The 72,089-nt window shown below is 40.9% G+C and overlaps 2 protein-coding genes across 2 annotated transcripts; both read left to right on the top strand.

Annotated features, from left to right (window-relative positions):
• Positions 1-17,641: 17,641 nt before the first annotated feature.
• LOC122676742 (olfactory receptor 11A1-like) lies at positions 17,642-18,589 on the top strand. Its single transcript, XM_043876327.1, has one exon. It carries the CDS (start codon positions 17,642-17,644, stop codon positions 18,587-18,589), a length of 948 nt encoding a protein of 315 aa, XP_043732262.1.
• An 8,758-nt stretch (positions 18,590-27,347) lies between these two features.
• On the top strand, positions 27,348-63,085 carry CD53 (CD53 molecule). The gene is made up of 8 exons (XM_043877934.1): positions 27,348-27,488; positions 43,422-43,502; positions 45,056-45,244; positions 46,676-46,750; positions 47,322-47,417; positions 60,129-60,209; positions 61,313-61,396; positions 62,251-63,085. The coding sequence occupies exons 2-8, from the start codon at positions 43,440-43,442 to the stop codon at positions 62,320-62,322; spliced, it is 660 nt and encodes a 219-aa protein (XP_043733869.1). The 5' UTR covers positions 27,348-27,488; positions 43,422-43,439; the 3' UTR covers positions 62,323-63,085.
• Positions 63,086-72,089: the final 9,004 nt, after the last annotated feature.

The following is a 72,089-nucleotide window of genomic DNA, read 5'->3' as shown; positions in this document are numbered from 1 at the left end:
TTACTGACTCAATATCCTTATTAGTAATAGAACTGTTCAGCTTTTCCATTTCTTTATGGTTTAAACGGTATATGAATGTCTCTAGGTATTTGGTATGCTGAATGTCTCTAGGAATTTGTTAATTTCTTCTAGGTGTTCAATTTATTTGTGTATGATCATTCAGTGTAATCTCTATAATATTCAAATTTATGGGGATCAATTATAACAATGCTTTCATTTATAATTTTATTTGAGTTTTTTCTCTTTTCTTGGTAAATCTACCTAAAAGTGTATTTTGTTTATCATCTTAAAAATAGCACTTAGTTTCCTTGATTTTTTCTATTATCTGTTTAGTCTCGTTCATTTATTTTCACTCTAATCTTTGTTATTTCCCTTCTGTTACTAACTTTGGGTTTAGTTTATTCTTTATCTAGTTTCTTGAGATGTAGTTTGTTTATTTAGATTTTTTCTTAATGTAGGCATTAATTATGATAAACTTCCTTCATAGAACGTCTCTTGTTGCATCCCAAAGTTTGATATGTTGTATTTTCATATACCTCAAGATATTTTTAGCTTCTCTTTTATTTCTTCTTTGATACATTGGTTATTTAGGAGAATGTGGCTTAATCTCTGCATCGTTTTGAATTTTCCAGTTTTCTTCATGTAATTGATTTCTAGCTGTGTACTGTTCTGGTCAGAAAAGATGCTGGATGTGACATCAATTTTAAACTTATTAAGATGTATCTTGTGGCCTAAAATATGATGTATCCTGGAAAATATTCCATGTGTGCTTGAGAAGATTGTATAGTATGTTGCTGTTAGGTGTAATGTTCTGTTATATGTCTTTTGGTCCATCTTCATAATGTGTAGTTTAAGTCCAATATTTCCTTATTTATTTTTCTGCCTGGATGATCTGTCCATTGTTGACAGCTATCTTCACTTTTTAAAAGTCCTTTTTTCTTTTCTGATTGAGTAACTCAACTATCCTGTCTTTGAGTTTACTGATTTTTTCCTTCTGCTTGATCTAGTCTTCTATTGAGCCCCTCTGTTGAATTTTTCAATTCAACTATTGTATATTTCAGTTCTGTGATTTCTGCTTGGTACTGTTAGTGTTTTCTATCTCTTCACCAGAATTCTCATTTTGTTCATGCATTGCTCTCCTGACCTAAGTGAGCATCTTTGTAACTGTTATTTTGAACTCTCTATCAGGTAAATTGCTTGTCTCTGTTCCATCAAGATCTATTTTTGGAGATTTACCTTTTATCTAGGGTATATTTCTTCTTTTCTTTATTTTCCTCTACTCTCTGTGTTCATTTCTATACATCAGATAAAAATACCTCTCTTCATTTTGATAGAGTGGTCCAGGGTAGATGAACCTTGTCTATCTAAAGTTTAGATAGACAAATCTCCTGCTTGCCTCTCAAATTTTTTTATTGTACTAGCTGCTGTCCCGGAGAAGGCAATGGCAGCTGATGTCCAAGTTTATTCTTAGTACGTCCCCGTATCTGAGGGTGTGCCAAGACACATCAGCTTCCCAAAGGAAAGGATCACAGTCAGCACCTAGATACGGGCTGATTGGAAGCCTCCTCTGGCAGTAGCAGAGAAAGTAGGTAGTTGAGCTCCTTCCAAGGAAGAAGAAATTGGGAGATAGGGTGATTTTGTCTGTTTTCTCTGTGCCCTGCCCAAGTGTATAGTTGCAGAGTTCTTCTGCACCTATTAAGAACTGCTTCTTTGTTTACTATAGTTCTATGTTGTGTTAGTTGTTCAGTCACGTCCAACTCTTTGTGATCCCATGAACTGTAGCCTCTGTCCTTGGAATTCTCCAGGCAAGAATACTGGAGTGGTTTGCCATTCCCTTCTCCAGAAGATCTTCCCTACCCAGGGACTGAACCCAGGTCTCCTGTGTTGCAGGCAGATTCTTTACCATCTGAGCCACCAGGGAAGCCCACTATAGTACTATGGGACTTATGAATTCAAACCCCATTGGCTATCAGAGCCAAGAAATCCAGAGGCCCTTCCCCTAGTCAGCAGCCACAAGATCAGGGGTGCCAGATATGAGAACACACTCTTTGGACTGGGCTAAAGAGAGAATGCAGGGAAAGTGTGCAGCATCTCCCCCAGTTTCTGCAGACGAACATAGCCAGCTCCCAAATGCATGAAAAATTAGAAGCCTGACCCTCAGGTAGAAGCTCTTAAAGTATTCAGATAGAGCTTTTTCAGGAAAAGACTAGAAGCAGTTTTTTGCCTCCTCTGTGTTGAACCATGGGGAGAGAGCCATGGTGAGCGCTCGTACCTGTTGACAACTGCTTCTTTGTTTGCTACAGTTTTGTGGGTCTTAGAGATGCAAACCTTGTTGGATTTCAGAGTTAAGTGTTTTGGGAATCTGTCACTCAGATTGGTGTCTTAAAAGTGAGGGGGCCCTAAATATGGGGTCCAAACCCTTAATTCTTCAGGCAGAAGTTTGGAATTGGGGCTTTCCTCTCAGCTGAGGAGGAGAGTGGGGCTTATGGCAAACATGTGTCTCACTCAGCTTTCCTACCTGCGTTGCTGTGGTATTTTCTCATTCACTCAGTATGTAGGAGTCATACACTTGGCCTTTGGATTTCCTTCAGAGGTAATTGCTTCCTGTGCAGTAGCAGAACATTCAGTGAGTCCATGGGAGAAAGGGGTCAGGAGCCTCCTATGCCACCATCTTGATTGACCCCTCTTTCTCTCAGTCTTCTTTTAAAGTGGTTATACTTTTATCTCATTTTATTGACATTATCTGTTTGTACTTAGCCTCCTTAATTTGACTCTAAATAACCTGAAAGCAAGGAATGTACCTTCATAATTTTCCGTCTGCAGTACCAAATTAGTACAGAGCATATCCAGTCAATAAATGAACAAAGACATAAACCAAATGGAACCAAGAAGCCTAGTAATTATGTAGATAAATAGGTCCCTTCCTTCTGAGTCTTCAAGCATGATATCTGGAAAACAGTTTGAGTGAGATAAATTTTGAGTGAGCGAACTACAGCCACAGTTGCCAAGAAAGCCTTTTTTTATAATTGGAAATAAACCACTAAACAATTTATGTAAGCTCAAGGAGTCTCCTCAAGAGGAATTCCCCCATTGGTCCAGTGGCTAAGACTTCATACTTTCAACGTAGGGAACCCAGGTTTGATCCCTAGCCTGCAACTAAGATCCTGCACCCTGTAACTAAAAAAAAAAAAAAAAAAATCCCATATACCATAACTAAGATCCAATCCAATAAATAAATAAACATTTTTTTAAAGTAGTCACTCTGAGAAATAGCTCTGTTTCTTCTTTCATCTCATAAGAAAAACAGTAGGAAGTAAAGATGAAGAGGAACTTTGAAATAAAAAGCCTTATAAAGCAAAAAGAGAACCCCCTCATCTTTTAACTATTGTTCACAAGTTACTTAAAATTTCTAAGAAGGTAAATTAATACCTTTTCTTTTCACAGGTTATGAACAGATAAATGAGACTAGACTGAAGCCATCTATCAACAGAGTCTAAAGTCCAGGTGCTAGAGAAGTTCATGTTCCACACTGATCTTCTGGCCTCAAGCAAAGATTAACCTTGCTATGAAGCTTGGACAATAAATAAAATAACCTATGAAGAATTGGAGTTGGAGTTTATACATATTTTAAGAATATTTATCAACAGATCACCAGCCCAGGTCGGATGCATGAGACAAGTGCTTGGGCCTGGGGCACTGGGAAGACCCAGAGAGATCGGGTAGAGAAGGAGGTGGGAGGGGGGATCAGGATGGGGAATACATGTAAATCCATGGCTGATTCATGTCAATGTATGACAAAAACCACTATAATATTGTAAAGTAATTAGCCCCCAACTAATAAAAAATTAATGGGGAAAAAAAATAAAGTCAACCACTCAGTCAAAAAAAAAAAAAAAAAAAGAATATTTATCTCCACTTAAATTTTATACAATTCAAGTAATTTATTTCTTTAGTATTCACATGTCTATTTTAAAATGGCGCTAGTGGTAAAGAACCCGCTTGCCAATGCAGGTAGACTTAAGAGACGTGTGTTCTATCCCTGGGTGGAGAAGATCCCCGGGAGGAAGGCATGGCAACCCACTCCAGTATTCTTGCCTGGAGAATCACATGGACAGAGGAGCCTGGCAGGCTACAGCCCATAGGGTCTCACAGAGTCAGACACAACTGAAGCAACTTAACACGCACAAGGAATAGGGTAGTGTGGTACACACTCCCTCCATTTATGTCTGCATGTGAGGAAGCTTGATTAATTAGTCATTGCTGAGAATGTAGCTAATATTGTTGTCTTAAATCCATTTTGTGTGACCAAGCAGCCTGCAGGGGCTCTGAATTGACTCTAGCCCTAGATAGCACCTTTACAGTCACAAGTAAATGTAAGATGCTGATATGACTCCCCTAGATGCCTTTGGGCTGGACTTCCTCCTGTGCACCCCTTACATAAGACACCCCACAACCTTCACCAAACTCCTGCTGTTTTTGGTTTGAACTGACCAATCTGGACTTACCCAGGGAACACCATTCCACCTGTAGACCCTGGTAAAAGCATGTGCCCCAGGTCATGCCACGCTCTCTCTGCCTGAATCTTGCCTTGCCCTGCTCAAACGGCCCATTGAGGTATACAGTGCACTGCCTCCAGGACCTGTGAGCGATAAACTTCTCTATTTCAATTCCCTTGTGGTCTTTCTTGAACTGTGGCTCAGCAACCAGACACCCAGGGCTCTACTTAACAAATGCCCATTTAACAAAGTCACAACAGTCATACAAGTACCATTTTCTCCCTGAGGGCAAAGTTCTTAAAATAAAGTGAAGTTGCTCAGTCGTGTCCAACTCTTTGTGACCCCATGGACTGTAGCCTACCAGGTTCCTCCATCCATGGGATTTTCCAGGCAAGAATACTAGAATGGGTTGCCATTTCCTTCTCCAGGAGATCTTCCCGACCCAGGGATTGAACCCGGGTCCCCCGCATTGTAGGCAGATGCTTTATCATCTGAGCCACCTAACCAGCCCCTAAAGGGCTGGCCTTAAAAATCCAATCACTTAGAATAACTGCAAACTTCATGGTAACACTATAGAATTTTGTTTTCATCATTTCCTACAAACAGTTATTATCTTTCTTGTGCCAGTTATTATCTGCTATGTGGAGATATACATAGTATTTACACTGGATACAGTAGAAGACATTTCTGCTCTTGTAGGATTATAGTCTTAAGAAGGAGATGGTCAACAACCAAGTAAACAAGAAAAATGAAATGAAGTAGTGATACCTGACACAAAGAAATAAAAACAGGGCATAGTCTAGACAGAGTCAACAGTCATAGTCGTGTAGACAAAGGGATGGGGACAAGACAGTAAAAGATAAAAAGTAATAGGCAACCAAATATATAATTAGCTTTCCATCGTATCCACTATGTCACTTTCCCAATTGTGTTGAATAATGGAACTTAACAGTTAGGCTCAAACATGCTATTATTTTAACACTTTTTATTTTCCTTTTAGAAATTTTGACATTTTTTAGACTTACAGTATGTAGACATTATACTTTAAATTCTTCTTGAAGTCAAAGGGTCAGCCTTGTAATTTCTCATTATACTGTGGTATATGGCTTGAGTGCCCAAAGCATTTAGCTTTGACTAATCTGTACCATCTGCAGAGCATATCTGAAGCTTGCATTCTTGAATAAATTTGCATCATTGGCATGTTTTTCAAAAAATAAATATCTGTACTTTTTAAAAGTAGAAAATGGTTTCACAACCTCTTAGAAATTGAGAAGTGATCTTTCTGAAAAATAACTAGCTAGCTTAAATACTGAATCGGGTTTCTCCTAAACAACTTTTCTCTAAATAAAATAATCTTTGCTGTTTTTTTGAAAGTGCTCTTTGACTTTTTTAGGTATAAAAAAGTGAAATTGAAATTTTTTTAGCATCAGTAACTTCTTCTGCCTTTGGTGGCTCAGATGGTAAAGAATCCGCCCGCAATGCAGGAGAGCCAGGCTCAATCCTTGGGTTGGGAAGATCCGTTGGAGAAGGGAATGGATACCCACTCCAGTATTTTTGTCTGGAGAATTCCATAAACAGAGGAGCCTGGAGGGCCACAGTCGATGGGGTTGCAAAGAGTTGGACACTCACTTTTCTCAACTACTTCCATTACCTCAGTTCAGTTCAGTCACTCAGCCATGTCCGACTCTTTGCGACCCCTTGAATTGCAGCATGCCAGGCCTCCCTGTCCATCACCAACTCCCGGAGTTGACTCAAACTCATGCCCATCGAGTCGGTGATGCCATCCAGGCATCTTATCCTCTGTCTTCCCCTCCTCCTCCTGCCCCCAATCCCTCCCATCATCAGGGTCTTTTCCAATGAGTCAACTCTTTGCATGAGGTGGCCAAAGTACTGGAGTTTCAGCTTTAGCATCAGTCCTTCCAATGAACACCCAGGACTGATCTCCTTTAGGAAGGACTGGTTGGATTTCCTTGCAGTCTAAGGGACTCTGAAGAGTCTTCTCCAACACCACAGTTCAAAAGCATCAATTTTTTGGCGCTCAGCTTTCTTCACAGTCCAACTCTCACATCCATACATGACCACTGGAAAAATCATAGCCTTGACTAGATTGGACCTTTGTTGGCAAAGTAATGTCTCTGCTTTATAATATGCTGTCTAGGTTGGTCATAACTTTCCTTCCAAGGAGTAAGTGTCTTAATTTCATGGCTGCAGTCACCATCTGCAGTGATTTTGGAGCCCCCAAAAACAAAGTCTGACACTGTTTCCACTGTCTCCCCATCTATTTCCCATGAGGTGATGGAACCAGATGCCACGATCTTAGTTTTCTGAATGTTAAGCTTTAAGCCAACCTTTTCACTTTCCTCTTTCACTTTCATCAAGAGGCTTAGTTCCTCTTCACTTTCTGCATAAGGGTGGTGTCATCTGCATATCTGAGGTTATTGATATTTCTCCTGGCAATCTTGATTCCAGCTTGTGCTTCTTCCAGCCCAGCGTTTCTCATGATGTACTCTGCATATAAGTTAAATAAGCATGGTGACAATATACAGCCTTGACATACTCCTTTTCCTGTTTGGAACCAGTCTGTTGTTCCATGTCCAGTTCTAACTGTTGCTTCCTGACCTGCATACAGGTTTCTCAAGAGGCAGGTCAGGTGGTCTGGTGTTCCCATCTCCTTCAGAATTTTCCACAGTTTATTGTGATCCACACAGTCGAAGGCTTTGGTGTAGTCAATAAAGCAGAAATGATGTTTTTCTAGAACTCTCTTGCTTTTTCAATGATCCAGCGGATATTGGCAATTTGATCTCTGGTTCCTCTGCCTTTTCTAAAACCAGCTTGAACATCTGGAAGTTCTCGGTTCACGTATTGCTGAAGCCTGGCTTGGAGAATTTTGAGCATTAGTTTGCTAGCGTGAGAGATGAGTGCAATTGTTCAGTAGTTTGAGCATTCTTTGGCATTGCCTTTCTTAGGGATTGCAATGAAAACTGACCTTTTCCAGTCCTGTGGTCACTGCTGAGTTTTCCAAATTTGCTGGCATATTGAGTGCAGCACTTTCACAGCATCAGCTTTTAGGATTTGAAATAGCTCAACTGGAATTCCATCACACCCACTAGCTTTGTTCTTAGTGATGCTTTCTAAGGCCCACTTGACTTCACATTCCAGGATGTCTGGCTCTAGGTGAGTGATCACACCATTGTGATTATCTGGGTCATGAAGATCTTTTTTGTACAGTTCTTCTGTATATTCTTGCCACCTCTTCTTAATATCTTCTGCTTCTGTTAGGTCCCTACCATTTCTGTCTTTTATCGAACCCATCTTTGCCTGAAATGTTCCCTTGATATCTCTAATTTTCTTGAAAAGATCTCTACTCTTTCCCATTCTGTTATTTTCCTCTATTTCTTTGCATTGATTGCTGAGGAAGGCTTTCTTATCTCTCCTGGCTATTCTTTGGAACTCTGCATTCAAATGGGAATATCTTTCTTTTTCTCCTTTGTTTTTCACTTCTCTTCTTCTCACAGGTATTTGTAAGGCCGCCTCAGACAACCATTTTGCCTTTTTGCATTTCTTTTCCATGGGGATGGTCTTGATCCCTGTCTCCTGTACAATGTCACGAACCTTCGTCCATAGTTCATCAGGCACTCTGTCTATCAGATCTAGTCCCTTAAATCTATTTCTCACTTCCACTGTATAGTCATAAGGAATTTGATTTAGGTCATACCTGAATGGTCTAATGGTTTTCCCTACTTTCTTCAGTTTAAGTCTGAATTTGGCAATAAGGAGTTCATGATCTGAGCCACAGTCAGCTCCTGGTCTTGTTTTTGCTGACTGTAGAGAGCTCCTCCATCTTTGGCTGAAAAGAATATAATCATTCTGATTTTGGTGTTGACCATCTGGTGATGTCCATGTGTAGAGTCTTCTCTTGTGTTGCTGGAAGAGGGTGTTTGCTATGACCAGTGTGTTCTCTTGGCAGAACTCTATTAGCCTTTGCCCTGCTTCATTCCATATTCCAAGACCAAATTTGCCTGTTACTCCAGGTGTTTCTTGACTTCCTACTTTTGCATTCCAGTCCCCTATAATGAAAAGGACATCTTTTTTAGGTGTTAGCTCTAAAAGGTCTTGTAGGTCTTCATAGAACCGTTCAACTTCAGCTTCTTCAGCATTACTGGTTGGGGCATAGGCTTGGATTACCGTGATATTGAATGGTTTGCCTTGGAAACGAACAGAGATCATTCTGTCATTTTTGAGATTGCATCCAAGTACTTCATTTCGGACTCCATTACCTAGACAGCCTCAATTCAGATTCTAGAGCCCCACCTTTTTCTTAATAGGCCCACAGTATCATTTTGTGAAGATTGGAGGAAGAGGCTTGATAAAACAGAAAGAACATTTTATATGAAGTCAGATATTTGCTTATACATTTATTCATTCATTAGTATATGAATATTTATTAAAAATCTTACCATGTGCTGGGCTCTGAGGTAGTGTAGTGGCTAAAAGAGATATGCTCTGTCATCATGAAACTTTTAGTCCAATTCCAGTTTTCTAATATTCTGCCTGAGTAATTCTGAACAAGTTATTTCACCTCTAAAAGCCAGGATTTCCTCATGACTAAAATAAGCAATGTGTAGAAGGGTTGCAGGAGAAGGCAATGGCACCCCACTCTAGTACTCTTGCCTGGAGAATCCCATGGACAGAGGAGCCTGGTAGGCTGCAGTCCATGAGGTCGCTAAGAGTCGGACACGACTGAGCAACTTCACTTTCACTTTTCACTTTCATGCGCTGGAGAAGGAAATGGCAACCCACTTCAGTATTCTTGCCTGGAGAATCCCAGGGACGGGGAGCCTGGTGGGCTGCCGTCTATGGGGTTGCACAGAGTCGGACACGACTGAAGTGACTTAGCAGCAGCAGCAGCAGTAGCAGAAGGGTTGCAAGAATTTCAGATACTAGCATAGGCTTAGCACAATGCCTGGCATACAGTGGTTACTTAGTAGATTTCAATAAGGACATCCTACCCGGAGACCCCATATATTCAGATATTTGTTTATTTGTGAGTTGAAATAGTGGCAAAAACCAGGGTTTCAGGAAGTCTAGGTATTAACTCATAGAAAAAGCATTTCAGTTCTAAAGAACAAATAAGATAGTTTCAATTCATTGATTATTTTATTATTGTTTAATTTGTTATACTTATTGGATAGCTGTATTTGTTAGTTTGAACTATTATCTCCAGCTTTTTAATACCTATAAATAAATGATAACTTTAATTCCATAAGGTTGCCACTCACAAATGTGCATTTCCTAGAACAGGACTAACATTGGTTACTATTTTTAATCAATAACAAGAATCCAAGATGACACAAGTTCCTTAGAATCCTCATTAATGGTTTTGGCAATAAATGTTTACTACCACCAATGCTTGTTTCAGAGTCTACCAAAACTACACAGTCAGGACAGGAAGAGTAATTTTTCTTCCTGAGGATAAAAAAATTGAATGTTTCCTTCAAAAAGTTATTTTAATCCATTCTACCAAAATATAGTCAAGGCTATGGTTTTTCCAGTAGTCATGTTTGGATGTGAGAATTGGACTATAAAGAAAGCTGAGCGCCGAAGAATTGATGCTTTTGAAATGTGGTGTTGGAGAATACTCTTGAGAGTCCCTTGGACTGCAAGGAGATCCAACCAGTCCATCCTAAAGGAGATCAGTCCTGGGTATTCTTTGGAAGGACTGATGCTGAAGCTGAAACTCCAATACTTTGGCCACCTGATGCGAATAGATGACTCATTGGAAAAGACCCTGATGATGGGAGGGATTGAGGGCAGGAGGAGAAGGGGACGACAGAGGATGAGATGGTTGGATGTCATCACCGACTCAATGGGCATGAGTCTGGGTAAACTCCGGGAGTTGGTGATGGACAGGGAGGCCTGGTGTGCTTCAGTTCATGGGGTCGCAAAGAGTCAGACACAACTGAGTGAGTGAACTGAACCAAAATATAACATAATCATACATTTTCAATCATTAAATTTAAAGTTCCTTGCAAAAATCTTACATATACAGAATCATTATTAAAGATACTTCCTAACACCATACACAAAAATAAATTCAAAATGGATTAAAGACCTAAATGTAAGACTGCAACTATAAAACTCTTAGAGGAAAATGTAGACAGAACACTCTTTGGAAACATAGACAAGATCCTCATTGACCTATATTCTACAGTAATGGAAATAAAAACAAAAATAAACAAGTGGGACCTAATTAAACTTATAGGCTTTTGCAGAGTGAAGGAAACTATAAACAGGATGAAAAGACAACCCTCAGAATGGGAAAACATAATTGCAGTGAAACATCTAAGAAGCGATTAATAATCAAAATATAAAAGCAGCTCATAGCATTCAATATCAAAAACAAACAAACAAACAAACAACCCAAACAAAATGGGTAGAAGATCTAAACAGACATTTTTCCAAAGAAGACATACAGATGGCCAACAAACATGTGAAAAGATTCTCAACATTGCTCATTATTAGAGAAATGAAAATCAAAACTACAATGAGGTATCACCTCACACTGGTCAGAATAGCCATCATCAAAAAATTTGGACACTGTTGGGTAAGGAGAGGGTGGGATGATTTGAGAGAGTAGCGTTGAAACACATACATTTACCATATGTAAAATAGATGGCCAGTGGGAATTTGCTGTATGATGCAGGGAACCCAAATCCTGTGCTCTGTGACAACCTAGAGGGGTGGGATGGGGTGGGAGGTGGGAGGGAAGTTCAAGAGGGAGAGGATATATAAATATATATATAACTGATTCATGTTGATATATGGCAGAAACAACACAATATTATAAAATAATTATCCTCCAATTAAAAATAAAATTTAAAAAATCTACAAACAATAAATGCTGGAGAGGGTATGGAGAAAAAGGAACCCTCTTGTTCTGTTGGTGGAAATGTAGACTGATATAGCCACTGTGGAGAAGAGTATGGAGATTCCTTTTAAAACTAGGAATAAAACTACCATATGACCCAGCAATTCCACTACTGGGTGAATATGCTCAGTTGCTCAGTTGTGTCGACTCTTTGTGACCCCCATGGAGTGTGGCCCACGAGGATCCTCTGTCCATGGAATTTTTCAGGCAATAATACTGGGGTGAACTACCATTTCCTCCTCCAGGGGATCTTTCTGATTCAGGGACCAAACCCACATCTCTTGTATCTCCTGCATTGGCAAGCAGATTCTTTATCGCTGTGCCATGTACACCCTGAGAAAACCGTAACTGAAAAAGATTTGTACCCCAGCTTCCATTGCAGCACTGTTTACAATAGCCAGGACATGGAAGCAACCTCGGTGTCCACTGACAGATGAACGGATAAAGAAGTTGTGGTATGTATATTCAATGGACTATTACTCAGTCATAAAAAAGAAGGAATTTCAGTCAGTTCTAATGACTGAATGCAACTAGAGCCTGTTACATAGAGTGAAGTAAGTCAGAAAGAGAAGAACAAATATTGTATATTAACACATTATATGTGAAATCTAGAAAAATGGTACTGATGAACCTATTTGCAGAACAGGAATAGAAACAAAAACATAGAGAACAGACTTGTAGACACAGTAGGAGAAGGAGAGAGTGGGATGAAGTGAGAGAGTAGCATTGAAATATATACAGTAGTGTACGTAAAAATGGATAGCTAATAGGAAGCTGCTGTATAACACGGGGAGCTCAGCCTCGTACGCTGTCACAACCTAGAAGGGTGGGAGAGAGGTTCAAGAGGGAGGCAACGTATGTACACTTATGGCTGATTCTGTGGAAAGTTCTTAAAGAGATAGGAATGCCAGACCACCTTACCTCCCTCCTGAGAAATCTGTATGCAGGTCAAGAAGCAACAGTTAGAAGTGGATATGGAACAGCAGACTGGTTCCAATATGTCAAAGCTATATACTGTCACCCTACTCATTTAACTTATATGCAGAGTACATCATGTGAAATGCTGGGCTGGATGAAGCACAAGCTGGAATCAAGATTTCCAGGAGAAATATCAATAACCCCAGATATGCAGATGACACCACCCTCATGGCCAAAAGCAAAAAGCAACTAAAGAGCCTCTTGATGAAAGTGAAAGAGGAGAGTGAAAACGTTGGCTTAAAATTCAACATTCAGAACGCTAAGATCATGGCACCCAGTCCCATCACTTCATGACAAATAGAAGCAGAAACAATGGAAACAGTGAAAGACTTTATTTTGGGGGGCTCCAAGATCACTGCAGATGGTGACTGCAGCCATGAAATTAAAAGATGCTTGCTCCTTGGGAGAAAAGCTATGACCAAACTGGACAGCATATTAAAAAGCAGAGACATTACTTTGCCAACAAAGGTCTGTCTAGTCAAAGCTATGGTTTTTCCAGTAGTCATGTATAGATGTGAGAGTTGGACTATAAAGAAAGAGGAGTGCTGAAGAATTGATACTTTTGAACTGTGCTGTTGGAGAAGACTCTTGAGAGTCCCTTGGACTACAAAGAGATCAAACCAGTCCATCCTAAAGGAAATCAGTTCTGAATATTCATTGGGAGGACTGCTGCTGATGCTGAAACTCCGAAACAGGCCACCTGATACGAAGAACTGACTCATTGGAAAAGACCCTGATGCTGGGAAAGAATGCAGGTGGGAGGATAAGGGGATGACAGAGGATAAGATGTTTGGATGGCAGCACTGACTCGATGGACTTGAGTTTGAGTAAGTTCCAGGTGTTGGTGATGGACGGGGAAGCCTGGCGTGCTGCAGTCCATGGGGTCGCAAAAAGTCAGACGTGACTGAGTGACTGAACTGAACTGACCTGATGGTTGATTCATGCTGTTGTATGGCAGAAACTAGCACAACATTGTAAAGCAAGTACCCTCCAATTAAAAATAAAAGCTTTTTTAAAAGAATCATAATTAAAGTAGAAGTTTAACACAAAGCAAGGGGAAAGAGATTTCCTCTGAGTTAACTTGGTTTCATGTAATTTTCAAAACAACACGAATTCCCCACCAATATTACTTGGGAAATGCCCATGAGCACTAGTGTCAGGGGATGTTATGGCTTTACCCCCAGAGGGACTAAAGTTTACACAGAGGAAAGAGGTCAAAAGATAGAGTCCAACTTGACTGGCCTCTAAAGGTTCATATGGAAAGACAGCTCCAACTTTGTTTTTGTCAGTTTCACAGGGAGGTATATTTTTGTATAAAAGCAGGATTCCAAATGTCTATGCCAGTTCTATGAATCAAAGGGAATTGGACATTCATTGAGTCTGTGGTCTGGCTCCCTCAAAGTTGAGGTGGAACCCTCTCAGGCACTGACTGGTAAAGCTTACCTATTCTACTGCTGTATACTTTAGTTTTCTGTTTTGAATCTGTCCTTTGCTAGATGAGGTCAGGGATAACAATCCCCTAGCATACTAAATCAGTTATCAGTTTAGAAAGAAAATCCAACTTTTGTCTGTCTGGTTGACCAACTGTTCATCTGAATTAATCAGCAGCTAGCAAGAGGCAACAGGTCTTATCAATAAACCAAATGTTGGCTGAATTGTTTGGTTAATTCATTGACTACCAAATTCCCTTTCAGACAGTGCCTGAATCGTTATGTCTTCCCTTGCTTTTTTGTTAGTGGAAACTACAGAGCCTCTGATTATTTACTGAATATTTGTGTTTTTACTTTGCTTTGTGATAAGCCTCTTCTCTTTCCCACAAGCTTGCGTCATATACGTCCTGGGGGAATGGACTGCTTTCCAATTAGGAAAAATATTCAGTGATTTTAGTCTCCTTTAATTGTCTTTATAAGTTGTTTTCATTGAACATCTCCAAATGAAGATGTCTTCCTAAGAGAGCACAGTAACTGGGCTGGCATAATTGAGAGGAAGGAGGGTATGGAAAAGAAAGAGAGAAGAGGAGAGGAGGGAGAGAAAGTGTCACCATTTATTAAGCACTTACTTTGGACCCAGCTCTGGGGCAGCGTGAATTACAGACCTATTTTGTGAGTTGGGCTTGTGGCTCTAGGGTCCAGCAGCATGCATGAGCAGAGTTAATGCAGGAGCATGTTAGCAGAGTCCACAATATTTCCATTAATATATATCTTTTATTTCCCCACTTCTGCTGAGGTGATAGAGGGAGAGATAGCAGTTGCCTATTAGGGTTTGGGGCAGGGAGTTAGTATCATCTCTCTACTGCCCTTAAAAACCTCATCTGCACAGACCTGGAGGCAACAGAGTGGCTCTTTCCTGAAAGGTTATAAAGTGTTTTTGCTCACATATATCTGTGATTGATATGTGGCTTCCCAGGTGGCCCTAGTAGTAAAGAGCCTGCCTGCCAATGCAGGAGACTTTAGAGACACAGGTTCAATCCCTGGGTCGGGAAGATGCCCCGGAGGAGGGCACGGCAATACATTCCAGTGTTCTTGCCTGGAGAATCCCTTGGACAGAGGGACCTGGTGGCCCCTAGGGTCTCAAGGAGTCAGACATGACTGAGGCAAGTTAACGTCCACAGTGCATCTGTGGTTGAGCAGGAACTTGAATCCAGGCCTGTTTAGTTCTAGAACCTGTGCCCTTAATCAGGCTTCACTGCCTTTCTAGCCAGTTCTCTCATATGTCTCACCTGCTTTCTGTTTTCTCTCAAGCCTTCCTGCACTGCAATAAGATATAGCAGCAGTCCTATAATTGCCTGGTAGTGGGAAAGTAGTAATTCCCTGTGCAGGTATCCAAAAACTGTTAATTTGTTTAAGGTAACAGGTTAACCTGATTTTTTTTTTAAGATTATAAAGAAAAGACATAAAGGTAGCAGTGCAAAAGCAAGTCCAGGAGACAGGTAGAGGTTATGAGAGTCTGTGACCCCTTAAGGGATGGTTCCCTCACCAACCAACAAAGCAAGCCTCACCTTCCCAGAAGTTAAAACTTGGATGAGAGGCTTCCTTGTAGGACTGTTTCTTTTCCCACCTCAGTGAGATAATGTAAACTTGCCTGTGTACCCAAGCCCCATGAGAGGCAGTGTTCATGGTTAGGAGTGGGGAATCCAGAACAAGTCTGAATCTCATCTCTGCCATTTTCGAGCTGATGACCATGGTTATTTAGTTTCCCTGTGATACCATTTGGAAAGTAAAGATAATAAGAGTATTCACAACATAGGGTTGCTGTGATGATTAAGTGGGTTACATATTTTCAGCCCTTAGGACAGTGTCTGGGATCAAGCCCTGTCAACATCATTAGCAACAGCATCCAGGAGTTTGCTTGTATTCTCTCAGAGCCAAAGCCCTCTCTCTGAGATCTCAGGCTGTTATTTAAGCTTTTCAGGGAACTGAGTGGAGTTTTCTCTCATGCTCTACTCAATGGGCTCAGCCTGAGTTGCCAGTTACTGGGCATCCTCTGGGTACCAGGACTTTCTGTCCATGCAGATTCCAAGTTTGTTCTAAGAGCCCTTTGAAAAGCTGGAGCCAGATCTCCAAAGAATGGTACCTAGGACGCTGGATCGATTTTAAAATGGGATTAAAGTATTGAAGGCTTTTGTATGATAAGAGTTAGCAGGACGAGCTTAACTACTAACACAATTACAGGCACACACACTGCAGGATGTGACAAAAGAAATGGATGTGTTGTCAATGCTCCCTTCAAAGTAAGGGCAATTCCTTGGTAAATTTAAATAATGTTGACAGTCCTGAATAGCCAGACAGTTCCCAATCTTTGTACATATATTCTTTTTGCACATTCTAGGCACATGTGAGGGGCTTCCCAGGTGGCCCAGGGGTAAAGAACCTGCCTGCCAAGCAGGAAACAAGGGTTTGATACCTGGGTCAGGAAGATCCCCTGAAGAAGGAAATGGCAACCCACTCCAGTATTCCTGCCTGGAGAATTTCATGGATGGAGGAGCCTGGAGGGCTATAGTCCATGGGGTCACAAAATAGTCAGATACGACTTAGTGACTAAGCACAAACAAAATAGGCACATGTTAAGTTCTGCTACCACTCTGTATCCCATTTTACAGATGAGAAACTAGGTCTCAGAGAATTTTAACAGCTTGTTCAAAGTCTGACTCATAAAGCAGAGCTCCAGGCTTTGTTTAGGACTCTCTGGTTACTCATGATACCTACCTCATGATTAAGCTCACACAGTGCTTTTTGATTCTGCATGTGTGTTAGGAATAGTAAAGTGGCTTCAGTCTTAGACCTTGTCTGTGGACAGCAGTACTTGGGGAGGGGGGCAGGTTCTGTGTCTGTCCTGAACTTTGCTTGGACAAAGACAGAAATGAGGAGCAAAATTAGGCTACTTATCTCACTCAAAAGAACTTGAGGGTATTGTGTTGCTGGTTGGTTGCACAAAGTGCCTTAGGCTACCTGGTTCTGAAACTTCTTTTCCCATTTACTGCAGCCTCATATTTTTTAAAATGTCAACAGTTTAATTTTTATTTTGTCTATTCAAAATTGTGAAAGAAAGTACTCTTGCCTTTGTGTTACATCAGCATCAAAGAACTTGAAACCTCACATTCACATGCTTTTTTCTCTTGCTAGCACTGTGGAAATCAAAGCAGAAATAAGAGACTTAACTTTCAATTCACTAAGAAGTTAAAAGGAGGGGAATATATGGTCGCTGTGATGAGACCTCTTTCTCTAAAGATAAACAGTGCTTGAGGAGAAAGGAGAGGGTTCTCCATCCCAGGCCCTCGATTCTCTACATTCTGTCCAAGAGTTCACAGATCTTCTGAAGTGTACCTGCCTTCCTTTTAAATCTTTCTTTTTTCCATAACTCTCCAGGCTAACATAGTATATTCAAGATAAGCACAGAGCAGGCAACTTTCCTTTCTTTCTTTCTTTATTTTTTTCCTCCCTCCTCTTTTTACTTTTCTTCGCCTTTCTCCTGGTTCCTGCTTTCATGAAAGCCCGAGGTTGCTCCTGATGAGGTAAAGATACAGATAGGAGAAGGGGTCACAAGTTCTTATTGAAGATTCTTTTCTTTCCCATTTCAGATCTTGGAAAAAAAAGAAAACACTCCTTCACCCAGATAAAAAAAAATCTTCCGAAAACCTGAGTGGGGAATGAAAAGCATCCACTGTCCGTCCATGCTCCATGTGTAAGTTACAACTTTCTGCACGTTGAATGTTTTATCACTCATTCAGGGAGGCCATGCCATGGTGACCCTGCCCTGGGAAAACCAAACAGTAGTGGAATTTGTGCTTAAAGGATTCTCTTCCATCCCAGAGCTAAATATTTTTCTCTTTATGATGTTTTTAGTTTTATATATCTTAATTATTTCTGGAAACACCCTCATTGTCCTGCTAGTTTTATTCAGCCGTCCCCTCCACACCCCCATGTACTTCTTCCTGGTCAATTTGTCCTTCCTAGAGATGTGGTATACATCCAACATTGTCCCCAAGATGCTGCTGATTATCCTAGCCAGACGGAAGACTATCTCTGTGGCTGGCTGCCTGGCACAGTTCTACTTCTTTGGCTCCCTGGCTGCAACAGAGTGCCTCTTGCTTGCTGTGATGTCCTATGACCGCTACCTGGCCGTCTGCCAACCTCTCCACTATCCCATTCTCATGACTGGCCCCTTCTGCATTAGGCTGGCTGCCAGCTCTTGGCTCTGCTGCTTCCTTCTCACAACAATCACGATGGTCCCACTGTCTAGACTAACCTTCTGCAGACCCAGTGAAATTGATCACTTCTTTTGTGACTTCGCCCCTCTGGTCCATCTCTCCTGCATGGACACCTCACTGACTGAGACGATTGCCTATGCCACCTCTTCGGCAGTGACTCTGATCCCATTTCTCTTCATCACAGCCTCCTACTCCTGCATTCTTGCTGCTATCCTAAGAATTCCATCTGGCACTGGCCGGCAAAAGGCCTTTTCTACGTGCTCCTCCCACCTCACCGTGGTCATGGTGTTTTACGGGACACTGATTGCCACATACCTTGTACCCTCAGCCAACTCTTCCCAACTCTTGCGCAAAGGATTTTCTCTGCTCTATACCATCCTAACACCGATGTTCAACCCCATCATCTATAGCCTGAGAAACAGAGACATCCATGAAGCCCTGAAGAAGTGCTTGAGTAAGAAGCCAGGTTTCCTTAGATGATGAAAAAAGGAAAATAGTTATATTTGTCTAATAGTTTATTAACTGGACTGAGTAATTTGGTTTCTACATGAAAGGCAACAGCCTAAATCAATAGCTACCAAAGACTAATGACCTGTGAGTATAGCTGAGGCCACTGCTAAATTCTGAAAGCCTCAGGTGAGCTGGTATCCTGGGAATGGTTTAAACAGTTCAGATTCTTCTTCATTATCTTCAGTAGACCTGGATCCTTGTGTAAAAACTTATCTCCAAGATGAGCTGATAAGACTGGTCACAATTCATTCAAATATTCACAGAGGGTCTACTATGTTCAAGGTATTGTATGAAATGTAAGTACAAAATAAAGAAAAATAGAATCAGTCCCTGCTCTCACTAAACTCACAGTCTCTAGGGGAAAGGCAAACATTAATTAAATAATCAATGTAAAACTACATATATAAATATAAAATTACACTTATGATTCAAAATTTTAAATGAAATAAATGGTTTTTTACAAGGGACTTCTCTGTACCTAAGACTCTGAGCTATCAATGCAGGGGGCCCAGATTTGATGCCTGGTTAGGGAACTAGATCTTTCATGCCACAAATAAAGATTGAAGATCTTGTGTGCCACAATTCTGCCTTAGGGCAGCCTAAATAAATAAAATACTTAATAATAAAATGACTACTACTTATCTGTTAGAATGACCAATGTCCAGAACACAGACAACACCAATGAGGATATGGAGCAACAGGAACTCTTATTCCTTGCTGGTGGGAATACAAAACAGTACAAATGCTTTGAAAGACAGTTTGGAAGTTTCTTACAAAACTGAACATACTTTTGATATGACTCAGCAATCATACTCCTTGGTATTTACCCAAATAAGTTGAAAGCCTGTGTTTACACACAAAAAACTGCACATTTATAGCAATTTTATTTATAATTGCCAAAACTTGGAAGCATCCAAGTCCTTCCACAGATGAATGGAAAAATAAACTGTGGTATATAGACAATGGAATATTATTTAGTGCTAAAAAGAAATGAGTTATCAAGCCATAAAAATATAATATATGGAGGAATCTTAGATGCATATTACTAAGTAAAATAAGTCAATCTGAAAAGGCTATATGGCATTTTACCCCAATTGTACCACTTTGTGAAAAAGGCACAACTTTGGATACAGTAAAAAAAAAAAAAAATCAGTGGCTACCAGAGCTTAAGGTTTGAGGGAGGAATAAATAGGCACAGCCCAAAGGATTTTTAGGGTAGTGGAACTGTTCTTTGCGCTACTTCAATGGTGGATATATGTCATTATATGTTTGTCAAAACCAGTAGAATGTACAATACCAAGAATGAATCCTAATGTAAATTATAGACCTTGAGTGATCATGATGTATTGATGTATATTCATTGATTGTGATACATGTACCAGGCTGTTGTGGGATGTTGATAGTGGGGGTGGCTATGAAAGTGTGGGGAAAGGGGGATGAATGAGAAATCTCTGTACTTTCCACTCAATTTTGCTCAGAACCTAAAATTATTCTAAAAATACACTTAATAAAAATAATAGCAGTAATAATTATAAAGTGTTAATTATATATCAAGAATATGGAACTTTAATTCCTTTCTCTGGAATAATTTGGCTTAAGCAAAGCATTTACTAATCCTTTGCACTCAAGATTTAGAAGTGGGAAATAAAGATTTGGGGAAATGAGGGCTCAGTAGAGGACCCATGATGAATCTGTGGTGCTCCATCTCCTCTGTTATTATGGTGGCAGACTCAGTTGAAGCTGGAGCTTTGTATTTGAGTTCCAACTCTTCCTGTCATGCTCCTGTCTGCACTTGCTCCTCCTCTTGCTGACACATGTTCTCAGTACTTAGAAACATAGGGCGTGGTGGGCATGTGTTCTTGCCCTGAGCAACTCTAAAGAGCTGAGTTGACTTCAGAGTAGAAAAGCTGAGATCAGCATTGCACACTCAGTTGCTGCCTGCCTTCTTTTCTGGCTCTTGCAAATTAGGCTCCCCTAATTGAGGATAAGATTATCTCTTGTCTAAACTTTCTTTTTAAGAGTTCTTCCTTTTTTAAGTGAAGAGATTGTGTTCACTATGCATGGGAGTTAACTCAAAACCGTGGTTGGGAAACAACAGATGCAAGACTGGGTATCTCCAAACATTCTCAGATTTTGCTTTATAAAGAGAGAATTGCCCTCCTCTTGCTCCTCTTGTAAACTAAGAAAATATTGTGAGATCATCTGAGGGTACTCCTGGTGAAAGTATAGCTTGTCAGCTTTCATTTATCCACAGGTGACTCATCTGCAGCAGATGTTAGTGTCAGATTAGCTCTGCAGGAAGTTGAGTAGGAGAGCAGGTACTTGTGTCGTGGGAAAGTTTTTAATTCTAGCTCTGCCACTTTCTTGCAGTGTGCTTTTGGTAAGTTACCTAAACTCACTGATTCTAGCCTTTTTCATCTGTAAAGGAGGAAATGCCATGCCCATCTCACACTGTCCCTAAGTGCACTGTTTGGCCCATAGCAAGTGCTCAGTAAATGGTAGCTCTCGTAACTCTTTCTCTAGATTCTGTACCCAATCTCAGACAAAATTATTATGTAGTAGAAATTCATTTTTTATATTATGAAGTAATAAATATTCAGAATGTTTAAGGCCCAGAGAGAATGTATGGACTATCCAACATTTTTTTTTTTTTTTTTTTTTTACAAAAAGTGATCTCCTGGTGGATTAAGTGGACTTTCCCTGGGCAACACAGACTAGAATCTAGCACTTCTATATCTGAGTCCAGGCCTCTCTCCTGTGTACCACACTACCTACCAACTCAGTGACTTTTCTTCTTACCTGGGGACACATAAGGAGCACTCCTGTACACACCAGCATCACTGGTTATATTCAGCAAAAAGAGTGTGTAGTATATCACAGCACATGACAGAGCCATGGAACTCCTCCTCCAGTCCCAAGACCCACATTGCACCTGCTATAAGCCTGCAACTCCAATCAGGTAACAAAGCCTCAGGATGTTTGCGGCCAGCACTATTGCCCTCAGCTGGGAGAAACTTCCCCACCGTTTCTTCTGTAGGAAGCCATATCTCCCAGTCTCTCAGATGGGGAAGGGGAGATATTGATGGTAGAACTGGCTTCTTTTTTCGACTGAGGCATGACAATGAAACATGAAGCCTGAGGAGTCTCCAAGTTAGTGAGAGTTGCAGGACTGAAGCAGCCTCAGCCCTGGTCCCTCAACTGAAAACAAGCCCCTGCACTGGCGAGGAACCCAGGGGTCTGATCTCACTCAGACCAGTAGTTTTCTGACCTTAGAGTTGGACAAAGGTGCCTGAGAAGCCACAAAAAGAAGGAAGAAGATGAGCAGTCTCTGAGACCCACCCCTGTGCTTACCGAGCAGCTTTTTTTATGTATCTTATTTATTGCTGTTCCATTTAAAGCTTCATTTGAATAAAGGCTTATGCTGCTAAATATGTGTTCACACATACACACACATTTTTTTATTTAAACAAGACCTTTCCTATCTTATAGCTTCCCTTATTTTCCCTGCTGGAAAAAATGTACAAAAAGATGAAGGTCATGTTTGGATTAGTTTTATGTCCTATAAAGTCAATGACACTTGGTGTGCACTGAGAGGACAAGATGGAGAAAATATTTAGAGGAGACTACACCTTCTAGGATGATGGGCTTCTGCAGCAAATTTTATGTGTTAGCTACCTGCACTGTAGTTTTAAGCCTCTGAATCTTCGTAACTGCCTCTTACAAGGCTGAGTCTCAAAGCAACCCTTGCCAGTGACTTTCCTAGGTTTATGAGGGAGGCCTGTCTTTGTGCGACACTGAACACCTCCAGGTAGCATGACCACACCCTGTCATATTTGTACCTTTAGACTCAGGAGTGGGCTGGTCTGCAAAAAGAGCCTCTTGTCACCTGCAGTCTTAGATTCCTTCTGAGAAGAAATGAAGGGAAGGCTACACAATGAGCTTTAAGTTTCTGATTCTTGTCCCAGGGCTATGCAGGCCTTTACTGATGGATAGGAGGGATATAGATGTACAGACAAGACCAGATGGAGTTAGGAGAGAAGATAACCACTATTGCAATCACAGGGAGTAACTGTGTTTCCATAGAGACCTATTACCTTGCTCTCTCTGAGCTCAGGCAGGAGGACAAGTCCATCTAGTCCATATAATCTTGGTGGTTTCTCCCTGGTCCATATTTGTGTGAGCTTAAAGAATATGGGACCTCAATAAGAGAGAGTCACAACTTTCAGGCAGAAATCAAGAGTCTTTAGCACACGTGGTCCACTTTTGTGCACCCTTCTGGGGTCTGACCATCCCCCTAATGACTGAAGGAGTGGATGATTGTGGTATCTGCTGAGCTCTTTCCTAGCTGAGACACCTGGGGAAGTCTCTTCAGCACATTAGGTCTTATGCTCTAAATCTGAAAAATCTGGAAGATATACCAGGAGTGATCTAAGGAATATGCTGAGGGTAGCAACTAACATTCATATCATACTTTAAATTTTATAAAGCTCTTCCACATAGCTTCTTATTTGATTCTCATTTGGCCATGATGTAGAAATGATCTGCACAGAATAGATGAAGAAACTGATTCAAAGATGTTAAATGACTTAAAGCATCTCTCTGAGTGCCTTCTAGTTTCCAACGCTCTGTTATTTCCTTTACAGCATACTCCTAGCTCTGAGTTCCATAATTCAGTTCTTCTCCTTGGGATATGTGCTACAAACTGAAAGTGTTCCCCAAATGCATACATTGAAACATAATCCCCAATGTGATGGTATTAGTAGAAGGGGACTTTGGGAAGTACTTAGGTCATGAGGGTGGGACACTCATGAATGGGATTAGTGGCCTTATGAAAGAGATCCCAGGGCTCTCCATCTCTCTCTTGAGCCTTGTAAGGACACAGGAAGGAAATGACAACCTATCAATCAGGAAGCAAGTTCTCACCAGATACCAAACCTACTAGTTCCTTGATCTTAGACTTCCCAGCCTCCAGAATCATGAGAAATTAATTTCTGTTGTTAATAAGCTACCAAATCTATGGTATTCTTGTTAGAGCAGACTGAATGTACTAAGACATTCTTTTTTAATTTTTAAATTTATTTTTTATTGAGATAACATTGGTTTATGTGCTAAGTCATTTTAGTTCTGTCTGACTCTTTGCAATCCTATGGACTATAGCCCACCAGGTTCCTCTGTCCCTGGGATTTTCCAGGCAAGAATAGTAGAGTCAGTAGCCATGCCCTCCTCCAGGAAATCTTCCTGACCCAGAAATTGAACCAGCATCTAATTATGTCTTCTGTGTTGGCAGGCAGGTTCTTTATCACTAATGCCACCTGGGAAGCACCAACACTGGTTTATAATACTATATAACTTTTGTGGGTACAACAATGTATTTCTACTTCTACAATTTCTACTTCTACTTCTCCTATTTTTCCTAGGGCCTAAATCAAGTAGCCACAATATATCACAGACATTATGTTAAAAAGTGCCAAACTATTTGGCATGTAGTATCTGGGACAGTGATGCCAGTAGGGGGCTGCTGTAGATGAAAGTTTGCCAATCCAGGCCACATTGGATTAAGTCTCAAAGGAAAGGCATATCATTGTTGGTTATTGTAGCCATAATTAAAAAAAAAAAAATACTGCCTACCCTCAGCTCGAGGATTCTGTCTGTATTTGCCTCATATCTCTATAGTGTTTATTTTCTAATAATAAAAACAGATTAACTCATTAAAAAAAAAGCCTAAATGAGAACCTAATAATTTCTCCATGGTTATGTGAGGTTTTGCTCATTCAGGAGGCGTTTTGACAGGTACTTCTGCTTGATAACGAAGCATCCATATTTTGTATTCCAACTCCATGTCTGACCAACTGCAAGTGTCCTAAATTCCTGGGTTCCATTATCACCTATGATGCTGGATCAATATCATTCACTGAGAAAACCAAGATATGAGTCTGACCTTCGCTAAATCCCTTCTCCAATTTAGTTTTTTTTTTTTTTTAAGTTTTTAAGCAGTCTCCTGGATTATTTAACAATGTGGTCTGCCCTGACATTGTTTTGTTCTCCATTTTTTTCCCTTGTTTCTCCAAATGGATAGTAAACATCTAATGGTTGGAAATGACATTAGTTCTCAATGAAATCTTGTAGGTTTGGGTCTGAGTGGGTTTACAATCCCCTATCCTTTTCTGACTACCAGGGACAGTTGCCTTTGGTGGTGGAACACTTGGATTAGCCTTTCACAGTAGGATGACAGAGAGGAGTACATTAAAGAAAATGTTTTCTTAATTAAAATGATCATTATTTCTGCTATGAAGAACTCTAGTCTTGACTAGACTCTATGCTCTAGTGTCCTGATATTCCTTAAGTTCTCTCTTTTTTTCTGCTGCATAATCCTTTTTTATGGGGTATTTTTGAGGCTTCCCCCATTGCTCAGTGGTAAAGACTCCACCTGCAATGAAGGATACATGGGTTCAGTCCCCGGGTTGGAAAGATCCCCGGGGGGAGGAGATGACAACCCATTCCTGTATTTTGCCTGGGAAATCCAATGGACAGAGGAGACTGGTGGGCTATAGTCCATGAGGTCACAAAACAGTTGAATACAACTTAGTGACTAAACAACAAAAACAATAATTTAAAAGACTGAGTGGTTGATAATTCTGACATAGTTCTTAAGGCCCAGGATGGAGCTGCTCTTGCCCCAAGCACCACGTCAGCACACTGAAGTTTTTTTTTTTATAACTTTTGTATTCTTGTAAATGCTTTGCTTGACCAGTCAACACATCAACTGTAGGTGCTATAATTACTTCCTTGTTCCTTCTCACCCCAATCAAGGTTGACCTATGTGGCCACAGTCAATCAGATATTTTCTCTTTTTCTCTTCCTTCCTTTTTATTTTCTGTTCTATAAAAACTTTCTGCCTTCTGTCCCATTTTGCAGTTCTCTGAATGGAGACCGTCTACTTTATGAAGTGTTAGATAAAGTTTGTCCTTGTCACCTAAATTGTCTTCCTTAATCATCATTAACAATAACATGTGGCAGTATGTGACAGACAGTAACCTAAAAGGATGCCTTGTTTCTGACTTGGGCAACTGAGAGTTTAGTCAAGCTTTCCATGAGATAGTAATGGGGGTGGTAGGGGTGGAGAGCAGGCTGAGTGGGAGGTTGCTAAGTTTACTAAGCTGAATTTTGGATGCTGTACTTGAGGTGCCTATGTGGCGCTCAAATGAGAGACCAGGTTGTACATAGGGATGTGCCTCTTTGACACAGAGAGATAGTAATGAAAGCCATCAAGAGGTCTTTCCTCAATTACTCCACTACAGGGGCTTGTCAATATGACAGCAGTCCCAGGTGAGGGGCAGTGATTTCTCAGAGCAATGCCAGCTGAAGAGAGGAGAGTTTTTAACAGCTTTTCCTGAAGTATAGTTACACTGAAAAATAGTTTCCTGAGAAATCTTTCTCTATCCCTCTCTCTCTCCCACGTACACACACACACTGTTCTATGATCAAGCAAATTTGGGGAAATCTACATATTTAGAGAATGTTAAGAGAATATTGGGCTTCCATGGTAGGTCAGCTGGTAAAGAATCTGCCTGCAATGTAGGAGACCCCAGTTGGATTCTTGGGTCGGGGAGTTCCCCTGGAGAATGCATAGGCTACCCACTCCAGCATTCTTGGGCTTCCCTGGTGGCTCAGATGGAAGAATCCACCTGCAATGCAGGAGACCTGGGCTTGATCCCTGGGTTGGGAAGATCCCCTGAAGGAGGGTGCAGCAACCCACTCCACTATTCTTTCCTGGAGAATCCCCATGGACAGAGGAGCCTGGTGGGCTACAGTCCGTGGGGTCACAAAGACTCAGACACGACTAAGTGACTAAGCACACACACACACACAAGAGAACACTAAAGACTGACAAGACAGTCTGCAGTCAAATCTTTTCTTCTTTAACTCAGTTTTCCCCATAAGCCAACCCTGCTCAGAAGTTACGCTAGAATTTTAAAGTCTCAGGGTGAGGGAAGATAGTAATTATTGGATGTTACTGGTAATAAGCTGAAGCTGAGAGGTAGAGATTCTCTCAATATCTCACAGTTAACACAAATAAAGCTGGGACTGAAACCCAGATCTTGGGACTCTGAATCTGGGGCTCTCTCTACTAATCAAATCAATTCTACTAGTGCCCTTGAACTGTGCCTTGGAGTCTGCCCCTGACAATATACTTACGTAAGGGCAGTCCACCTTCTGAGACATGGAAGTCTGAAAGTAGTGACTCAATCAAACTTGAGACTACAAAGCTTCTGGAAGGTGGCCAGAGGGAAAATGGGGAGAAGGTGAAGTGGCTTAGGAGAAATTCCTAATTCTCACTCCTAGAAACTTCTCAAAATATTGATTCTTGGGTTCCATTCCTGTCTATCTACCTAACTGGGACTGAATCAGTATGGTGGGCTCAGGTATACTTATTCTTGAGCAGATCCACAGGTAATTCTGAGGTGTCATTTTGATTGAGAAACGCTGCCCTTTTCTACACAAAAGTCAATGTCAGATCACTCCAGAACCCACCAGTTCTCACAGATTCCTGCCTGAATCAACTTGGTCTTCAAGTTTTCCTGTTTTTCATGGAAACTGGTTTAGATATTTGGGTGAGCTGTGAGAGAAGGTGTCTGAAAAGTCACAGAGGAAGGATCGCATTTCTGAGGTTAAAGAGGGCGGGCCCAGCCTCACTTCCTCCCTCTCCTCATCTGGGCTTCCTGTCGTCACAGTGTGATCACATTTATTCCCCCTTCACTTCTCCTTTTACACAAATAGCCCTGACATCCGTGTTACCAGTCTTGTCTTGGCGCTTCATTGATAATCACCAATTCTGCCTAAAGGAGAGAGGAAAAGCGCCTGCTTAAAGGTAAGATTGGTGACATTTGAATTTGGCTTGAAAGGAGAGAACTGAACCATATTATGTGGGCTAAGGTATCTTCGTAGGAGTCTCTGTTTATCTCTCTAGTAAACTGTGAACTTTCGTGAGGCTTTTGCAAATGTCTACTGAAGGTAGTAAAATTATCAGCAAGATCCTAGTGGCCCTCAAAAGGCAATCTGGCCAGAAAGAGTTTCAGTTAACTGGATTCCAATTATTTGATGGGTCATGGTTTTCATGTGCTTAAATTGCTTCAGAACTTGAACTTCTCTGTCTGGTCATTACTGATGACTAGAGCCACTTGTGTGAAATGAAACTGGAAGATTTCCTACTTGATCTGGTCTTTAGAAGATTGGTCTTGTAATTTTAAAGTGAGCAGAGAACCAACAGCTAGAACTATTCTAAAAGGAAGCTGGGCGATTAAGATCTTCGTAATTTGAGAAATTTTCAAAAGTAAAGTTAGTGACTCCTCAGAGATACTAAACAGAAGGACTGTGATTAATCTTAATGCCCAGCTCAGAGTCAAGGACACAGGTTTCAGGAGGTAAAAGATAGACATCACTAAGAGCTGCTTAGATTAGTTGTTTTAAAAGAGCAGGAAGAGCACTGTGATCCTCAGGATTCCCCCAAATAAACTTATCCTTAGTATTCAATGGGCTTCCCTGGTGACTCAGATGGTAAAGAATCTACCTGCAGCATGAGAAACCTGGGTCTGATCCCTTGGTCAGGAAGATCCCCTGGAGAAGAGAATGGCTACCCACTCTAGTATTCTTGCCTGGAGAATTCCATGGACAGAGGAGCCTGGCGGGCTACAGTCCACAGCATCGCAAAGAGTCAGACACGACTGAGCAACTAATGCTTTCCCTTAGTATTCAAAACAAGAATATTGATAAATATAATATGACATGTACCAAATCTGGATGACTTGGAAAACAAAATGATATTGCAAGGATTTCTAATTCGGGCCCCATAAATAATGACTGTGGTATTATGGACTCAGAAAGTGATGGCCAAGCTTCATTCCTGGCTTTCTGTAACCACTATAGTCGCTGGGGGTCAGATTACCACAAGGAACTCTAGGTGAAAGCTTTTCTCCTTCCAAGATCTGCAAGAATCATACAGGGAATGGAAAGGAAAGTTCTGTAGAACCACACTCATCCACCTAATGATGAGGCATGGGAATGGGGCAAAGGGCTATAGATTCTATAAGCATCTCAGGGGTTATTGACCTTTGAATTTCAAAATAAAGACCAGACTTTGTAATGAATTAATTTAATAATCAGATGTTAAGCACACCCTAGGCCCAGGTATTATGCCTGGTAGGGGCAAGAGGTGGGGGGGTGGGGAGGGTAATATAGAAAGAACGTACTTGTCCTGCAAACAGTCTTGCCCTTAAGGAACTCCCTTGGGAGATAAGAAATATCAGATATGCTTGCAAAGGAACAGAACTGAACAAAACAGAATCTTAGCTGCTGGCTAAACAAAGTTTTGCTTTCTCAATCTCCACTGGAATCTGCACTATTTTGAAATTGTGGTTAAATTAGAGCAGAGGCTGAACTGTAGCATGATTTCCTGTGATGTTTCCTGTGTGGGCCAATTAAGAGTATTTAGCCTTGAAATAAGAGAATTAGACACCTTTAAATCAGCAAGGAATTAGTCAAAGCCCAGCCTTTCACCTTTCACATCTACTACTACCTAAGTGACCTCACATTTGGTAATTGACAAGAGGCACACACTGGAAACCTCAAACTCTATTGGTCTTTAGCTTCTTATGACTTCAGATTGATTTTTGACTGTCCAGGGGGCTTCAGACTAGCACGTGAAGTCTGTTCACCTTCCTCACTCCTATCTTGCAACAGACCAGGAGTTAGGGATGTGCTAAGCACGGGAGACACAGGAATAACTGATGTGGTATTTGTAGAGTAGCATGAGGACAGTCACAGCAATATACAAATGTAACACAATATAATCTTTTCTCTAATGGAACAATCCTGTGCACAAAATGTAGGAGTTTAGGACTGTGCCCAAGACTCCCTGGGAGAGATGATTGCTCAGGTTCATTTTCAAGAAAGGATGAATTTGCTATGGGGACTAGGGGTAACAGCATTTCAAACGGAATGTACAAACTCAAAGAAATGTGAATGCCCAGGCATGTTAGAAATGAGAGTAAGCAAATGAGACTGGAGTGTAACAAGCCAAGGTTGCAGGACCACAAGAAGTAGGAAATCTTTTCTACTTGGTTCTAGAACTCCAGAACCTAAAATGGAAGGGAAGCTCACTAGCCAGGCGAGTTTCAAGCTAGCCACAGACAGAGTTATGCCTGAAATATCCACTTGACAGACTTGATGGAATAGGGGTTGAAATGAGGATGAGAGGCAGATTTCTTCCTCCTTGACCTAGGTTTTCCCCCTAGATTTTAGTGAAGGGTGGAGCTTTTCTGCAAGGTTACAGCCATTCTCTCTCTTTCAGCTTCTGTTTCCGGAAATGCTGTGTTGATTTACTTACAGCGGTTTGGTTTACTTTCCTGAATTAGTCAGCACACAGTACTTCCTGTACCGAGTGAGTGTCCAGTTTGAGCAGATCACCCTGGGCCTAGCGGCTGGATACCTGGCTTCAGGAAGGCCCAGGACCCAGCTGCCACATCAGGTGCAGAGCACTGAAACAAATGCAGAGATATTAGATGGTCGTGCTGAGTGGGCCTCCAGGGTGGTCTCTGGGGCACAGAACAAAAGGACTGCAACTGGAGGCTGGGTGGTCAGTTTGGGAAAGTTGTCTGGAAGTAGGCTTTCAGAAAGAGGAAGACAATGCATTTACAAAGCGAGTGTGTGGGCACTCGGAGGGGAGGCTATGCATTTCTGTGTTGGGATACAGAGGCAAGTCCTCTCTTCATTTCCTACTTCACGGTAGAGTTCCCACTGCAGCAGTAGCATCAATACATCATAGCTATGGCCAAAAGTTGTTCCGCCACAGTGATACATTGCTATAACAATTTAAAATAAATGTGATATATTCCAAGTGTTAGAATGTTGATACTTAAAGGGAACTTAGAGATTATATAAATGCTCAAATAAAATGTCAACTCATAGTGAGAGCCCAGTTTTGCTACCATAACACTCCAATCTGCGTATTTTTTAGGTCAAGCAATTTGTTCAAAATCACAAAATTACCTAACTAGTTATCTAGAATGTTTCTTGATTCTCTAAGAAATGTTTTTTTTTTCTCCACACTACACCCTTTTCTTTCAGACTTGTTAAATAGGCATCAATGAACTGTGTTATTTGTTCACATAAAGAAATTTCCAGTGTGTTTTAACATAGGCAGACATGAGAATACAACTCAATAAATCCTAAAGATCTGAAATCAATAGGCTAGCAAGTCAAATATTTAACTTGCCAAACTTTTTTGACATTTTATATTTCAGAACTTGATGGAGAAATAAAGGTAAGAAATGATTTTGATATTGCACATGTTTTAAAATTTGTTGAGGTAAATTTGATCTTATGGCTTCATATTTATTCTATATCAGGGACAACTAGAAGTATAAAGAATTGCCCCATGGTTTATTCTTCTGAAAATAACTATTGTAGAATCTCAATATTTATACCACGAGGGGCTAAAACTAAAATGATTTCAAGATCAGAATTCCTTAGATCATTTACTTACATTCAACTTTTTATTTCACTTTTTATTTTGACAAAAATTTGTACTTAGAGAAAAGTTACAAAAACAATTCCAAGAATTTCTGAACCCCCTTCATTCAGATTTCTCAAATATTAACATTTTATCACATTTTTAAAAATCTTTCTCCAGTTTTCTCATTTGAGAGCAATTGCTGACATGATATCTTTCCCCCTTAATGGTTTAGGGTGTATAAAAACAAAATCCTTTTCTTATATATCCACTTTACAATTATCAAAATCAGGATTTTTAACACTGATATAATACTATTACCACTCCATAGATTTTATTCAGTTCAGTTCAGTCACTCAGTTGTGTCCGACTCTTTGCATGACTCTTTCCCATGAATCGCAGCACTCCAGGCCTCCCTGTCCATCACCAACTCCCATAGTCTACTCAAACCCTTGTCCATCGAGTCGGTGATGCCATCCAGCAATCTCATCCTCTGTCGTCCCCTTCTCCTCCTGCCCCCAATTCCTCCCAGCATCAGGGTCTTCTCCAATGAGTCAACTCTTCGCATGAGGTGGCCAAAGTATTGGAGTTTCAGCTTCAGCATCAGTCCTTCCAATGAACACCCAGGACTGATCTCCTTTAGGATGGACTGGTTGGATCTCCTTGCAGTCCGAGGGACTCTCAAGAGTCTTCTCCAACACCACAGTTCAAAAGCATCAATTTTTCGGTGCTCAGCTTTCTTCACAGTCCAACTCTCACATCCATACATGACTACTGGAACAACCATAGCCTTGACTAGACGAACTTTTGTTGGCAAAGTAATGTCATTGCTTTTTCATATGCTATCTAGTTTGGTCATAACTTTCCTTCCAAGGAGTAAGCATCTTTTAATTTCATGGCTGCAATCACCATCTGCAGTGATTTTGGAGTCCCCCAAAATAAAGTCTGACACTGTTTCCACTGTTTCCCCATCTATTTGCCATGAAGTGATGGGACCATTTGCCATGATCTTAGTTTTCTGAATGTTGAGCTTTAAGCCAGCTTCACTCTCCTCCTTCACTTTCATCAAGAGGCTTTTTGTTTCTCTTCACTTTCTGCCATAAGGGTGGTGTCATCTGCATATCTGAGGTTATTGATATTTCTCCCGGCAATATTGATTCCAGTTTGTGCTTCTTCCAGCCCAGCGTTTCTCATGATGTACTATGCATATAAGATAAATAAGCAGGGTGACAATATACAGCCTTGACGTACTCCTTTTCCTATTTGGAACCAGTCTGTTGTTCCATGTCCAGTTCTCACTGTTGCTTCCTGACCTGCATACAGGTTTCTCAAGAGACAGGTCAGATGGTCTGGTATTCCCATCTCTTTAAGAATTATTAAATTCCCCCAATTGCCCCACTAATACTCTTCTTTTCTTTCTTTTCATTTTTTCCTGTTGGAGTTTAATTGTTTTACAATGGTGTGTTAGCTTCTACTGTACAATGAAGTGAATCAGCTATTTGTATACATTTATCCTCTACCTTTTGGCCCACTAATATTCTATATTGTTGTTGTTTGGTCGCTAAGTTGTGTCCAACTCTTTATGAGAGTTGCAGCCTTAAGCTGCAGCACACCAGGCTTCCCTGTCCTTCTCTATCTCCCAGAGTTTGCTCAAATGCATGTCCATTGAGCTGGTGATGCCATCCAACTATTTTATCCTCTGTCGCCCTCTTCTCCTCCTGCCCTGAATCTTTTCCTGAATCTTTTCCATGGTCTTTTCCAATGAAAATACATCATCAGTTCAGTTCAGTTCAGTCACTCAGTCGTGTCTGACTCTTTGCAACCCCACGAATCGCAGCACTGCAGGCCTCCCTGTCCATCACCGACTCCCGGAGTTTACTCAAACTCACGTCCATCGAGTTGGTGATGCCATCCAGCCATCTCATCCTCTGTCGTCCCCTTCTCCTCCTCACCCCAATCCCTCCCAGCATCAGAGTCTTTTCCAATGAGTCAATTCTTCGCATGAGGTGGCCAAAGTATTGGAGTTTCAGCTTCAGCATCAGTCCTTCCAATGAAAACCCAGGACTGATCTCCTTTAGGATGGACTGGTTGGATTTCCTTGCAGTCCAAGGGACTCTCAAGAGTCTTCTCCAACACCACAGTTCAAAAGCATCATAGTTATGGCCAAAAGTTGTTGGTCAAGGTATTGGAGCTTCAGCTTCAGCCTCAGTCCTTCCAGTAAATATTCAGGGTTGATTTCCTTTAAGATTGACTGGTTTGATCTCCTTGCAGTCCAAAGGACTCTACAGAGTCTTCTCCAGCAACACAATTTGAAAGCATCAGTTCTTCTGTGTTCAACCTTCTTTATGATCCAACTCTCACATCCATACGTGACTATTGGAAACCATAGCTTTGACTATATGGACCTTTGCTGGCAGAGTCGTATCTCTGCTTCTTAATATGCTGTCTAGGTTTGTCACAGCTTTCCTTCCAAGGAGCAAGAGTCTTTTAATTTCACGGCTGCAGTCACCATCCACAGTGATTTTGGAGTCCAAGAAAAAATCTTTAACTGCTTCCACTTTTCCCCCATCTATTTGCCATTAAGTGATGGGGCTGGATACCATGATCTTAGTTTTTTTAATGTTGAGTTTTAAGCTAGCTTTTTTGCTCTCCTTTCACATTCATAATGAAGCTTTTTAGTTCCTCTTTGATTTCTGCCATAAGGGTGGTGTCATCTGCGTATCTGAGGTTATTGATATTTCTCTGGGTAATCTTGATTGCAGTGTGTGCAATCCAGCCTGGCATTTCACATGATGTACTCTGCACATAAGTTAAATAAGTAGGGTGACAATACACAGCCTTGACGTACTCCTTTCCCAATTTGGAACCAGTCTATTGTTCCATGTCCTGTTCTAACTGTTGCTTCTTTAGCTGCTTACAGATTTCTCAGGAGACAGGTCAGGTGGTCTTTAAGAATTTTTCACAGTTGGTTGTGATCCACACAGTCAAAGGCATTAGCATAGTCAGGGAAGCAGAAGTAGATGATTTTCTGGAATTCCCTTGCTTTCTCTATGACCCAACAATTGGTAGCAATATGATCTCTGGTTCCTCTGCCTTTTCTAAATCCAGCTTTTACATCTGGAAGTTCTTGGTTCCTGTACTGCTGAAGCCTAACTTGAAGAATTTTGAGCATTATCTTGCTAGCACATGAAATGAGTGCAACTGTGTAGTAGTTTGAACATTCTTTGGCATTGCTGTTCTTTGCCATTGGGATCTCTGACCATACATTGCTTTTAAGTATCATTTTTGTAATTTTCTCCTATCTGGAATTGTTCCTGAGTCTTTCTTTGTTTCATTACATTGATGTTCTTGAAGACTACTGGCAAATATTTTCTAGATTGTCTCTCTATTTTGGTTTGTCTGATGTTTCCTCATGACTAGATTCAAGCTATTCCAACTTTTGACAAGAATACTTATAGAAATAGCTTTCATAATCTCACAGAGAGTCTTGCCCACTGTGGACATAGCTTGCTGAACACACCATGGAGAAGTCTCTAGGACAGGGACCCTCTGCATCAAAATTCTACATATTTTACGCTAAGGAAAGAGAACTACTAGTCCATTGACTCTGGAGCAGTTGTAGCTGTTTTATGTAACTGTTACAGTTTTGAGAGTCACCTTGTTATATAGGTCCTGTCTCAGCTCAGCCACTAGGATCATATGTGGTTTTTCTGTTGAGTGATGACCTTGCTAAGCTCCCAAATGGAGGAAACCGAGACCCCAAGATCATCTGGATTTGTGTTCCTCTTTTGCTTCTATTCTCTTTGCTTCTTCCTTCTTTCTCTCTTTTATAAATCACAAATTCCTCTCCCTGGAGAGCAGCCTTGATAGGAAATTTTCACCAGAATACAATTTAAGGAAAGAATAAGCTGACAGACACATTCTTTTGACAAAGTGATATAGACACGAGAAGAAATTAATGCATAAAGTTGATGGTTTGATTTGATTTGATTTGAGTAACACCCCTCCACCTAAAACTGCTTATTACTCTGTAAATAGACATACTTGCAAACCCACATCCTACATCAGCCTCTGCTCACAGGGGTTCAAACTGAAAAAAATGGAAAGAGTCCTCTTGGAGGTTCATCACACTGCAGGGAGGAAATTGAATGGTGAAGTAGGAGATGAGTACCCAGACCATGGGACAATGGAAGGAATGCGGGCTTGGGAGGATGAAAGACCTTGGTCTATGCCCTGTCTTTGTTGATTATTAGCTGCGTGATCTTATGCTGGTTACATAGGCTGTCTGAGTCTTGGACTTCCTGTTTGAAAAGTGGGGCTAAATTTATAAATAAAATTTATTTATGAACATTTTGCAGGATTTGAAGAACTATATCATTTATCTAAATTTATTTTGTCATGAGGGTCATAATTTGAGAGCACTTATGGAGAACAGATTTCCTCTCTTATTTAGAAAAACACTTGTGTTAGTTATGGCCCCAGTGATGAATCAAAGACCTCCACAGACTCTGTGTAGGAATAAACGGGAAACCAATAATTACTTGCTGGATACCACATTCTTCTACGTAAATTGTCAAATAGATCTGTATATTTAAAAAAATGTCTGGGAAGATATTCACCAAAAATGTTAAAGGTGGTTATCTCTGGGATGTGGGGTTGCAGAGATTTTGTTTCCTTTTTTGTATTCTCTATATTGTTTGAATTCTTTTTTTTTTTAACAAGAGCACACAAAACTTAAAACAAAGATATTTACAAAAAATGAAACAGACAAAGGATTACTAAAAGGACTTCTGGCACCTAATGTATTTTATTCCTCAAGATCTAGCAGAAATTTCAGTCACCTTTAAGAATGGACTGTTAAGGAAGTTCTAGATTTGATCTTTCCTCAGTTTTCACTGAACCAGGCAGTCTGATACTGAGCCACCCAGGAAATATTATCTCATTTAGCCAATAAGGTATGAATTATTGTATCACCACTTTAAAGAAGAAGAAATTGGGAAAGTCAGAGAGGTTAAGGAAATTGCCTGGGGCCATACTTCTGGTAAGCACCAATGTTAGAATTCAAAACTAAGCCTCCCCGAGTCCAGTACTAGAGTTTGCCAAACTATGTTCCATGGAATGCAATCTTCTCTGAGATGTTAATAAGTAATCTGTAATACACGAATGGGTTTGTAGGTATACAAGTAGACATTTCTCTTAGAGACCCACAATGTACATTAGTACATAACAGTTTTCTCAGAAGTTGATCAGAAAAAAAAACTTCATTGTTTTATGTTTAATTTTATTTAATCTCACTTCTTAAATGGTTGACCATAGATTCCTCTCACTCCCTATGGTTTTGCTTGTTTTTGTTTTAGGAATACTTACTAACATCTCATAAATATAGTAGTCTAACACCAAAGCTGTCTTGGGTGTATCCAAATTGAACTTGAATCAGATAAGGCTGGAGAGCAAGAACTGATACTTTCTTGGGACTCCTGTCTGACCATAGCCACTTCTAGGCTTGATTAGATTCAAGACTATATTTGATGACCTATTAGTATGGGTCAGAGAAAAAAGAGAGATTGAACTAGAAATTAATGGGACAGTTTATCAGCCCAAGGGTTCGTTGCTTGGTGAAAACTAAAGGGTGAACTTCCTTCCTGTCCTCCACGTTGGGTGTGGGAGGTACCACACCTAACTGCAGTTCAGTCACAGAGGTTTCCTGGAAGCTGACGTCAGGGACTTTCTTCACAGGACCACATGAGTCACAGATTTTGACTGCAGAAGAGTGTCGGTTTTTCCAGTGGGGTTGGCAGGGGTGGTAACTCCATAACTGACTAGCCAAAGTAAAAAAAAGAAAGAGGAAAGAGGTGGCACTCTCTCTGTGAAAACTGGGATCTTTATTGAATACAGTAAAAGTATTAAAAATCTTCACAAAATGGGCAGTTTTTCTCCTTTAATTCAGTGCAAGACTACGTGGAAAATCAGGGAAAGAGAAAGAGATTCTCTTTCCTGTCTGTGAAGGAAAGGATCAGTGGGGATATCCCCCGGTTTGTGGGCACCTCATTAGTGGGTGCTCTGTGGACAATTAGATTACAGGGCCTGAAGCAGCTGTCACAGGATCTGAAGATATTGGACACGAGGTGACTCTAGGAGGCACCTGGCCTTCTGGGTCAGTTATTTTCTCATGTCCAGAAGATTAGTTTGGTGGCACAGTAAACCTCAAGTCCAAAGCTCGTCACTCTACAGTGTCATGTTCATTCCACTCCACCAGATTATTCAGAATTAATGAGCAAAATTCCAGTCATTTGTTCTTTCAACAATCTCACTTTTTTAGTGTAATCAGTTACTGTGTTAAGACTCAAGGATTCAAGGATGAATAAACTACCTGCTACCCTCAAGGAGCTGACATTCTAGTGAGCTGAGTCTTGGAATGATGAGTAACTAATCAAATTGTGGGGTCAGAGGAAAAGAAAGGGGCAAATTCCAATAAAGTGCCACTGAACAAAAGAAAGAAAGAAAGCACAGAGAAAAGTATCCAACATTACTTGCTAGATTTTAGAGTATAAGCCTCAGAATGTTGCTATGAATTTGGAGAGATGGAGAAGAGGAAATTAGGAAGGGTCTTTTGACATACATATACACACAGAAAACCATGACTACAAGCATTGTAAAGCAAATATATTTCAACACACACACACACACAAACTCAAACAGATAAAGAAAAATGAAGTTGTAAGTTTTCCTCAAAATTAAAAAAAAAAAACAACAAATCATCACTATAATCAAAGTAGCAAATATAGTCACCACTCACAAAAGATTATGCCTGGTCTTTTGTGATCCCTGCCTCTTGTTCTTCCCTGCTCTATTTACCCCCACTGTCATACTCCTCTACCCTAGGGAATCACTCATCTGCTTTCTGCTCTTATAGTTTTCATTTTCTAAAATTTTATATACTCTAATCACACAATAGGTACTCCTTTTTGGCTAACTTCTTTCAGTCACCTTAATCATTTGGAGATTCACCTACATTCTAACATGTATCAACAGTTCCTTCTTTTTATTCCCAAGTAGTATACTATTATATAATTTTACCACCATTTATTCATCCATTCATCCATTGTTAGAACTTTAGGCTGTAGATTAGCTTCCTGGACCTGATTCCAATATATATGTGTGTGGCAGCTTTTCCAAACCAGCAAGCAATTCTTGGATACTAGCAGAGTGTCCAATAATTCAACTCAATTCTAACAATGTCTACCCAGAAATAGAATCAGATTCCACAAGCAAAGGGCTCAGTCCCACAAGGCTGCCTTCCACTTAAAATACCAGCCCCAAGTCCAAGTGTTACCCAAGCTTCGGACCTACCTATTTCCTATAAGTCAGAGGTTCCCATAACCCCATCCTCGTGTTCAACTAATTTACCTAAAGGGCTCACAGAACTCAGAAGAATCCATTTACTCACTAGACTACTGCTTTAATACAAACAATAGGTAATGTCAGATGAAGAGATACATAGGATGAAGTCTTAACAATAGGACTTTCTGTACATATGAAGCTTGGAGCCAGAATGATAGCATATAAAAATGTTCTGGTTCTCCCCTAAGTGGAAGTTTTCTGAACTCCTCCTTCTTTGTTTTTGGAGGCATGATTGACTAATTCACTTGGTGATTGATTCAACCTCTATTCCCCTCTCCCCTCCTTGAAAATCAAGGAATGAGACTGTAAGTTTCAATCCTCTATTCACAGTTGGTTCTCCTGGCAACTAGGCTCTATCCTTGGGTACTTTGCAAAGTTCACCTTCATAAAAAATACATGCCCTCCATGATCTTAGCAGTACTATTTATGATAGTCAGGACATGGAAGCAACCTAAATGTCTATCAACAGACGAATGGATAAAGAAGATGTGGCACATGATACAATGGAATATTATTCAGCCACAAAAAAGAATGAAATAATGCCATTTGTGACAACTTGAATGGACCTCAGTTCAGTTCAGTAACTCAGTCGTATCCGACTCTTTGTGACCCCATGGACTACAGCATGCTAGGCTTCCCTGTCCATCACCAACTCCTGGAACTTGCTCAGACTCATGTCCATCTCCAACTATCTCATCCTCTGTTGTTCCCTTCTCCTCCTACCTTTAATCTTTCCCAGCATCAGGGTCTCTTCCAATGAGTCAGTTCTTTGCATCAGGTGGCCAAAGTATTGGAGTTTCAGCTTCAGCATCAGTCTTTCCAGTGAATATTCAGTACTGATTTCCTTGAGGATAGACTGGTTTGATCACCATGCAGTCCAAGGGACTCTCAAAAGTCTTCTCCAACACCACAGTTCAAAAAGCATCAATTCTTCAGCACTCCACTTTCTTTATAGTCCAGTTCTCACATCCATACATGACCACTGGAAAAACCATAGCTTTGGCTAGACAGACCTTTGTTGGTAAAGTAATGTCTCTGCTTTTTCATATGCAGTCTAGGTTGATCATAGCTTTTCTTCCAAGGAGCAAGCATCTTATAATTTCATGGCTGCAGTCACCATCTGCAGTGATTTTGGAGCTTAAGAAACTCTATCACTCTTTCCATTGTTTCCCCATCTATTTGCCTTGAAGTGATAGGACTGGATGCCATGATCTTAGTTTTCTGAATGTTGACCTTTAAGCCAACTTTTTCCACTCTCCTTCACTTTCATCAAGAGGCTCTTTAGTTCTTCTTCACTTTCTGCCATAAAAGTGGTGTCATTTGCATATCTGAGGTTATTGATATTTCTCCTGGCAATCTTGATTCCAGCTTGTGCTTCATCCAGTCCAGCATTTCTCATGATATACTCTGCATATAAGTTAAATAATCAGGGTGACAATATACAGCCTGATGTACTCCTTTCCCAATTTGGAACCAGTCTGTTGTTCCATGTCCAGTTTTAACTGTTGCTTTTTGACCTGCATATAGATTTCTCAGAAGGCAGGTAAGGTGGTCTGGTATTCTCGTCTCTTTCAGAATTTTCCACAGTTTGTTGTGATCCATACAGTCAAAGGCTTTGGCGTAGTCAATAAAGCAAAAGTAGATGTTTTTCTGGAGCTCTCTTGCTTTTTCAATGACCAAACAGATGTTAGCAATTTGATCTCTGGTTCCTCTGCCTTTTCTAAATCCAGCTTGAACATCTGGAAGTTCACAGTTCACATACTGTTGAAGCCTGGCTTGTAGAATTTTGAGCATTACTTTGCTAGCATGTGAGATGAGTGCAATTGTGCGGTAGTTTGAACATTCTTTGGAAAGTTTGTTTTCTATGTCTATGAATCTGTTTCTCCTTTGGAAATAAGTTAGTTTATATCATTTTAAAAAAAATATTTCACGTAAGAGTGATATCTAGGTTATTTGTCTTTCTCTGTCTTATTTACTTCACTTAATATGATACAGTCAGGGAAATGAGAGAGATAAATTAGTAGTTTTGGATTAACATATATACACTACTATATATAGAATAGGTAAACAACAGGAAATTACTATTAGCATAAGGAACTCTACTCAATATCTTATAATAATGGAAAATAAACTGAAAGAAAAAATATATATCATAACTGAATCAGTTTGCTGTACATGTAAAACTAAAACAATGTTGTAAATTAACTATATGTCAATAAAAAATAAGTCACCTTCATTAACATTAACCCAGTTGTGGCAGTAAAGGCTTGTTATGAATAGCAAGATACCTTTATGGTTCTGAATTATTTTCAGGAATTGAGGATGAGAGACCAAATATTATATATCAAAAAATGTTTTGATTGTTCTTAGTGCTCAGTGAATTCCCAAGAGTTTTGGGAGCTGTGAGCCAGAAACTATGGATGAAGACCAAATGTTTCTGAGAAATATATTTTAGTTATCATAATATGTTTCTTATAAATCACAATATCACAGGTTGTTTCCAGTTTGTGGCTATCAAATCCCAAAGAACAGCACTAAATGCTATGGAAATTCAAAGATTTTCAGCTGGATTGATAAAGGAGGTAACATTCTAATGGACACATTGAAATGAGTGTAGTCCTTTTGGGCAGCTAACCCTTGATTATGAGGCCTGGAAAACACTCAAATCCATGTTAATAAGCATGGATTCCATTTGCCAAATACTGGATGTATATCAGTCTCTGTGATAAGGTGATTTAATCCTCACTTCTACCCTGTGAGGTATAAGTATTATCCCATTTTACATAGGAATAAATTGTGACTAGAAATGTTAAGCAGGTTTCCAAATCTCATATATCTGTTTGGTGGTCTATGTGAGAGTTGAAATCAAATTTTACTTCAAAGTCTGTGTAGTAAATCATCACACTTTTTTAAAATTAATTTTTATTGGAATATAGTTACTTTAAAATGTTGTATTAGTTTCTACTGTATAGCAAGATGCATGAGCTATACATGTATATATATGTGTATAAATAGCCTCTCTTTTTTGGATTTCCTTCCCATTTAGGTCACAACAAGGCTCTGAGTAGAGTTATTTGAGGTATACAGTAGGTTCTCATTAGTTGTCTATTTTATACACAGTATTAATAGTGTATATATATTAAAAAAAGCAAAAAAAAAAAATAGTGTATATATGTTAGTCCCAATCTCCCAATTCATCCCACCCTCACCTTTCCCCTCTTGGTGCCCATACGTTTGCCCCCTATATCTGTGTCTCTATTTCTGCTTTGCAAATAAGATCATCTATACCATTTTTCTAGATTCCACATATATGCATTAGTATATGATATTTGTTTTTCTCTTTCTGACTTACTTCATTCTGTTTGACAGTTTCTAGGTCCGTCTATGTCTCTACAAATGACCCGGTTTTATTCCTTTTTGTGGCTGAGTAATATTCTGTTGTATATATGGACTACAACTTTTTTATTCATTCCTCTGTTGATGGACATTTAGGTTGCTACCATGTTCTGACTATTGTAGTACTGTGGCAGTGAACACTGGGGTGCATGTGTCTTTTGGAATTATGATTTTTTCTGAGTATATGCCAGTAGTGGGATTGCTGGGTTATATAGCAGTTCTATTTTAGTTTTTAAAGGAATCTCTGTACTCCCTAACACCACACACAAAAATAAGCACAAAATAGATTAAAGGCCTGAATATAAGATAAAAAGTGAAAGTTGCTCAGTCTTGTCCAACTCTTTGCGACCCCATGGACTGTAGTCCATGAAATTCTCCAGGCCAGAATACTGGAGTGGGTAGCCATTCCCTTCTCCAGGAGATCTTCCCAACCCAGGGATCAAACCCAGGTCTGCTGCATTGCAGGCTGATTCTTTACCAGCTGAGCCCCAAGGGAAGCCCTGAATGTAAGGCCAGATACTATAAAACCCTTAGGCTTATTTACAGCCTAAATGAACTATCCCTTAAGATCATGTGATTTCTGGGCATCTTGACACTGCAAGGACAGTATGATGGATTATAAAAGCAATCTGTGAACTAGAAAAGGCATAGTTATATTGGGAGAAAAACAATAAATTGACATTCTGCTTTATGTATCAGTCTTAGGTATAGCTTTTAAATATGAGTCCCTCTATATAACCTCATTAATTCTGAAAGAAAATTAAAAATTGTGTATCTGGATCTCTAGAATAGAGGACCAGACTTTGAATATTGATGTCCTCTACTGAAAAATGAAATTATATTTTTAAAAAATTCAAGCTCTCATTGCTAATCTCTTTTCATGTCTTCACTGGATATTTGTTGGTCAGTTTTATCTCTGTTGTAAGACTGACATTCTCTGGAAGATAGTTATTGCTTAGTAATGGTTGTATCTCCCACAGCACCTAGAACAGAAAGCACCATATATATTTCTTTGGTAAAAGAATGACTAAGGCATAGGTATGCTCCCTCCACTTTCATGTAGGGAAGTTCATAGACCAAATGTAGAGTGTATATGCATCTCAGGGTATTTAAGAAACTGGTGGATAAAGTCACTGACCTTCCCAGATGATTGACCAGATTATCCCTGATCCCCCAGATGCCTGCTTTGTGTCACTGTAATTCACCCTCCTCTAAGAATGGCTTTACTACTTACTTCTAGAGTGCTTAATTCAATGTTAAGCACCCTGGCTTGCTGAACTGAAGCAAAAGTGAGTGTCCAAGATGAGATAATTGGTACCTCAATTCAGAGACTAAAAAAGCAAGAAATCTGGGGAAACTTTCCAGAGAAGATTCACAGCTCAAACTCACAGTGATGCTGGAGACCCTTGAACCCTGGGCATTTGTGTCCTCTGATCTCTGGTGCCACTTTGCAGAGTCAGGTCACTCACTTCCTCTCTTCTTCCTTCTACTTTTTAGGGCAAGAATATCTCAAGCATGGGCATGAGTAGCTTGAAATTGCTGAAGTATGTCCTGTTTTTCTTCAATTTGATCTTTTGGGTAAGTATGTCTCTTCTGAGCATGGTTAGGCTCACCTCTTCCTAGCTACACTCTACTTCTCTCTCCTCTCCTGAAGAGCCTGGTGTGGAGTGCAATTCATGCATGCAAAGGTCGTGTGCAGTACACCCAGCCTAAGAAGAAGGGAATGATAATTTTCTCCCCTCTTCCCATCCTGCCATAAGAAAAGCCTGCATCCAATCTGGGCTGGTGATCTGTTTCACCCTAGATAATATACATGTTTCGATGCTGTTCTCTTGAAACATCCCACCCTCGCCTTCTCCCACAGAGTCCAAAATTCTGTTCTGTACATCTGTGTCTGTTTTTCTGTTTTGCATATAGGGTTATTGTTACCATCTTTCTAAATTCCATATATATGTGTTAGTATACTGTATTGGTCTTTATCTTTCTGGCTTACTTCACTCTGTATAATGGGCTCCAGTTTCATCCAATGAGGCAAGTGCTTGGGCCTGGTGCACTGGGAAGACCCAGAGGAATTGGGTGGAGAGGGAGGTGGGAGTGGGGATCGGGATGGGGAATACATGTAAATCCATGGCTGATTCATGTCAATGTATGACAAAAACCACTACAATATTGTAAAGTAATTAGCCTTCAACTAATAAAAATAAATGGAAAAAAAAAAAAGAAAAGCCTGCAAAATTGAAAGACACCAGTGCGGTTGGTGATGCTGTTTCTCTGGGCGCTTTAGACTATTACTGCTCACTGCTGACATCTATGGGTGAAAAACCTAAGATTCTACACTCCCTGTATTGAATGCCTCTTTTTTTCTTGCTCCCCTGACCTCAACCCTGAATCCTTGGAAAAAATAGCTGATCGAAAGAGGGTTTCACTATATTAAGGCTTCCCTGGTGACGCAGACAGTAAAGAATCTGCCTGCAATGCTGGAGGCCAAGGTTCAATCCCTGTGTCATGAAGATCCCCTGGAGAAGGGAATGACAATCCATTCCAGTATTCTTGTCTGGAGAATCCTGTGGATAGATAGAGGAGCTTGGGGGAGGTGGAAGGTGGTGTATAACCCATGGGGTCACAAAGAGCTGGACACAACTGAGAGACTAACACTTTCACTTTCACTATATCAGATTTAGCAATTGAATTTCAGACATAGGATGAGTTGTTACTCGTGTTTCTATGAGAAGATTCTTAAAAGTTTGGCTTCTCTAGTTTTCTGCCAAGAAAGATGAACTTCTCAACCAGTGTATTCTCTTTACAAAGGGAAGACCACATATAAGCAGTTGAGCCAGTAAGGAGTAGGGATCTGAATCATGAAGATCTAAAAAAAGGAGTAGGAATCTGAATCATGAAGATACTGTGTTATCCATAGGAATGACCATTTTGATATCTGATATGGATAGGATGAGGTATGTGTGGGACATCACAGGGTATGCCTTTTTTTTTAGGCACTTGGAGAAATTTGGGTAAAGAGTTTATTGGCTAGAGCCAAGCAAAAAAATGACTCTAGTGTCAAGTAAGTGGGTATGAGGAGATATTTAAGAACCACCTTGCATTTCAGAATGTTACGTGATTCTTCTTTTCAGTTCTGTGGCTGTTGCATTTTGGGCTTTGGGATCTACCTCCTGATCCACAGCAAGTTTGGAGTACTCTTCCATAACCTCCCCTCTCTCACGCTGGGCAATGTGCTTGTCATTGTGGGTTCCATCATCATGGTGGTTGCCTTCCTGGGATGCATGGGATCCATCAAGGAGAATAAATGCCTGCTTATGTCGGTGAGTGACTCTCACAGCTGATGTGCCTAAGTGGGGGAGGTGGGCATGATGTCTTAAACCACAGGCAAGATGTTTTCTGGTAGCTCATCTATTAGTGCAAATAAATTGTTGGACCATGAAGTTGGCACCTCAGCTCAGTCCAGTCTGTCTAGGCCCAGAGAGGGATAAATAGGAAAAGATATCACTGTCCTCCTTAGTATCCATTTTACACTGTTAATGATGACCCTTATCATTATAATTTGCATTCATAGCTTTTTATTTATTCTTTATGTATGGTTGAAATCAAGAGTCATCCATCTACCTAAATCTTCCTTGCATTAGTATATATTTCCAGGATCTGACTTAGAGTCATTAACTGGTGGAAAATCTAGTCTCTAGATTCTTCTGAGTATTGTGACCCTTCTAAGATGGCAGAGGATACATATGTATCTCAAATCTGTACTAGCTACACCACAGTGTGAGTGACCCAGCTGGGTGAGAGCCTATGCTGAGGCCATTGAGGTCTAACGTGAGAGATGCTAGAGCTTTTCACTTTCTTCCTGTCAGCTAACTAGCCTCAGGAGCACCTTTAGATTTAGGCTTTGCCTATAAGCTCTATGAAAGAAGAGTTTCTTGTTTCTCTGGTGTGCCCACACAGAGCTCGATAATAAAGCACCACTCTATCCATAAATATAGGTTCCCAATCACTTTTCTTCTTCCTCAAGTCATGTGGTTAATCTTCTTTCCTTTATGTGTTAAACTGGAGCCAAAAGATAGAATAAGAAAGTCCTTGTTCTCAGACAGTCCCCAGACTATTAGCAAAAGATGGAAGATAATAGACTTGGGGAAAAGGTTTTGAGTAATAAGAGTTTGTTTTGGGGTAAAACAATGAAAGAAAATGAAAAAGTGAAAATGTGTTTGCTGTTAAGTATGATTAGTACAAACATCTAAAATTGGAGATAAATATGAGTGAAGATCATGATTAGAGCACCTCTTCTCCCTGTCTGTACAGGGCTCCTCTTAACCTCTATTATCATCTTCCTCCACCCTATAATAGCCTTCTGCTTGCAGAAAAAACCAGGCCCCAAACTCTGAAGACACATGATTTAGCTTACCAGTCTTTTGCTCAACTGTTTCAGCTAGCTAATGCCAAAACTGCTTCACTGATTCAACAAATGGTAATCCATATTCACTATGCACCTGGAACTCAATAAACACAATGGGAAGAAGAGGGAAAAGCTGGAAGACAGCTGATCTGCCCTCTAGAGTCTTGAAGTCTGATTGTAGGAAAAGAACAGATATTCTTCACAAAACATGAAAAAGCCTATGAAAGCTTGAGTAGGTGGGAACTCCTGCCCATGTATAGAGATCTGCCTTTATGCTGCCAGGGTAGAGTGGGAGTGGGGGAGGAGCTGGCTTCATTGTTGTGAGCATCTCTTTGCTTTGCCCCAGTTCTTTGTCCTGCTGCTGATTATCCTCCTTGCTGAGGTGATCTTGGCCATCCTGCTCTTTGTGTACGAACAGAAGGTAAGTTACAGAAAACACAATTCATTGTTGGATTGCTAAGAGTGGGGGGGGGGGGGGGTGGGGAGGAGAAGTTGGCACAAGTAAGTCCTATGATAGATCTAGAGTCAAAGTGGAAGGATGAAAGAAAAAGAGAGTGACTGTAATTGGGGAGAAAAAAAATTATGAAGGTGATCATATTTGAGTGGTGCTTTGAAGGATGAATGGGAAGAACAGTAAAAATCAAGTTTGTCTTCCCCCTATTTGCCTACTTACTTTTCTCCATCTGTCTGGCAATAAAGAATATCTGTCTCAGTGCCTAAGAGAACCCATGTTTGATTTGCCCCTTTGCATTCTTTGTAAACCCAGGGTTTTGGAAGGTCAAGAAAATGCTGTGTGTTTCTTCCTTCATTGTCATCCCATCCTCAGCATTTCTTCCTATATATAAGCTCCCTTCCCTGACTTAGTTCTGAAGAGATCATTTGGAAGGGAGGAACAAATGGAACTGTTTTATTAGCCTGCATTAGAAATTTCCTGTTCCTTAAACTCACCTGCTTTTTACAACGACTCCTCTGCTGGAATGTGTCCCATACAGCTGCAAGGATACGTGGCTGAGGGTTTGACCAAGAGCATCCAGCGATACAACTCAGACAATAGCACCAAGGCAGCGTGGGACTCCATCCAGTCATTTGTGAGTACAAAATCCTCCTTAGCTCAGCCCAGATGTAATTTTCCAGCCTCAGTCCCTGGGCACTGGAAGGGTCTCTCTTTCATGAAAGCTTCAGAATCTAAGGTCCACAGCCCCTAGGCTCAGAATAATGCTTGGCTGTCAGAAACAGGAGAGCGTGAGATTTAGCTTGGTTGGTACAAACTTGTCTATTAATACATTCTCTCTTTTACCCTTTACCCACTCAGGTTCATTGTTTCAGCCCTACTAAGATGTAAGAAAGACCCAAACATGTCATTCTGGATTAGTTTATGTATTTTCCAATTTTTTTCTGAAAACAGAAATTGTTTAATATAGGAAATCTCTTTTGAATTCCTGAGTAGCCCAACTCATTCTTGTTACCTAGCTCACCAGAACCCCATTTCTCATGCCCCTCCCCACCACAAACATATATTTTAACTCAGCATTCCTTTCTGGGTGTGCTGGGGTCAGGAAGCCAGTCTGACAATGGCATAGTTTGTGTCTCAGACAATACCATTATGACCACATGGAGCCACTTGTGGCCCTGCCATGCCTTCTTAGTGTGGGGTAAAAGAAATAGCACAAGAATTAAAGTCCAGAGACCAGGATTGGGTGGCTTTGGGAAAGTCACTTAACTTTCTGGATCCCTATTCTTCTTTCTTTTAAAAATCCAGTCTATAAACCTTTTATTATAGAATTTCTAGGCTGACATAAAAGAAAAGCGATTTGAATCTGTGGGTACATATCATCCAGCTTCAACAGTTAACATTTTGCCAATATTGTTTTAGCTAATCCACTATGCGTTTTTTGCTAGAACTTTTTAAAGCAAATAATAGATATTATATTATTTCAGAACTAAATATAAAGATAATAACTTTGTTTTTTAAAACAATTTTTTAAGAACAGTCTTGTTGTTGTTCAGTTGCTCAGTCGTGTCCGACTCTTTGCAACCCCATGGACTGCAGCATGACAGGCCTCCCTGTCCTTCAACATCTCCTGGAGTCTGCTTAAACTCATGTCCATTGTCCAAGAGCAGTCTTAGGTTTACAACAAATCTGAAAGGGAGGTACAGAGATATCCCATATACTCCCACACTTGCATAGTCTCCCCCATTATCCACATCACTCACCAGAATGGTACTTTTAAAAAAGTAAAGTAAAGTAAAGGCTGAGCCTACATTGACACATAATTATCACCCAAGGTCCGTAGTTTACATTAGGGTTCACTCTTGGTGTTACACATGCTATGCATTTGAAGAAATTTATAACGACATATATGCATCATTATAATATCATGCAGAGTAGCTTTGCCCTCCTAAAAACTCTCTGCATTCCCTCCTCCTCCCACCCTCATCCTTCACAGCCACTGATCTTTTTATTTTTCAATAGTTTTGCCTTTTTCAGAATGTCATATAGTTAAAGTCATACTGTTTATAAGCTTTTCAAATTGGCTTCTTCCACTTGCTAATATGCATTTAAGATTCCTCCTTGTCTTTTCATGATTTGATAGCTCAATTCTTTTTAGTGTTAATATTCCATAGTCTGGATATACCACAGCTTACTTACTCATTCACTTATTGAAGGACATCTTGAGTGCTTCCAAGTTTTGGCAATTAAGAATAAAGCTTCCATAATCATTAATGAGCAGCATTTTTGTTTGTGGACATAAGTTTTATACTTCTTTGGATAAATACCAATGTGTAATTGATGAATCATTTAGTAAAAGTATGCATTATTCGTAAGAAACCTCCAAATGGTCTTCTGAAGAATCTGTACCACTTCTCATTCCCACCAGCAATGTATGAAATTGCTCCACATCCTCACCAGTATTTAGTGTCAGTGTTCCAGATTTTGACCATCCTCATAAGTGTGTACTGGTAGCTCATTACTTTAATTTTCATTTCCTTGATGACATATAATGTAGATTTTCATATGTTTATTTTCCATTTCTATATCTTCTTTGGCGAGGTGTCTGTTATGTTTGTTGGTTCATTTTTTAATCAGGTTAGTTGTTATCTTATTGCTCAGTTTTAAGAGGTTTCTCTCTCTCTTTTATATATAGATTTTTAGGTAACAGTCATTTATCAGATGTGTCTTTTGCAAATATTTTCTCCAAGTCTGTGGCTTGTCTTCCCACAGACACTGTCTCTTGCAGAATAGAAGTTTTTAATTTTAGCCAAGTCCAACTTACCCATTATTTCTTCCATTATTTCATTATTTATTTCATTATTTCACCATGCTTTTGGTGTGGTTTCTAAAAAGATATCATCATAACCAAGGTCATGTAGGTTTTCTCTCATATTATCTTCTAAGATTTTTGTAGTGTTGTATTTTACTTTTGATCTATAATCTGTTTTGAGTTAACTTTTGTGAATGGTGTAGGTTCTCTGTCTAGCTGTTGGTTTGTTTATTTTTGTTTGTTTGTTTTTGTGTTTTTGTTTTTGGTATATGAATGTCTAATTTTCCCAACACCATTTGTTGAGCTATCTTTTTTGCATTGTATTGCTCCTTTGTCAAAGATCTGTTGACTACATTTATGCAGGCCTGCTTCTGGGCTCTCTATATCTATTTGTCTGTTCTTTCACCAGTACCACACTATCTTGATTGTTGCAGCTTTGTAGGAAGTCTTGAAGTTGGGTAGTATCAGTCCTCCAACTTTGTTCTTTTCCTTCAGTATTGTGTTGACAATTATGGGTCTTTTGCCTCTCTATGCTACTGCTGCTGCTGCTAAGTCGCTTCAGTCGTGTCCAACTCTGTGCGACCCCATAGACGGCAGCCCACCAGGGTCCTCTGTCCCTGGGATTCTCCAGGCAAGAATACTGGAGTGGGTTGCCATTTCCTTCTCTAATGCATGCATGCATGCTAAGTTGCTTCAGTCATGTCCGACTCTATGCGACCCTATGGACAGCAGCCCTTCAGGCTCCTCTGTCCACAGGATTTTCCAGGCAAGAATACTGGAGCGGGTTGCCATTTCCTTCTCTATATAAACTTTCAAATCAGCTGGTTGACATCCATTAAATAACTGGCTGAGATTTTGATTGGGTAGCATTGAATCTATAAATCTAGTTGAGAAGAACTGGTACCTTAATAACACTGAGTCTTCCTATCCATGGAAATGGCATACTTCCCCATTTACTTGATTTTGTTCATCAGAGTTTTATAGTTTTCCTATTATATAGGATAGGAAAGATCTTGCACTTATTTTGTTAGATTTATACCTAAGTATTTCATTTTGGGGAATGCTAATGTAAGTGGCATTGTGTTTTTAATTTCAAATTCTATTTATTCTTTATTGTAATATATGAAAGCAACTGATGTTTGTTATCAACCTTATGTTCTGCAACCTGGGTATAATCTGAGCTGTCTTTGATGTGCTGCTTTGTAGGTACCTGCAGTTGTTTCCCTCATTCTGCTCAGAAGCAGCCTTGGGTGCAAGTCCCCCTTTCCCTCACTGCCAGTCACTGCCCCCAGCCTCTGCCCCCCCTGCCCTGTTGTGGAGTCACACCTCAGGGCAGGAGGTCCACGTGGACTCTCAGGGCACACACCTGAGAGTGTGGGGTGGTGGTAAGCTGTGGTGAAGCAGCCTCTGTCAGAGACCTAGGATGTTTCTGCTGTGCTGCTTGAGTAAGCACCAACAATGGCAGCTGCTGCCCCAATACTGGGTCACCTCTGTATTCTAAGGTTTGAATCATTTCTTTGGTCATGGCCAACCCAGATCCCTCGCTGCACTGTGACATGGAAAGAGTGGGGAAAGAGCATTTGCTCGACCTGGGTTGGGGCATGCCCATAGGTAGTTCCACTAAAGCAGACCTCTTTCCACCTTGCCTTAGAGGAAAGCCAGCATGCGTGTGCTCCTCATGGTGGAGTCCAGGCTTCTACAGCTCTCCTGTTAATCCAAACAGTCCTTCAGTCAACAAAGGGACCTTGTCTCCCCAGTGTAGGACCCCAGGACTGGGGCTCCAGTTTGTGACTCTCAACAGCTCACTCCCCAGGGTGGGTGGTATCCCACCCATGTACACTCCTTTTTGCTCTGAGTCGCCTCCCAGGGTCACAGGTCCTGACCTCCTGATTACATGTGTATCTTTCTCACAGCCTTGGTTGTACAGGAGTCCTTCCGCCCTTTTTAAGTTAGTTTTCAGTGAGAATTGTTCCACATGTAGATGTAATTTTGATGTGTTCCTGGCGGGGAGGTGAGGTATGCTAACTTCTGGATTTCTAGTTTAGCACTTATACCTACGTTTTAGGGAAGGAAAATAAATGTTGACCATTCCCATCATGACATACTACCACAGGCCTACCACCTGGACTTAATAGCAGGAAGGTTATGGGGAACTTCTGGTCAAGGGGTATATATACCAGCCCAGAGGGAAAGAAATCTCAAAGTGCATAAACCTGTCCACTTATAGGGCAGAAAAGCCCACAGAGAGACTCCACATATTCAGATCTCTTGTTTGGGAACCAAAGAAGCACCAGCTTTGTAGGGAGCTTCTTCTTTTCCTGCCCATTTAAAATGTAATATCTTGTGAGTTACTTGACAGACAGTAGGGAAGCCCCCCACCACCACCTCCATGTGTCTATGATTCGTTTGGGTATGAAAGTTTGAAAGTGAAAGTCACTCAGTTGTGTCCAACTCTATTTGACCCCATGGCCCACGGCCCACCAGGTTCCTCTGTTCATGGGATTCTCCAGGCAAGAATACTGGAGTGGGTTGCCGTTCTCTTCTCCAGGGGATCTTCCTGATCCAGAGATTGAACCCAGGTCTCCTGCATTGCAGGCAGACTCTTTGCCATCTGAGCCACTAGGGAAGCCCCTATTTGGGTATGATTGCTCCTTTCTATGTAGATGAGGGCTATGGACATCAAGTCTCCATACTCACCTCCCAACTACCTTAAGCCATCCCAAATATGACAAACCATGGGAATCTGAAGATTGTTTGATCTACTTCACAGCAGGGGGAAAACATACTATTTAGAGTCACTATAGTTAAACATAGAGCTTCCATAAACAGGGGTCACATAGCAAGGGGATTTTTGGCCACCAGTCTAAGCCACTGTCTACATTTGGTGCAGATGAGTGGCTGAAACTTTCACAGAATCCTCTTGGTACTGCAGACAGGCCACAGACCCAGAAGTAAGAATAGTTGTGGACCTTTGCATATGTTTGAGCCACAGGAGCGGAACATATTTCCAGTAACTAGAGCCAAATAGTCCATGAGGCAAACACTGTGGGCAACAAGAGAGATGTTTTAGGGGTAAAAGATAAGGCAAAGTCTCATTCATGAGTAGCATTGGAGAAAACTATCCCTAATTTTGGCTTTTTTCCCAGTGGGTGATACTGTCAGGGGAGTGTGTAATTTCCTTGGTTCTGTCTTTTCGCAGCAAAGATTTGAAACAGTGGACAAGTGTTACAGCTCTGTTACAGTTCAGTTTTATTTGGCAAGCGAAGGATAGTACATCCTTGAGGCATGAGGACAGGCCAACCCAAAGAGGGAGGCTCAATCCTGGCTCCTCTTTTCATATGTTTTGTCTCCTTCCCATGAACCTGCCGTATGTAAACTGGGATAGCCAGGAAGGCTGTTTGTTTCACCTGAGGTTCTCATTCCAGTCCTCGAATTTTCTTTTGTTCCATTTTCCTGGCTTCTTCCTTTCTTTGTCTTTTATCCACCGCCATTTTGGACTCTTTTTTCCTATTCTAACTACCTAACAATACTACATAATTTGTCCTTTAATATCTCTAAGAGGTAAACTCAAATTGCAGATAGGGGCTCAGTGGGAACCCACCTGAGTAAACCTACTTCTTGTGGGTTTAGCTCACTGTGCTAATGCTTCTGGAGAGGTGATTTGGGCCTGAAGGGGGCCCATTTCTATATAAACTTTCTATATAAAAGTTTTCTATAAAACTTTTTATTGTCCATCTGGACTGAAGGTGATACTAGAAGCAAATCCTATCTCCCAAGGGGTTAGGATACCAAGCCACTTGGAATGGGGAGAACAATTTAAATGCCAATGAATTATAGTAACACCAGGTGGGATGTCCTGTGGCATCCCCCTAAAAAGCAAAGAAACAAACAAAAAACCCACAAGATCTTCATTCCACCTGATAGGCCCAAGGCTTCCTTATTTAAAAAAACTTTCAAATTTATTTTGGGGTGTAGACCCTGATGCTGGGAAAGACTGAAGGCAAAAGAGAAGGGGGTGGCAGAGGATGAAATTGTTAGATAGCATCACTGACTCAAATGGACATGAATATGAGCAAACTCCAGGAGATGGTGGAGGACAGAGAAGCCTGGCATGCTGCAGTCCAAGGGGTTGCATAGAGTCAGATGTGCCTTAATGACTGAACAACAACATGGCTGATTAACAATGTTGTGATAATTTCAGGTGAACAGCAAAGAGACTCAACCACACGTATACACATATTCATTCTCTCCCGAACTACCCCCCCACCCAGGCTGCCACATAACACTGAGCAGAGTTCCTGTGCTATGTTAGGACGAGACCTCCCTTTTGAACCTGCCCTCTCAGCCTCTGTTTTATTGTCCATCCATCCAGCCATTCTTGTGCAGATTGTTGGCCTGAGGCATTTAATAGTCTGATAGCTTCAGACAGCCCTCAGGACCAAACTTTTAATGTGCCCTCAGGAAATAGGGCTTTTAACATCCATCTGGTTGACACATTTTATAAAGCCAGCTACAGTGACTGCAGCCATGAAATTAAAAGACTCTTGCTCCTTGGAAGAAAAGCTGTGACAAATGTGGCGTATTAAAAAGCAGAGACATCATTTTGCTGACAAAACTATAGTAAAAGCTATAGTTTTTCTGGTAGTCATGTACAAATATGAGAGTTGGACCATGATAAGATGGCTGAGTGCCAAAGAATTGATGTTTTTGAACTAAGGTGTTGGAGAAGACTCTTGAGAGTCCCTTGGACAGCAAAGAGATCAAACCAGTCAATCCTAAAGGAAATCAATCCTGAATATTCATTGGAAGGACTGATGCTGAAGCTGAAACTCCAATATTTCAGCAACCTGATGTGAAGAGCTGAGTCAATGGAAAAGACCATGGTGCTGGGAAAGATTGAAGGCAGGAGGAGAAGGGGATGACAGAGGATGAGATGGCTGGATGACATCATCAATTCAGTGGACATGAGTTTGAGCAAACTCTCAGAGATAGTGAAGGACAGGGAAGCCTGGCATGCTAGAGTCCATGGGGTTATAAAGAGTCAGACACAACTGAGCGACTGAACAATGGTGGGGTTATGTGGTAGATGGAAAGTTCAAGGAGTTTCTTGGGCTTCTGCTCACTTTTTTTTTTTTTTTCCATTTATTTTTATTAGTTGGAGGCTAATTACTTTACAATATTGTAGTGGGTTTTGCCATACATTGACATGAATCAGTCATGGATTTACATGTATTCCGCATCCCGATCCCCCCTCCCACCTCCCTCTCCACTCGATCCCTCTGGGTCTTCCCAGTGCACCAGCTCCGAGCACTTGTCTCATGCATCCAACCTGGGCTGGTGATCTGTTTCACCCTTGATAATATACATGTTTCGATGCTGTTCTCTCGAAACATCCCACCCTCGCCTTCTCCCACAGAGTCCAAAAGTCTGTTCTGTACATCTGTGTCTCTTTTTCTGTTTTGCATATAGGGTTATTGTTACCATCTTTCTAAATTCCATATATATATACGTTAGTATACTGTATTGGTCTTTATCTTTCTGGCTTACTTCACTCTATATAATGGGCTCCAGTTTCATCCATCTCATTAGAACTGATTCAAATGAATTCCTTTTAATGGCTGAGTAATATTCCATGGTGTATATGTACCACAGCTTCCTTATCCATTCATCTGCTGATGGACATCTAGGTTGCGTCCATGTCCTGGCTATTATAAACAGTGCTGTGATGAACATTGGGGTGCACATGTCTTTGTCCAGTCACCTGATCACTGCCAATTTGGGCTGATGTTCCACACATAACTTCCAATTTTGATAGATTGACAGTTTTGCCTTTGATTGTATTAATAGCAGTCTGATTGGCTTTCCTACTAGCAAAGGCTAGCACCAACCCAGAGGCTGTGTCAGCACAGGTAAGGGCATATTTATACCCTTCTGTCACAGGCAAAAGCCTATGTGGTCCACTTGCCATCTGGTTACCAGAGGAGGGCACCACCTCAAATGATGCATAAGGCAGTCCTTATCTGTAACTTGGAGGCCCATAGATTTGAGAGGCAAATGAAGCCTTTTTGCTATTTCCCAAGTTGTTTTGGGAGTTCTATGTCTGACTTTCAGTGGAGTCATTCTGCTGCATCGGAGGAGGTCTGTAATTCTTGCAGACACAAGCCTCTTGTCCTTGCTAGTGTATCTGCTTTGCAATTGCCTGGCAGAGTTGAGGGTGAGTGAGCAGAAACAAGCCATATGGTCATATCGGCACCAGGTTGTGTGCAAACAGTTCAAATATCAGCCCATAACTCAGACCCCAACAGAGGTTCATTTACTGTTTCCAATAATCTTGATGCCATTGAGACATCCATATTGTCAAGCCTTTCCATACTGCCCAAATGTCAGTGGCAATGTTGAGGGGTGTGGGATTGTTAGCAATCACCAGCCATTCTGCTCTGAGTTCTTCCCAATGACTATTATGTCCAGTCCCTTCCTTGAATCAGATGACATCTGAATCCAAAACAACAGCTATGGTGTATCACCAAGGTAGATCACCCTTACAGCTGCCCTCGATGTACCATGTATCCACAACGGGCATCGAGGTACCTTCCTGTACTTGAAGTAAATTGGGTCCAACAGGGGATGTCACTGGAGTCTCTGGTGGGTAGATATAGGTCACTATTTGTAACTCCTGAGTAAGTGGACCAGTGTTATAAGTGCTTCTCTCTTGAAGGTATGCATGCCACTTTTGTAAGGTACTCAGTTGTACACAGGCATTCATAGGCTTTAAAAACATGTCCTTAATCCATCCGAAGCAAATGGCAACCCACTCCAGTATTCCTGCCTGGAGAATTCCATGGACAGAGGACCCTGGCAGGCTACTGTCTGTGGGGTCACAGGAGTCAGACACAACTTGGCGACTTAACTACTACTACTACTTAATCCATCCCCCCACAGGCAGGGATGTCTGTACACTGACAAGTAAGTCAGTGGTTAGACCCTCAGTTTGTTGTAAGTCTAGATATATTGCTGACAATTGTTTGTCCATAGTGCTATATCAATTCTTTGCCCCTTCCCAAAACTGAGACCAAAATCTTAGTTGGACTCATTTCCCATTTTGTCACTACCATAGTCCTTATCCAAACCCTCCTGAGTATAGACTTACATCCAACTCACAACTTATGTCTGGCATTAACACCTCCAGTCCTTGGACTTATTTGACCATAAGTCAAATAAGTGGCTTATTTGTGGGCTTGTGGGGTGGGGTGTTCCTAACCCAGGTATTTCACTTTTTCACTAAATCATATGTGCTCTGTGCTCAGTGTGTTCTGACTCTGCAACCCTATGGATGGCAGCCTGCCAGTCTCCTCTGTCCATAGGGATTTTCCCAGCAAGAATACTGGAGTGGGTTGCCATTTCCTCCTCAAAGGGAATCTTCCCAATGCAGGGATCAAACCCAAGTTTACAACTCGAACGGCTCCTATATTGCAGGCAAAGTCTTTGCTGCTGAGTCACCTGGGAAGCCCCAAAGAATATAGGGGTCTCAATATTTGGACAAGGTAGAGAATAAAAGGCCGCCCATACCCTAGCACACCTATAAAGGATTGTAGTTCTTTTCTACTGTAGGGCATGGTTTATCTATATTCTATCAATAGCAGCTTTGGGCATCCCTTCAGTCTTAGCAGACTAGATAACTCCTAGCAACTTTACTGACTGTCCAGGTCCTTGTAGCTTATTGGTATTGAACTCCAATCTTTATGCTTAAATGTTCCAGAAGAGGCTTGGGAAACAGAAAACAAGTAATTACAGGTTAACCTAGTATCATCAATGTAATGATGGAGAACTACAGAAAGAAGGAGAGTCCATTTCTTCAAGTCCAGGGCCACCATCCCATGACATATAGTAAGATGACATTGGGGTAGGATGGTAAAAGACCATTGTCCCCCCTTCCCACATGAAGGTGCACTGGTCCTGGGACTCTTTATCTAAGTGTTTGCTAAGAAAATGCATTAGACAAATCTAAGACACTGTCTTGAGAGAAGAGGCTATGCCTTGAGAGAAGCGGCAATTATATCCAAGAATTTTTGTAACTGCTACATAGATAGGGGGTATTACCTTGATTAATTCTCTATGGTCTACTGCCATACACCAGGTACCATTTGGTTTTTTCACTGCCTTCATGGGGCTACTGAACAGGCTTTGTGCTGGTATTATAACCACCACTTTCTCTAATTCCTTAATGGTAGAAGTTATTTTTTCTTATTCCGCAGGTACCCATTATTGTTTTTTATTGCTACTACTCTCTGGGGAGATAGGCAACTTTACAGAGTCCCATTTAGCATGACTAATCATTATAAGCTTGAATGTCTGATCCATAAGTCGAACTCACCCATGGTGGTTTGAGGTCCAGGTCCTATAGAACATACACACCCAAAATATACTCAGATATGGGTGAAGATAAACCAGAGAAGGAGGGGGAGGCAATCTTCTGATTTGTAAATACAAGCTTTCACTTGTATTTTTCACTTTATAATGTTTGACCTCATATCCCATCAATGGTTGCTACTTCTCCTTGGAACTTAGATGGATTTCCATAAATCATAGTGCATTTTGTACAGTATTTGCTAGAACAATCTGTTTATTGGTGCAGGACCAATAAATAGTCTGTTCAACCTGGGACCTGCAAACCAAGGAGCACCCTTGACCCCACCCCTAATCCTTAGGAATCCAGGGTATACCTGCAAATATCCATTTAATTAAGTTGGCTGGGTGCCCTCATTTTTCTCCCACCCCAGCCCCATACAAACATTGCCAGAAGGCAGTTGGTGCTGTAACAGAAGCCATACACATTTGTGGCCCATTTAACACAATGCCATTGCCCCCAGTATCCCACAAATGGAGAACCTAGGCTGCAATGCTCTCTCTACTTTTTTGTTTGAATATTCTGGTTAATTCTACTAGTTCAGGGAGGAAAAATCTCATGGGGTTGTTTTTCAGCTCTTGCAGTGGTTTAGTTGCTAAGTCATATCCGACTCTTATGACCCCATGGACAGAAGCCTGCCAGGCTTCTCTGTCCATGGGATTCCCCAGGCAAGAATACTGGAGTGGGTTGCCATTTCCTTCCTATTATCTCTCGGTTCTCTAGCATAATGTGCTTTAGTTTGAATCAGAGGCTATGACTGCAGGTCCTCTTCTTCTTTTATAATTATGTCCTCATCTTCTGAGGAGTCATGAGCCCAAGAATTCCACCTCTTGGGGTCCCAGTTGTCCTGTGAAATAATAGTCCTCACCTTTGAATGGGGTAGCCTAGGGCCCTACATTTAGCCATCTTACATTCCATCATTTCAATAGGTTCTTCCTGTTGTACTTTCTTTGATATAATGTCCTATGTTGCAAAACATGCCATCCATACATCTTTCTCTAGTGCCCAACTGCGCTGTAATTCCTTTTCTGTGCTAAATTTTAGAGTTCATAACAAAGGCCATGCAACAGCTGCAATAGATTGCTCACTTTTGCCCCCAACTTTTGCTTTGCTACCTCTTTGGTTAATGTATTTAGTAAGTCTTCTGGTGTTTCCATTGTGTCCCTGCACACTTGCATCAGCCTGAATTGTTCCATAAATTTAGCCAGATCACCCCACATGGAAATGGCTAGCCAACCTGGGATTTCCCCCGCAAGAGCAAGCTTTTCCCTGCTTGGCCCCTTCACCCATTCTTGCATCATTTTCAGTCTCCTGCCTAGCTTGCCAATTGTCTAAGGATGGAGGGAACAGAAAGTGCGCAGTGAACTGAGAAGGCATCTTGAGACGAAAACAAGCCGGGTAGCCCCATATAATCACTGGGTCAGTTTATTAAACAGTAACTTACTCACAGGGTGGTATCAGGATCAGGTGGACAACAATCTGGAAGCATTCACATCTATACTCCACACTGCCAAGGGACTGTTAGGAGGATTTTATAGCTAACTTGGAGTATGGAGGTAGGTCCTTGGAAACAGGACATGCACTCTTAAGTCAAGATGAATGGTAACTAGTCATTGGGTGCCAAAAATACATCAGCAAAAGTTTTTATCATTGTTTGGGAACTAATGGAGCATAAAGACCACAATACCTATTATTTATAAAGCCCTTAATGACGTAGAAGTGATTCACTGCACAGGGGTAGGGTCAGTGTAGGACAGGAGAAACTGTAAGGGCCCAAGATGGCATCAGCTATGCTAACAGACATACAGTGGGTCTAGGTGTGGTCAGCCTGATCCCTCCATTATAAAGTCCCCTGTGTGCCTAATTTTTGATCTGTAAAATGTGAATAAGTTAAATATGCCCTCTCTATTTCAAGAAGTTTTATGTGAATAAAATGTATAATAGGTTTGTGAATAAAATGGTATAACAGGTTTGTTATATTCAGTACTCAGTTCTAAGGAGCTATAGTAAACAAGTCAGCTCTGTATTTTTTGCCATAGAGTCAAATTGGAAGGGTTCACCTTTTCTCCAAGGCCCATGGTTTTCTTTCTGTCATCTGACTAACCATTGCTTTCTGGGGCTTTGGCTTTCAGCTGCAATGTTGTGGTGTAAACGGCACGAGTGACTGGACATCCGGAGTACCAGCATCTTGCCCCAAAGGCTCAAATGTTAAGGTAACTTATTTTTGGAAACATTTCTGCTATTGGCCACTGTGATTAAAACTTTAATTCCCCTAGAAATCCAGTCATACAGGACTTAGTCCTCCCAGCCATAAACAGGAAACTTCAAACAAAAGCGAGACCAGGGAAACATAGAAGTAGAAAATAAGAAAAACAAAAAAGAAAAATAAGCAAAAAAAAAAAAAAAAAAAGAATAAGTTTATCTAGACTAGAGATGCCATTAAGAATCTTGCTACTCTGAACTGTTATATTAGAGGGGAAAAGTTTATGTGATAGTGGCAGAAGACTGTGTCTAGATTTTTCTTGAGTAATAATTAGGTCTTCTTATAGTTGAAAGTGAAATTTGCAAGCCAGAAGCAGAAAAGCTTCTCTTTCTACTTATTTCCCTGCTCTCCTTCCTTGGAGATGGCAGCATCCAACCCCTTAGCAGAATCAATTATAAATGAAGAGTGAGGAGCTGGGGGTGAAAGAGTTGATGGAACTTCTGACTAGACCCAGAGAAGAAGCCCAAATCATCTTCCAACTAGACCAAGCCCCTAAGGTCTTGTTACCCATGTCACCCACTTGATGTTGTTTGGAAATCTCCAGAATTTGGGCGGGTGGGCCGTCTGTGAAGGAAGACTAGGACACCCACCAACCAGCAACTGCCCTGCAGCTTGGTAGGGCCATGATATGATTACTGGCTTTTGAAGCAGAAGCTGAAATGCAACGTCATAGGATTGCATAGCCTATATTCCTATTTGTCAATACCAAGACAGTAGTTTTGAATGTTCAAAAAATACAAGGACATATGTTGTTGACCTGAATCTTGGGAGCTAGTTTAATGCAGTGTGTAAACATATGACTTCTACTTTATATACTTCCACTGTAATGATAACAATGCCTGAAAAGTCTCTAGTTTAATGTTCTCTAATTCATGCTCATTTCTTCATCCATATTTAAAATATATATATATATATATATATATATATATACACACACATATACATATTGCCTGTCCTAAGTGTCTTGGCAAAAGACAAACTATCATCCCAAATAAACCTCTTGATAAAGTTGAGTAATATAGTAATGTCATTTGTACATGTAATTTTTTCTAGGGTTGCTATATACAAGCAAAACAGTGGTTTCACTCTAATTTCCTGTATATTGGAATCACCACGATCTGTGTGTGTGTAATCCAGGTAAGAGCTTAATCAGAGGATTATTTTGAGAATTAAATAAGTTAAATCATGTAATTTTTAAAGTATGTGCTTGATAAATATGAGCTCCCCCATTCAAGTAGAAAATTATGTTATTACCAGTTTAAGGCATACAGAAAACAATGCTGTAAGATTTATCTGGTCAATTTATCCCTAATAGAAATGAGTGTATCATGGTCAAATTAAAAGCCACTAAGTGGAACCTTACTTTGGTCCCTCATTCAGCTCATCTGGAAAAGCCTGTTAAATAAAACATTTCACTTGAAAAATTGGCCTTGTGTGCTAAGGAGGAGTTAGTGATGAGACTGTAATCAATTTCCTCATTGCTTCTCTGCATATCTTGACAAGTCAGGGGTGAATGGGGATAGTTTCTTGTTCTTTTTTATTATGTGATATTCCTACTCTTTTTATACCCAAGTGTCTTGAGTGTATCACAGATTAGCTAAGATCTACTTAGGAAGCTCAAAGAGAAATGATTTTTTCTCTGCTTGGAAACCAAGGAGGCCTAAGGCAGGGGTAGAGAAGACTCATTGCACAATATATTGACCTGTGCAGAACTTGATTATACCAGAAGCAGGATTTCTGTGGTTTCTTAAGGAGACAAAAGATGTCCCAGCACTTAATACTCTACTATCTTGCCATCATCACTCTCACTTGTCTCCCCACTGCCATTCTAAAGCTAAAGGAGAAAACTCTTGAGAAGGAATTAGAAGTGATAGTAGGAAGGGTAGTTTCAGTGTGATGGACACTTTCTTTTCCTCTGGGATTCATCCTAGGGACTGTGGGTGAGATGTTTTACCTGTAAAGACCTCACTTTTTACCAACTCTTTCCTCAGGTATTAGGGATGTCCTTTGCACTGACCTTGAACTGCCAGATTGACAAAACCAGCCAGGTCCTAGGACTCTGACCTGCTGCTGCCATGTGTGGAAAGACTTCTTTCATCGCTGGAAATCCAAAACAACTTGTATCATGAAGTCCTAAATGACCACCTCTTGAATTGGTGTCTTTGTTCTCCCTCCCATCTCTTCCCTATGGGGTCCCTGTCTTACACAACCAGAGAAGAGGGTGTTGGTCAGGCACTTCTCATCAGACAGCAAGACAATCCTTTACTCATTCATGGCAGTAGCCTTATCATTCATTAATACCTGAGCATTTGTCAGACATGAAAGGGCAAGAGAACCTGTGGTACTAATGGCTCAAAATCAAAGGAGCTTGACTTTCTGCACCTTTCCATTGTCAAAAAGGCTCTGGCCTCTAAATCACACACAGTCCACTCTCCAAAGTCAAACAAGAGATAAGTTTAAGGGAGCTCTGGGGGCAGATTCACTGGATCATTATCACAATCCTCTCTTTCCTTTTGACTAGGGGCCTTGGCTAAAGGAATGACAAAAATACTCTTTCTCCAAAGGTTAGGTTTCATTTCAATTTCTTTATTGATCCATCTAAGTCTTTCCAAGAGGAACTGTCCAATGACTCACATCCTGATTTCAGTCAATTGCTTAGACTTTGATTTATATAACTATGAAGGAATTCAGCAGGATCAATATTTCTGCTGGTTGAGGTAATAATTACATTCAAAAGAGTTCTGGTGTTATTTCTCTTTCAGATAAGTTTTTTCTTAATGTAATATTTTAATTCTTCAATAAATAAAATAGCTTATGATCTCACAATCACTACATTCTCATTCGTCTCAAATATAGTTTTCATGACCCAGCCTGATTGTCCTGCCTGCAAGTTAAGGATATTAGTTATCTATTGCTAAATAATGAATTACTACAAAATTTGTCACTGACAACAGCAAATATTTATTATCTCACAGTTTTTGTGGATCATAAATCTGAGAGCAGCTTAACTGGCTGATTCTGGCTTGTGATCTCCCTCATGACTACAGTCAAGATGTCAGCTGCAGTCATCTCAAGTCTCAACTAGAAGAGGACACACTTCTAAGTTCTCATATTGAAACAGGAGGGAAGGGGGCAGGGCACAGCCTTTAAAAGAGTGAAATAACCATAGGATATGACAAAAACTGGTTAGAACCAACTAGGTCCAAGGTGGTAGAATATTTGATTTCCAGTGGACTTTGAGCTTCATCATACATTTATTGTAATACATTAATATAAGCTAAGGGACACATCCAACAGTGCCATGACAGTTCTGAGCCTGACTATCAAAGATCAAACAGTGAGAGGTGACCTGATTCCTGGAAATCTCTGCCCTTTCCCCAAAATAATTGGAATAATCCTCCCACTCATCAGCCTATAAAATTGCCCAGCCCATAAAAACTAACCACACCACATTGTGGGGCCACTCTTGCCTCCTGAGGTGTCCCACACTCTGTCTGTGGAGTGTGTTTCTATCTAAATACATCCACTTCTTACCTATCACTTTGTCTCTCACTGAATTCTTTCTGTGATGAGACATCAAGAACCTGAACTTCATTAACTTCTGAAACCAGGTGTGGAATTCAGTTAAAAGATTGATTTCAAGTCTCAATCTGAGTTACACAATTTCAATATGGCTTCTGGTAGGCATCAGTTCTTTGCCACATGTGCCTATCCACACCACTGTCTTATGACATGGCAACTGATTCTCCCCAGAGCAAGACACTCAAGAGACAGCATGAAATACAGCACCCAAAACAAGCCATTAGTTCCTTTTATAAGCTAACTCAGAAGTGCCATCACAATTGTCCTGCTGTACACTATTCCTGAGAAGTAAACTGAAAAGTTTACACTTGAAGGGAGGAAATTATACAGCATATAGAAACTACAGGGTAGAGATCACTGGGAGCTGTCTTAGAGGTGACCAGCCACACCATGATTTTTTGGGTTAGGAGAAGCTAAATTTAATTGTCTTTGTTGTTATTCAGTCACTAAGTCATATCCAACTCTTTGTGATCCAATGGACTGCAGCACACCAGACTTCCCTGTCATTCAGTATCTCCCAGAGTTTGCTAAACTCATTTCCTTTGAGTCAATGGTGCCATCCAACTATCTCATCCCCTTCTCCTCCTGTCCTCAATCTTTCAGATCATCAGGGTCTTTTCCAATGAGTTGGCTCTTCGCATCAGGTGGCCAAAGTACTGGAGCTTGAGCTTCAGCATCAGTCCTTCCAATGAAAATTCAGGGTTAATTCCCTTTAGCATTGACAGGTTTGATCTCCTTGTGTCCAAGGAACTCTGCTTTGCAAATAGGTTTCCTGTACGATTTTTCTAGATTTCACATATATGTGTCAATATACGATATTAATTTTTCTCTTTTTGACTTCACTTTGTATGACAGCTTCTAGGTTCATCCACACCTCTGCAAATGGCACAATTTCATTCCTTTTACAACCACTATAGAGAACAGTGGGCTTCCCAGGTGGCGCTAGTAATAAAGACTCTGCCAGCCAATGCAGAAGACATGCAAACACACATGGTTGAATCCCTGGGTTGGGAAGATTCCCTTGAGGAGAAAATGGCAACCCACTCCAGTATTCTTGAGAAACCTGATGGGCAGATGAGCCTGATAGACTACAGTCCATAAAGAACAATACGGAGGTTCCTTAAAAAACTAAAAATAGAAGTACCATATGACACACCAATATCACTACTAGCATATATCCAGAGGAAAACATAGTTCCAAAAGATACATGCACCCTAATGTTTATTGCAGCACTTTTACAATAGCCAGGACATGAAAGCAACCTAAATGTCCATTAGCAGAGGAATGAATAAAGAAAATGTGGTATATATGTACACACACACACACACACACACACACACACACACTCAATGGACTATTACTTATCCATTAAAAAGGAACAAAACTGTCCCTGTTTCTTGACTCCTGCCTCCATGATCTTCCCTGAGTTCCAAAGTATCACTCACTCGGGCATGTATGACTCTTTGTGACTCGGTAGACTACAGCCTATCAGGCTGCTCTGTCAATGGGATTTCCCAGGCAAGAATACTGGAGTGGGTTGCCATTTCTTTCTCCAGGGGATCTCCCCAATCCAAGGATCGAACCCAGGTCTACCACATTTCAGGCAGATTCTTTACCATCTAAGCCACCAGGGAAGCCCTGAGTTCCAAAAGGAAGATTCAGATAGTTGCTAATTTGGGAATAGTTGCTAATCTTGGGTATGGCATAAGCCCTCTTGGAGGAGGTCACCATTAACCCGACCACAGAGCTGTCAGATCTTACTCAGGACTGGGAAACAGACTCTTGGAGGGCACAAACAGAACTTTCTGTGCACCAGGACCCAAGAGAAAGGAGGAGTGACCCCACAAGAAACTGACCCAGACTTGCCTGTGAGTGTCCAGGAGTCTCAAGCAGAGGCATAGGTTGGTGGTGGTCTGCTGCAGGTTTGGGGGCACTGAGTGTAGTAGTATATGCATGGGATCTTTTGAAGGAGGTTGTCATTATCTTCATTACCTCCACCATAGTTTGGCCCCAGATAAATAGCAGGGAGGGAACACAGCTCCACCCATCAACAGAAAATTGGATTAGATTAACGAGCCTGGCCCTGCCCATCAGAATAAGACCCAGGTTTCATCCACTTGACATACTCTTTTTCCTATCTGGAACCAGTCTGTTGTCCCATGTCCAGTTCTAACTGTTGCTTCCTGACGTGCATACAGGTTTCTCAAGAGGCAGGTTAGGTGGTCTGATATTCCCGTCTCTTTCAGAATTTTCCACAGTTTGTTGTGATCCACACAGTCAAAGGCTTAGTCAATAGCAGAAATAGATGTTCTTCTGGAACTCTCTTGTTTTTCAATGATCCAGTGGATGTTGGCAATTTGATCTCTGGTTCCTCTGCCTTTTCTAAAACCAGCTTGAACATCTGGAAGTTCACAGTTTACGTATTGCTGAAGCCTGGCTTGGAGAATTTTGAGCATTACTTTACTAGCGTGTGACATGAATGCAATTGTGCGGTAGTTTGAGCATTCTTTGGGATTGCCTTTCTTAGGGATTGGAATGAAAACTGACCTTTTCCAGTCCTGTGGCCACTGCTGAGTTCTCCAAATTTGCTGGCATATTGAGTGCAGCCCTTTCACAGCATCATCTTTTAGGATTTGAAATAGCTCAACTGTAATTCCATCACCTGCACTAGCTTTGTTTGTAGTGATGCTTCTTAAGGCCCACTTGACTTCACATTCCAGGATGTCTGGCTCTAGGTGAGTGATCACACCATCATGGTTAGCTGGGTCATGAAGATCTTTTTTGTTTAGTTCTGTGTATTCTTGTCACCTCTTCTTAATATCTTCTGCTTCTGTCCTTTATTGAGCCCATCTTTGCATGAAGTGTTCACTTGGTATCTCTAATTTTCTTGAAGAGATCTCTAGGCTTTCCCATCATATTATTTTCCTTTATTTCTTTGCACAGATCAGTGAGGAAGGCTTTCTTATCTCTCCTTGCTATTCTTTGGAACTCTGCATTCAAATGGTAATATCTTTCCTTTTCTCCACTGCTTTTCGTTTTCCTTATTTTCACAGCTATTTGTAAGGCCTCCTCAGAGAGCCATTTTGCTGTTTTGCATTTCTTTTCCTTGGGGATGGTCTTGATCACTGCCTCCTGTTCAATGTCAGAACCTCTGTCCATAGTTCATCAGGCACTCTATCAGATCTATTAAATCTATTTCTCACTTCCACTGTATAGTCATAAGGGATTTGATTTAGATCATACCTGGATGGTCTAGTGGTTTTCCCTATTTTCTTCAATTTAAGTCTGAATTTGACAATAAGGAGTTCATGATCTGAGCCACAGTCAGCTCCCTGTCTTCTTTTTGCTGACTGTAGAGAGCTTCTCCATCTTTGGCTGCAAAGAATATAATCAATCTGATTTCAATGTCGAGCATCTGGTGATGTCCACATGTAGAGTATTCTCTTGTGTTGTTGGAAGAGGGTGTTTGCTATGACCAGTGCCTTCTCTTGGCAAAACTTTATTAGCCTTTGCCCTGCTTCATTTCACACTCCAAGGCCAAATTTGCCTGTTACTCCAGGTGTTTCTTGACTTCCTAGTTTTGCATTCCAGTCCCCTATAATGAAAAGGACATCTTTTTTGGGTGTTAGTTCTAAAAGGTCTTGGAAACGCTGGGCTGGAAGAAGCACAAGCTGAAGTCAAGATTGCTGGGAGACATATCGATAACCTCAGATATGCAGATGACACGACCCTTATGGCAGAAAGTGAAGAGAAACTAAAAAGCCTCTTGATGAAAGTGAAAGAGAGTGGAAAATGTTGGCTTAAAGTTCAACATTCAGAAAACTAAGATCATGTCATCTGGTCTCATGACTTCATGGGAAATAGGTGGGGAAACAGTGGAAACAGTGTCAGACTATTTTGGGGGGGGCTCCAAAATCACTGCAAATGGTGATTGCAGCCATGAAATTAAAAAACGCTTACTCCTTGGAAGGAAAGTTATGACCAACCTAGATAGCATATGAAAAAGCAGAGACATTACTTTGCCAACAAAGGTCTGTCTGGTCAAGTAGTAGTCATGTATGGATGTGAGATTGGACTGTGAAGAAAGCTGAGCACCGAAAAATTGATGCTTTTGAACTGTGGTGTTGGAGAAGATGGAGAAGACGCTTGAGAGTCCCTCAGATTGCAAGGAGATCCAATCAGCCCATCCTAAAGGGAACACCCATCCTGGGTGTTCATTGGAAGGACTGATGTTGAAGCTGAAACTCCAATACTTTGGCCACCTCATGCGAAGAGCTGACTCATTGGAAAGGACCCTGATGCTGGGAAGGATTGGGGGCAGGAGGAGAAGGGGACGACAGAGGATGAGATGGCTGGATGGCATCACCGACTCGATGGACATGAATTTGAGTAAACTCCGGGAGTTGGTGATGGACAGGGAGGCCTGGCATGCTGTGATTCATAGGGTCGCAAAGAGTCCAACACCACTGAGTGACTGTACTGAACTGAACTGAACTTTCACCCCAAGTCAGTCTCTCCCATCAGGAAGCTTCCATAAGCCTCTAATCTTCTCCATCAGAGGTCAGAAGTAATGAAAACCACAATCCCAGAAAACTAACCAATGTAATCACATGAACCACAGCCTGTCTAACTCAATGAAACTATAAGCCATGCCATGTAGCGCCACCCAAGATGGATGGGTCATGGTGGAGAGTTCTGACAAAATGTGGTCACCTGGAGAAGGGAATGGATAACCACTTCAGTATTCTTGCCTTGAGAACCCCATGAACAGTATTAAAGGGCAAAATGATAGGACACAGAAAGATGAACTCCTCAGATCAGTAGGTGCCCAATATGCCACTGGAGATCAGTGGAGGAATAACTCCAGAAAGAATGAAGAGACAGAGCCAAAGCAAAAACAATACCCAATTGTGTTTGTGACTGGTGATGGAAGCAAGGTCCAATTGTAAAGAAAAATATTGTATAGTAAAGAACAATACTACATAGGAACCTGGAATGTTAGGTCCACGAATCAAGGCAAATTGGAAGTGATTAAACAAGAGATGGCAAGAGTGAACGTTGACATTTAAGGAATCAGTGGACTAAAATGGACTGGAATGGGTGAATTTAACTCAGACGACCTACTACTGTGGGCAAGAATCCCTTAGAAGAAATGAAGTAGCCATCATAGTCAACAAAAGAGTCCGAAATGCAGTACTTGGGATATAATCTCAAAAACGACAGAAGGATCTCTGTTCGTTTCCAAGGCAAATCACACAGTATCATAGTAATCCAAGTCTTTGCCTCAACCAGCAATGCTGAAGAAGCTGAAATTGAACGGTTCTATGAAGACCTACAAGACCTTTTAGAACTAACACCCCCAAAAGATTTACTTTCCATTATAGGGGACTGGAATGCAAAAGTAGGAAGTCAAGAGATACCTGGAATAACAGGCAAATTTGTTTTGGAGTACAGAATGAAGTATGGCAAAGGCTAACAGAGTTTTGCCAAGAGACCGCACTGGTCAGAGCAAACACCGTCTTCCAACATCACAGGAGAAGATTCTACACATGGACATCACCAGATGCTCAACATTGAAATCAGATTGATTATATTATTTGCAGCCAAAGATGGAGAAGCTCTCTACAGTCAGCAAAAACAAGATGGGGAGCTGACTGTGGCTCAGATCATGAACTCCTTATTGCCAAATTCAGACTTAAATTGAAGAAAATAGGGAAAACCACTAGACCATCCAGGTATGATCTAAATCAAGTCCCTTAAGATTATACAGGGGAAGTGAGAAATAGATTTAATGAACTAGATCTGATAGACAGAGTGCCTGATGAACTATGGACAGAGGTTCATGGCTTTGTATAGGAGGCAGTGATCAAGACCATCCCCAAGAAAAAGAAATGCAAAAAGTCAAAATGGCTCTCTGAGTAGGCCTTACAAATAGCTGTGAAAATAAGGAAAACGAAAAGCAGTGGAGAAAAGGAAAGATATACTCATTTGAATGCTGAGTTCCAAAGAATAGCAAGGAGAGATAAGAAAGCCTTCCTCACTGATCTGTGCAAAGAAATAAAGGAAAATAATATGATGGGAAAGCCTAGAGATCTCTTCAAGAAAATTAGAGATACCAAGTGAACACTTCATGCAAAGATGGGCTCAATAAAGGACAGAAGCAGAAGATATTAAGAAGAGGTGACAAGAATACACAGAACTAAACAAAAAAGATCTTCATGACCCAGCTAACCATGATGGTGTGATCACTCACCTAGAGCCAGACATCCTGGAATGTGAAGTCAAGTGGGCCTTAGGAAGCATCACTATAAACAAAGCTAGTGCAGGTGATGGAATTACAGTTGAGCTATTTCAAATCCTAAAAGATGATGCTGTGAAAGGGCTGCACTCAATATGCCAGCAAATTTGGAGAACTCAGCAGTGGCCACAGGACTGGAAAAGGTCAGTTTTCATTCCAATCCCTAAGAAAGGCAATCCCAAAGAATGCTCAAACTACTGCACAATTGCATTCATGTCACACGCTAGTAAAGTAATGCTCAAAATTCTCCAAGCCAGGCTTCAGCAATACGTAAACTGTGAACTTCCAGATGTTCAAGCTGGTTTTAGAAAAGGCAGAGGAACCAGAGATCAAATTGCCAACATCCACTGGATCATTGAAAAAGCAACAGTGTCCAGAAGAACATCTATTTCTGCTATTGACTATGCCAAAGCCTTTGACTGTGTGGATCACAACAAACTGTGGAAAATTTTGAAAGAGATGGGAATGCCTCCTGAGAAATTTGTATGCAGGTCAGGAAGCCACAGTTAGAACCGGACATGGAAAAACAGACTGGTTCCAAATCGGGAAAGGAGTACGTCAAGACAGTATATTGTCACCCTGCTTATTTAACTTATATGCAGAGTACATCATGAGAAATGCTGGACTGGATGAAGCACACGTTGGAATTAAGATTGCCCAGAGAAATATCAACAACCTCAGATATGCAGATGACACCACTCTTACGACAGAAAATGAAGAAGAATTAAAAATCCTCTTAATGAAAGTGAAAGAGAAGAGTGAAAAAATTTGGCTTATAGCTCAACATTCAGAAAACTAAGAGCATGGCATCTGATCCCATCAGTTCATGGCAAATAGATGGGGAAACAGTGGAAACAGTGGCTGACTTTATTTTTGGGGACTTCAAAATCACTGCAGATGGTGATTGCAGCCATGAAATTAAAAGATGCTTACTCCTTGAAAGAAAGTTATGACAAACCTAGACAGCATATGAAAAAGCAGAGACATTACTTTGACAACAAAGGTTCGTCTAGTCAAGGCTATGGTTTTTCCAGCAGTCATGTATGGATGTGAAAATTAGACTGTAAAGAAAGCTGAGTGCTGAGGAATTGATACCTTTGAACTGTAGTGTTTGAGAAGATTCTTGAGAGTCCCTTGGACTGCAAGGAGATCCAACCAGTCAATCCGAAAGGAAATCAGTCATGAATATTCATCTGAAGGACTGATGTTGAAGATGAAACTCCAATACTTTGGCCATCTGATGTGAAGAACTGACTCATTTGAAAAGACCCTGATGCTGGGAAAGATTGAAGGCAGGAGGAGAAGGAGATGAAAGAGGATGAGATGGTTGAATGGCATCACCAACTCAATGGACATGAGTTTGAGTAAGCTCTGGGAGTTGGTGATGGACAAGGAGGCCTGGCATGCTGCAGGCCATGGGGTTGCAAAGAGTCAGACATGACTGAGTGACTGAACTGACTGAATGAATGAATCTGGGAAGGGAAGGGAGGCAAAGAGAAGGGAGGGGGCAGCCAGGAAACAGTACTGCAGACTTAAGGCAGGGTTCTGATTCCACCTTAAAGTATACAGGTAACAATGTCTTTAAGCTCTTTTACATGTCAGCATTCTTCTTACCATAAAGAAAGCTGAGCACCAAAGAATTGATGCTTTTGAACTCTGTTTTGGAGAAGACTCTTGAGAGTCCTATGGACTGCAAGGAGATCAAACCAGTCAATCCTAACGGAAATCAGTCCTGAATATTCATTGGAAGGACTGATGCTGAAGCTGAAGCTTTGGCCACCTGATGGGCATATCCCACTCATTAGAAAAGACCCTGATGCTGGGAAAGATTGAAGGCAGGAGAAGGGGACGACAGAGGATGAGATGGCTGGATGGCATCACCGATGCAATGGACATAAGTTTGAGCAAGCTAAGGGAGTTGGGGATAGACGGGAATGCCTGGTATGCTGC

Source organism: Cervus elaphus, chromosome 20 (assembly GCF_910594005.1).
Source record: "Cervus elaphus chromosome 20, mCerEla1.1, whole genome shotgun sequence".
Classification (NCBI taxonomy): domain Eukaryota; kingdom Metazoa; phylum Chordata; class Mammalia; order Artiodactyla; family Cervidae; genus Cervus; species Cervus elaphus.
Note: the sequence above shows the minus strand (reverse complement) of the source record. Positions and strands in the feature narration are given on the sequence as shown.

Excerpts from the sequence above, each read along its gene's own strand:
- LOC122676742 (XM_043876327.1), top strand. The coding sequence starts at position 17,642 with ATGGTGACCCTGCCCTGGGAAAACCAAACAGTAGTGGAATTTGTGCTT.
- CD53 (XM_043877934.1), top strand. The coding sequence starts at position 43,440 with ATGGGCATGAGTAGCTTGAAATTGCTGAAGTATGTCCTGTTTTTCTTC. Across the intron at positions 45,245-46,675 it reads ATAAATGCCTGCTTATGTCG|TTCTTTGTCCTGCTGCTGAT; the intron begins GTGAGTGACTCT and ends GCTTTGCCCCAG. Across the intron at positions 61,397-62,250 it reads TCTGTGTGTGTGTAATCCAG|GTATTAGGGATGTCCTTTGC; the intron begins GTAAGAGCTTAA and ends CTCTTTCCTCAG.